Genomic DNA, 71864 nt, shown 5'->3' on the forward strand with positions numbered 1-71864 from the left:
CTCTCTAAAGAGATAATTTGTTTACTTCGAAATAATCATGGGTAAAATTTCATAAGTTTTAGATAATGATTCGGGATTAAAGGGAGTGTTTGCGAAAAATGAAAGGGGGTATAGGCTTAATGCGATAAAAAAGCGCTTTTGATCGCTTCTAATCTTACTTCTATCTGTTGCGTCGTCTGTAAGGAGAAAATTGTTAAAAACGACTAATACCGAAGAACGTAGTATCCATACAAATTCAGACCGTAAAAAAATCTATTTAATTTCAATTAAATAGATTTTTTTACGGTCTAAGTCGTATGTTGCTTCTTTCTGAATTTGTATGAATACTACGTTTTTCGGTATTAGTCGTTTTTAACAATTTTCTCCTTATAGACGCAACAGATACAAGTAAGATTATAGAAGCGATCAAAAGCGCTTTTTTATCGCATTAAGCCTATACCCCCTTTCATTTTTCGCGAACACTCCCTTTAATTACTATTTATTTTTTTCCATTTAAACAAAAGGCATCCTTCCGAATTGTTTATACAGCAAATGTCTTTAAAAAAACAGTGTAATTCTAAAATGTTTAAGGTTGATGCTGAATAAACTCACCTACAGGGTCCCAAACTAATTATAATATCATGTTATTAAAATGAACTAACATAACATTTTCTTGGGTCTAATTTCATCACTCAAAGAGTATAATTTAGAATATTACATTTATTTTCTTTTACAAGCTTTTTTACTTTTTTAATACATATAGAGAATTTTTCCTTTAAATAGTCTGTTCAATCTAAATAAAATCAATAAATTAATAAAATGATATTTATTACATATATGTGTGAATTTAAGATGTGGTTTACTTTGCATTAAAGGATTAAATACGTTAAATCAATTTTCAACATTTTAGCACATAACATACAGGGTGTCCCAAAAAACATGGGAATTCAGTGACAAATTCGATATCGTCTTTTTAAATAATTCTTTGGTTTACTATAGTGATACCTACTGAGAAAGCTGTAATCTGTTAGAGTTTCGTCTGCTATGTTCACATGTTGTTTGTTTATGTTTTGACTGCTGAGTGCATACGTTTGTAATTAGTAAAACAAGAAAATTGCAGTACAAACAGAGTAAACTTGTCCGTCTTCACTGTCCATCTTGCGGAGACATTATAGACACATCTTTACAGTCTTTTACCCTTTTCATAAAATAAACTCTAGCAGACATAATAATATTATGGCTTTTGAAATTAGGTATTACAATGCTAATTCATAACAAAGACGATATCTATAAAAATTTGTCACTGAATTCCCATGTTTTTTGGGACACCCTGTACAAGAAATAAGATTTTGCTATTATAAAGCTAAACTACCATGTCCATCATCATATTAGATCGTCAATAGCTCTAAATTGAGAATTTAGGGACTTAAAAGAAAATTCAAAAAGAATCAATCATTAAAAAAAATCTATAAGGTAAATATAAATATTTCTTGCATATAATACTAGGTTTTTTAAGTAATTTTTGCATATTTTGGCGTCAAAAGCTTGGAGATAATCCAATATAATATGGGACACTCTGTATTTTCCCAATTTCGAATCATTAAAAGGATCTTTAGAATTCAAGATTCAAGCTTTTTCACATTAAACTTAAGTAAATTACGCTTAAGATTGAATCAGAGTCAAAATTAACAGGCTTAAGTTAATCTATTTTTAATAGTGAAACTGCTGTGAAACATTCTTCACTGTTAACACTTTAAAGTAATCATAACCAAGTTTCTTTGAGTGCCATGATAAGGAGACAATGTTATGAATAAATATAGACCTGATTTTCCACACTTTTTCAATTAGTTTCTCTTTCTGATGACCCAGTATCCAAGTGGTTTAACCATCCAGTAAATTACATCAACAAGTCCAAGGAATGAAAAACCGAGAAACAAACCTTGAAAATATTAGCAAATAGTACAAATATTGTATTGCACTGGTGCACCCATTGGTTGGTGTTACCCTGTCCAAAAATTTCTCAGTTGAGGACGTTTTGCTCTTTATGCATATTTATTAAAGATTTAATTTACACAAGTTAATTTCAAAAATATTTATAGAGTTATTGTTGGTTGCCTATGAATTACTGTAAACTCAAGCAGTCGATAAAAATTGTCTTTTTTTTCATATTTTCCTCCAGGCATATGTTATTCTTGGATCGTGCCAAAAAATAGGTCAATATGCAACATGTAACATTCTAATTTCAGAAGTTTTAAATTGTGAATGAAAAAGAAATGTAAATGTATATAAATGTTCAACTTTTCGTAAAAAGATTTTTTATCTATTAGGACATAAAATTGTATGTATTATGACAACTTAAAATCAGCTTTTAATATTCTCAACTATTAAATTTTTAAAAGTTACCAAGAGTTCCTCCAATGGCTGAAATCCTATCTCCAAGTGGAACTCTGTCAATCAGTTTCTCCCTATGAAAAATCAAATATTGTAAATCATTTTTGTCTACCATTTTGTCAATAGATTTTTAACTTTAATAATTTATTTTAATTAAATTTTACAATATTTTTAAATTTTAATATGATATCAGATGGAAACATTCTATATTTCTTGTTTTTCATTCTTTCTTCTTGATCCTCCATTCCTTGTCCATCCTTCAATCATACTTTGGCTAATTTTGAAAATAAAAATAAATGAATTTTTTGGATGTTTTCTGCAGCTAGCCAAATTGCAGAGGCAGAACTATTTTTTGGAGCCCTGTATCTATATTCTATATTTTGAGAATGGCAAGGTTACTCTCTCCCTTGTTTGTTTTTAAATTTTGCTTTAGTCATGTTACTAAGTCAGCTCTTGCATTCCTAGCTATAACACACTTCCAATAAAATTTTCTTTAATGGGGGGGAGAGGGGTGAGGGGGGCATTTTACATATTTTCCAGTTTTTTATCTCGAGTAGGACATAGAGGGGGGGATGGGACGTCTGCCATCCTGTGTATTTGTCTTTATTCGCACTCAGTGAAAAACAATAAATAGTAGCGTAAAGCTCAAATCCCCTTCTAATTTTTCCTGTTCAAAGTTTTCTTCTTCTTTCTTGATTATCTTGCTTTAAGCACCCATCTCTACTGTCAAGAGATTTCCCATCCATTTTTTTCTGTTCAATTTTTTTTTCTTCTTGCTTCTTGTTTCTTGTTTTTACACTTTAAGGCTCTCCAAATAGTTCTATTAACATCGAGTTGTGGAGCAGGTAGGAGAGAGATAAGGAGGTTTGTAGAAAGAAGGGTATAGGGGATTTCTCCCTGTGTTCCCTCATTTTATACTGTTTCCCAGTTAGGGGAATTAAGGAAATTACCCATAACTGCACCCCTTATGCAAAATGGTGAGTTGTGATTCCTGAAAGCTCTCTTGAGAGGTATCTTCCTTGGCAGTCCAGTCCTCACATCTGGTCGAGTAAAAAACCGGTATCGTTGTGCATGGCTTGTATTCCCACGAGGGGTTAAACTCCTCTTTCAGTGCACCAAGCTGAAGATGAAGTTTTGTTTTAATCTATGCTTCCAGCATCCCCTGTAGGATACAAGATGCATAACTAAACTCAGCGTTTTTCCAGCTGTAATTCTGGGACCCATTTTGTCAATATCTATTGTTTACTGAAAAACAGTCAATTCGTCAGATTTGTTTTTATTTATACTTAAACATGCAAAACTGCAAATATTGATTAATTTACTTGATAAAAAAGTTGTCCTGAAAATCCAACCAAACTGATGCAAGATTGAGGGCCCTATCCCTAATTAAACAGTTTATAAGACTTTCTCTACAGACTCTTTTAGAATCCAGGTTGTCTATATCTGCTGTCATGTTGGATCTGTAAAATATCTGGCTTCTATCTCCTAAACATGTTTGCTGATGAGTTAAACAAAAGAGAATAGTCACATACAAATTTTACAAAAAATCAATATGCAAAACTTTATTTGCTATCCTATTTACCTTTCGGTGCGTCTACAACATATTCAAATAGAAATTTCTTCTGGTTTTGCTGGATAACCATTGCTTCATCTTCCCATGAATTGAACCTGTTTTTAGGTTCAAGATCTAAAATGTTTCTATTCTCCAACGCTGTTAGTGTTTTTGTCGCAGAAATCGGAATATAGCTCACACCCTAAAAAATGGCATTTGAATGTCTGATTCAGTTTTTTAATCAATTCAAACTCTTGTTGTTAATATTTAAATAAATTTGGCAAAAAAAAAATTCAGACAGAACCCACAGAGCAGGAAACAGGGTAATAAATGTTACTTTTTCCAAATATATTGATAAGTACAATAGATGGCAACATAGTATTTGTACACTCTCAGTACAGCTGTATTCTTACATCACAAGTGTTAACTCAGATTGTGTCCGACAAAATTATTGATATTAGTGATAATTTTGGAATAAAGAGCTTATCTTACAGTGAAAAAGGTGCAATTTTATGTGTTATTTATTTTCCGTTTTTACACTTTTTATTTAATCTTGAAAAACATGTCAAATAATGTGAGAAAATTAATTGTTTTCCTTGTTATATTTGACACTTGTGACATCGTGTATAATTGATCCATTTCTCTGTTGCCACCTATTGTACTTGATAATCTATTTGTTTTTTTCCATTTCTTTCAAGAGAAAGTCATATTTTCTTAGAGTTTGCTTAAAGCTATCAGAGGTTGTAATGTCTGTTAGAATAAGAAACTAAATAATAAAGATTTAAAATCATTTGTATTTATGACAATTGCCAGTGGCAATATAATGAAATTGCTTGTTTTTCTCAAGTTTGTATACCTACCTCACAATCTGGAAAGCAATCACAGGATGGACTGTATGGATTACTGAAGTCAAGAAATCGGTTTGCCTGTATGGTGCTCTGTTCATAGCATTTATTCCCAAATAGGTTACACACAGGTTCAGTTTGTTTCTTGAGGTCCAGATACCAGGGTAAACAGTTACACTTCTTCCTTACCATCTCTAGTTTACATTCAAAGATGCAATTTTGTTTGGTATATTTTTGGAATAATTTCATTTCTCCAAGTTCATGCTTAAACCTACACTTGCGCTTTGTAATACTGTATTTTTCTAAGAACTGCTCAGTCTCTGTTATTTTTACAGTAAAAGGAACCCTATATTCTCTCAAATAATTAGTATTAAAATCTTCACCATTTATCAAAGAAATTTTGTTGTCTACAGGTCCTTGAAAAAGAGGAACATCATTACTGGAATGAAGAACGATATGAAAATTATTAAAGTTGTCATCCGTTAAAGTTTCAGGGAAGTTAAGGGTCATTCGATCAACTATAATAGAATTATCTCTGAAGGTTCTTAGTTCTTCTGTAACACTAAAATCTGCAAAAGAATCCAAAATCAAGGCTATCCCATTGTCAAAAAGTTTAGTCATTCCATTTGGAGGATAGATTGCATGGACATCATGGAAAGTTGTGCATAAACCTACATCTGTGAAACTTTGTTCAACAGATTCACAGAATTTGTATCCATAGTTGGTTTCATTAGATCCAGTATTTACATTTGGTTTCTTTATCAATTGTGTAAACTTCTCTTGTTCATTTCCTGTGAAACAAAATGGCACAGTCCAGGTGCTGTTCTTAGAATATTTAGCTGGATGGGAGACATAGCGCAACAACTTTTGTATTTTCTCATCTTTTGCATGTTTTTGCATTAGTCCCATATTCTTACAGAATTGCTTGCACATGCTGGATGGGTCAATGCATGGGTCCTCAAACTCAGGTAGATTGTTAAAAAGCTTCTCATATTCAACAGATACACATTGTTTCTCAGTTTTGGTCAGACTTAGCCAACTGTTTTGTCCAGCAAAAATATTTTGATGTTCAAAAACTCTGTTTCTAATAACTTGATATCCACCTATGAATATAAATATGAGTATGAATTCTTTAAATCAAATTCAGAGGAAAAGAAGACCTACCTAGAATTACCAGAATATCAACAGCATCTATTAAACTCCAGGACAACTCATATTCTCCAGTTATTTCTTGAAGAATTAATCTGAAGAAATCTTGTAATTCTTTTTCTGTGTTTTCAATCAACTGGTGAGTAAGATAACCCAGATTGTTATCATTGTATAAATATTGTTTTGCTAAGGGAACAAGAAAATCTCCAAGATTGTTGAAGTTCTGAAACTGCAACTTGGAAAGCATCAATAATTCTTTAAACTTTTCTGATAGTAAAGGCCATAGGCTGTCATTAGGTGATAATACATAAGACTAAAATATGCATCTTTAAATTCTATTTTCAATATTGTTAATTCTTTTAAAAATCATATTCACCTCAATGTTATTAGGTGGGGGTAAGCTAAAGGTAAAGTTTTGATTTCTAATAATTTCCCAGACTAGATTATCTGAAGTGGTTGGGATCTCTTGTTCATATTTACACCATGTACACTCAGATGAATCTGGAGAAGTAACAGAAGAAGGCAGATATATTTCCTAATAGATATTATGAATATAATTTCATTAAAAGTAATCCACTAAGGCCAAAGGAACTGAGTCTTTGCCACAAACTATGATTTTCTAATCCCCATTTCTTTGCAACCCAAAGTTGTAGACCTTAGGTAATTTAAACTTTAAATTAAATTCTGTTGGATCAAATGATCTAAGTTTGAAATATCAAAGAGTTACACCATTAGATTGCAAAGAAATTGGAAATAGAAAATTTGAGCTTGTGGCAAAGACTCAAATCCTTTCATAAATAACTAGAAATGGCAAAATTGTGTTTCCTACAACTTTGATCAGAAGGCAAGAAAAAAAGTTATGTACGCCTACATAGTTTAACTTTGTCTCATTTTTTGATAAATCTGTGACCAAAGTATCTATTCATCTGCATCCAAATTATAAACTTGATAATAAAAGAAAAGAAAATCGCCAATTCAAGACATGTGGTTACCCGGTTATAGATTTCAAATTCATTAAATACAGTCCTCAGTCCTTTGTCAGAAAAACTGTGAATTTGATCTTACTTCTCAAATAATTACTACTTTTCTATGAATAACTGTATTTCATATACCCATTATATAAAGGAAAGAAATACAAACCTTGAAAACTTTATCAAATGGGTTTTCAGATACTCCACTTTCAACTATTTCCACTGTTAGTAGATCTAGGTAACTAGATAGCCAGCTATAATCAGGCATAGATTCTGGATACTGGAGATTAAAACTTAGTTTACAAGCAAACCCTTCTCCAGCGCAACCTACATCTTCAATTTCTTCATATCGAACATTCAGTCTATTCTTCTGATATTTAGACAGGGTTCGGTTGATGAGTACATCCTCACTAATCATTCTACTGGTCATTTCTATGACATACATTGCAAAATTGCAGGCCTCACTAAATATTTAAAAGTACATTTATAAAGACATTTTAACTGCATTTGTCTATAAAATTCTTACCTATTCATGAGGTAATTATTCAAATTTTCACAGTCTTGATAGGTTTGAAAATATGGATTTTCTCTTTCAGGCATTACTCTTAGGAAAACCAATTTCAACCTTAAAAAATTTTCATATTTTGTAACAAGCAGAGTGTTAAAATTATGTATCTTACCTAAGATTTTTTGATCAAACTTTTAAAAAAAACTACGGTTTTTTCGTACATAACAATTTTTTTTAACAAACTTTTGAAAAAACTACCGTTTTTTAACTGAACAAACGATTTTACCTGACAAATAATTTTACTGAACAAACAATTTTACTGAACGATAATTTTGCGAGAAAACGAATGAAATAGATGGAAAATAAAGGATAATTTTGTGAATGATTTAATTCAATTTTTTCGAACGATTGAAAAAAGTTAACAAAATGGGTCATTCACAAACAATGATCGAACAAGATTTTAAAAGTCAAACGCTAACATCTCTATCTAGGAAAGAGGAACTTATCTATCATTTGATGCTAGGCAAATTCATATTAGAAGATCAAATAGAAACAGGATTATGCTATTTTTTTCAGGCCAGAAGCAACACAAAGTTGGAAAAATTGCTTGAATTGAAAAAAAACTCATATTGGATTTTTTTTCTTTTATGATTCTTGTTTCCATGATTGTTATGTATTTAAAGGCTACATCACCTTAGAAGCATGTTATAAGATTGTTTCAACATGTCTCTATATTCATCTTTAAATTCCATTTCATTCAGAAATTGTTGCACCCCAGACCAAATAGTTGAACCTGAAAGACATGATTCTTAATCTTAACAACTTTGGAATCACAAAAATATTTCAGGCCTTAATGCCACAGAATTATAATTGTCATTTCAATAATTGGGTTTACTAGGTAAGGATTTTTCCCAAGTGGCAACTTCCCAAGGGTATTTTCCCAAATGCTAACTTCCCAAATGTGCAGTTTCCCAACTTCACAAGTCTGTCCTAGCTGCAGTGCTAGGCCCCCAGCCTTATCTAGCCACGGCGCTCTGCCCCTTAGCCCATCTTAGCCGCATCGATCGACCCCCATAGAAGCCTGAGGCGCCTCAGAGGGTCTAACCTAACCTTTTGGAAGTTGCCACTTGGGAAATTGCCCATTTGGGAATTTGCCACTTGGGAGATTGTTACTTGGGAAGTCGCCCTTTGGAAAATTCCTTTAAGAAAGTACCTTACACCAAATATATAAGTATGGGTATAAAGAAACTTCTTTGCTGTCTAAGACAATGTTTTTCATTAATAAAATTTCTGTTTATTTTCAACTTGTTAATAGAACTTTTGGGAGCCCTACCACACCATACTTTGTTTTGAATTCAAGAAAGGCTTATTCTATTTTCCCTTTATTAATTATCTAAAACTTCAATTTCTCAGTTGTACTAAACCCACATTCCACAATATGCAATATTCTGGGATAACTTATGCGATTTTACCTTTTCCTTGACCTTTTTGGATTTCTGTTTTTTGTTTGAAAACTCTGTACCTGCTGGGCAAACAGTAACACTTGGATATGGGATTCTCTGTTTCGGAACATTTTCAATTACAGTTTCAAATGGTCTCTCTTCCCACCCATCACACAGGAGCATCAGCTGAGTTGCGGTGACTACAACTAATGCTATGAAGATTGCGTACCAAATGCACTTCTTTAATTTCTCCTCTTTTGCTGCCATTATATGCTGAAATGAAATAAATGATCAAGGTGTTTAAAACTTCATGGGCAGTTTGAATTGAGTTGAACATAAAGAAGAAGTTGTGTCATTAAGTTGCAGTAAAGGTATACATATATGTATAGTATCATTCTCATATATAACATTTTGTATAGTACACTTTGTATAGGTAATTTTCTCATAAGTAACTTTTTCCTGACTTTTAATTTTTACCTCACAAACTCACTGGTACTTTTTGTAGTTCTAGACATGTAGATTTGAGAACTATAAAGCCATTATAGCTCTTGTTTTCAGAATTAATTGGTATAATTCTCAACAATTTTTACTTTAGCCCTGCAACCTTTTGATCACTGTGCACTGCATGGATTCTGCCCATGAAATATAGTTAAATATGGAAAACTCATTTTAAACAGAATATGCTCGCTGCAGTTATAAAATGTATTTGTCCAAATTTACTAAAATGTTTAATTATTTTTTCCACTAAAATTAAAGACCAAGGCGTTCTGACACTTCAAAGTCAACCCAGTCTTGACAACTTATGGACAAACACAAGTTTCAGATCTCTGTGGTAAGAACGTTTAAAGAAGAAGAAAAGAGCTATATAGAATTTAGAATGTAAAAAACAGTCTTAAAAATTCCGTACAGTCGTCTTTGATTTCTCATCATTTCTGGGTAAGTTAATAATAATTCACCCACTCCCCTCATTGACCCCCCCCCCCTTCCGCTTTACTCCTATTCNCAGCCTGAACCAAGGGTCAAACGGTCAACTTGAACCTTCTTATCAGTTGTATTAACAAACACAGTGGCTGAACAGTTCAACTCGGATATTGATTCTTTTCCCCGGTTATATTAAGAAATATTTTAATAAACAGTAATAACCAAAGAGAATAGAATATATAAGAGGGGAATTTAAACATTCCCTTGCTATGCATTTTGTCAGTCCCTATCAGCCTGAAAGGTAGTTCAAAGTGTACAATTCATGTAAAAGTTCACAGATTATACAAATTATATTCTATTCTCTTTGGTAATAACCAGAAATATAACTCTGAAATAGGAAGACGAGCTTTTAAAGTTAAATAACCTTGACTGTCAAATTAGCATTTGAAGTCTAATCCTTTGTGAATATCCCTGCAATACGAAAAGAGGGCCGTGAATAAAAGCGGTATTTTTTTAAGTGATCAAAAGGCACAGTAAGGGTTTTTTATCGTTTTTGAAAACGATCGTTTTTTGTTTCGTTTTTCAATCGTTTTCAAAAACGATCGTTAAAAAAAAACGTTTTATTAACAATTGTGTTAACGATCATTAGAAAAAAACGACGAACTGTATAAAAACGGTCGTTTTTGGGAAAACGATCGTTTTTGAAGAAAAAAATACATGCAACTTTAATGCATGTCGTCTTACATGAAGTTAAACAGTTGTGGTGGAGCTAAAACTTCTTGATATTTTCTTAAAAACTACTCAATGATAAGAACAGATGCCCAGAGGTTGGTTTCCTCTCTTAGTAAACAAAGGGTCGTCGTGAACGAACGTGAACGAAACGACGAGTTTCATAAAAAACGATTGTTTTTAAAAAACGAACTTTTTAAAAAAAATGTTCGCTTCGAATTCGATTTTTCGTCGTCGTTTTCATAACGAAACGATTGTTTTTTAAAAAAATGAAAATGTTAACATCCCTAGACACAGTTCTTTCTTTTTTAAAATCTTTTTATAATACAAATATCGTTAATCTTAAACAACAGTTTATCAGAGTTTAGAGAATGAAATGTGTTATAAATGATTGTCCCGTATCCAATTACGAATGATGCAAATGTAAAGGCAAATGCAATGGGGGTAGCCCCCCTCCCCCATTCATGTTGATTCCGAATAGTATTTAGTTTATCAATTGCCACAGGGATTCAACCCTATATTTTTTTAACAAACTACGAGAGAGAGTGAGTGAAGTTATTAATTGAATAACATGGTTGTAAAATTATCTATTGCAAGTGAATTTTTTCAGTGCTGTATTATATTTCTAGATTTCTTAAGTATGAAAAATTGCATCATAGAATCTGCTCGAATCTGGATTATTTAAATGTGTAATCAAATATATTAGTTATTTTTAAATCCAAAAAGATAAGATGGCGGCTGGTTCATCACGTGGTAACCGCGGGAAAAAGGAGGGAAATCCACGATTTTGTTTTCTGTTGATCGCAGCTTTCTTTCTCGTACTCGCAGCTGTTCTGGTTCTACTGGTCAGCAATCAGCTGATCGGATATACTACACGTAAGTATTAAAGACACATATATCTTTAACCCTATCCCGATCGGGCTATTTTTGTCTAATAAAGATAGGGGGGGGGTGTTTTCCAACCCCCCCCCCCCTATGATTTTGCACATATCCCTAGTCCAAGTTTTCATAAAAAAAAATTAGACCTCTAACTTCAATGGTTACAAGGGTTTAAGGGAGTATTGCTGTTGCTTAATTAATAAAAAAGTTATTAACCATTTCTTTTTTTTAAGACACCGTCCTCAACCCTACACTATGCATTAAAAAAATTTGATGCAAAAGGTGTTTACGACTACTATGTTGAAAACATTGGACATTAGAAAATTTAAAACAGCACAATGACTAATTGGTACTTAAACAGCTAGATTATTAGATACATTATTATCTAGGAATTTGACTTATTAAAAATAAGTTTGAATTTGCTAAACCGCTTTATTTAGATATCTATCTATATTGCAACAAAGAATTTTATTCCCCCATGAAAACAATAATTGTGTTATTACAGAAGAGTTACCAGTTGGACTACTGTACAATCCAGAGACTACACTTGGTACACGGTACATATCCGCTGCGGGTACTGCAATAACGTGAGTACTGTTAAGAATAATTATATTATTTGGTGTCTTTGTAATGTTTAGCTAACTTTTTTAGTCTGGAAAGTTAAAAAAATAACAATTTCCTCTCATATAGTTTAGAAGTTCTCCAGAAAATGAAATTCAAGATTTAATGGTAGTATTGATGGCAATCTTAAAGGGACCGTAACACGTAGTTTAAAATGACACTTATTTAAAAAAAGTTGAATGTTCAATTCACAACGGTACCCGAATAAGCCAATTTTCACATTGATCTGATTAAAGTTGTGTTATCTGAGGATGACTTAAATTTACGAAAACAGCCTCTTTAAATAAAGATTAATTCAAATGTGCATAAATGTTTCTAATTATTATAGAGATATAGAAATAGCTGCCGGGCAAGCAGTGTTATCCCCGCCAGGTGCTATCAGGCTCAAGCTAAGGTATAATTGTGTGTGTATGGGGGGGGGTTTCTTAAAAGTTAAAAATGAAAGGGGACATGGGGGAAAGGTTCATAAAAATGGTTTTGTTAGGATAAATTAACTATTGAAGTTAAACATTTTTGTTGCAAATCCCGTGATCAAATTTGTTAGTTGTACAGTCCTCAACAGTAATCCAAAATTTGCAAGCTTTTTAACGCAATGAAATTATTAAGGTAAATCAAAGGCCAAGGCGTCGAACCAGTTTAAAATATTGATGCAAGTTTTCATATCACGTCTAGATCTATGGTTACGAATGGAGATCTCGTGGTGTTAGTACCATGTAGGAATAACTAAAACTGAGTAATCTATCACATTTAGAATTTGTCTCAGTGGATAACGAGATTAAGCGTCGAAGATTAGCGCTATTTCACACACAAGTTTTGAACCCGGAATATTGTACAGGGTGTCCCAATAAATATGGGAATTAAGTGACGACTTTTGAATCGTCTTAGATCCATACGGCATTTTTTCATTGAACACAATTATTGCAACATTCTAGTTCAAATATCTAATTTAAAAAATGCCAGGGTTTTAGGTTTTTAATATGTGGTCTACTTTTTTTATCTTCAAAATTGACAGAGATATTGTAAAATGTGTACAAATTCCAATTTATTTAAAGGGAGTGTTCGCGAAAAATGAAAGGGGGTATAGGCTTAATGCGATAAAAAAGCGCTTTTGATTGCTACTAATCTTACTTCTATCTGTTAATTCCGAGAAAATATAAAAATATCGTCTTCATTACCAAATATCCTCGAAACAGGAATAAATGTTTTTATAAGTAACTCTCAGATCATAACAATTAAAACATATTATGAAAAATCAACTATATACAAATGTGGCGAAAGATAATCAATGACCATAGGTTGTAATATCTGAATGATTTGTTTGAAATTAAATTGATTTTTTACGGTCTAAGTTGTATGTTGCAATTTTCTGAATTTGTATGGGCGCTAAGTTATTCGGTATGAGACGTCTTTAACAATTTTCTCCTTATAAACGCAACAGATAGAAGTAAGATTAGTAGCGATCAAAACCGCTTTTTAATCGCATTAAACCTATACCCCCTTTCATTTTTCGCGAACACTCCCTTTAATTAATCAAAAATGTCTGAGTATCTAATATCTTCGTCAATTTTTAAGACAAAAGAAAGGTAGCCTACTTTATGAAAAGCCCGTATAACGTTCAGCCTCGATTTTATACTTTCTTTGCCATGCATTAAATATCAGAAATCAAAGACGCGTTTCAAGTCGTCCCTCAATTTCCATGTTTATTGGGACACCCTGTAATAAAGAAATGTATTATAATAGTTTGTTTTAGATCTGTAAATGAAACAGATGAAGACAGTTTTATCAGATTGCACAAGACTGGAGTGAGGTAAAGAAGAGTTTCTTTATAATTTTGGATTCAAACTGTTTTTTAGTTTTCATGAACTTTTCTGATCAGCAATTGAGAAAATGAGATAAATTAATTGTTTAGGTTATTTCTGATTGATGTTATATCTCCAGAGCTTTACAGGAAATTATTTTGGAAATTTGTTATCAAATATTAAGTTATTAGAAAAAATATGAGCATTTAAAAACGAACGTTTTTTTCTAAAAATGTCAGATTACAGAAATAGGTTAAAAATAAATAAGGTACAGGGTGTCCCAAAAAACATGGAAATTCAGTGACGAATTGGATATCGTCTTTGTTTGAATTAGCATTGAAATACCTAAGTTAAAAACCCATAATATTATTATGCCTGCTAGAGTTTATTTTATGAAATTGAAAAGGGTAAAAGACTGTAAAGATGTGTCTTTTATGTTTCCGCACGATGAACAGTGAACACGGACAAGTTTACTCTGTTTGTTTTTTCTTGTTTTACCAAGTACAATTCCTTATGCAGTCAAAACATAAACAAACAAAATGTGAACATAGCAGACGAAACTCTTACAGATTACAGCTTTCTCAGTAGGTATGACTATACTAAATCAAAGAATTATTTAAAAAGACGATATAGAATTCGTCACAGAATTCCCATGTTTATTGGGCCACCCTGTAGTCATTGACCATTGTATGTAATAATAGGGCTATTGAAAACAAAACCAGAAGAAAGCTTAGCCTTTCTATTCGACTCGCCGGAGTTGACAGGACCAGTTCAAATATTAGGATCAAGGGACCGTATTTAATGAATTGGAGAGGTCGCTTAACCAACAACTGCCGGTTCAAATCCTGATTTAAAAATTTGAATCCTCAGAAATATTTCACTTTGAATCGGGCACTGATTTTTGATCTTGATAGCGTCTGATCCAAATTGCATGGGCGGTAACATCTATTTATCTACAGGGTGTCCCACTAAACATGACAGCGATAAATAGTTATGAATATCGTCTTCCATATACTGTATTAGATATTAAAGGCTATTTGCAGTTTATTTCGTTAGAAAAATCTTTTGTTTAAATATATTTTACTTTGAAATCAATTTTACTATAAAATGACTCCCAAATAATATTTTTATTATTGTCATTGGTATCAAACATCTTAACACATTATGGAAGAAGACATTCTAAACTATTCACCAACTGTCATGCATCTATATCATCGTCCAACGGAGTCTTGTATTTTCTGAGAGCAAATTTTCGAATAAGCCTTTTCCAAACTTAATGATTCATTCATTTTTTTAAAAAATTTGTGATTACTTCCGGAAATCACCCCTTAATGCTATTCACGATCCAATATGATGTGGGACACTATGTATTATACAGGGTGTCCCAATAAACATGGGAATTCAGTGACAAATTCAATATCGTCTTTTTAGATAATTCTTTGATTTAGTATAGTGATACCTACTGAGAAAGCTGTAATCTGTTTTGTCTGCTATGTTCACATTTTGTTTGTTTTTGTTTTTACTGCATAAGGGTGTATTAGTAAAACAAGAAAATTGCAGAATACAAACAGAGTAAACTTGTCCGTCTTCACTGTTCATCTTGTTATAAAAACATCTTTACAGTCTTTTACCCTTTACCCTTTATAAAATAACAATATGGCTTTTGAAATTAGGTATTACAATTCATAACAAATTCGATGTCGAATTCGTCTCTGAATTCCCATGTTTTTTGGAACACTCTGTATTACTGATAAAACAACAACAACGACGACATTTTTGAATATTCTTTTGAAAATGCAGTTTAACAGATAATTTTAATTAACTTGCGCGGGGAAAATACATTAAATTTAACCTAAACTTGAAAAATGAAAATAATTAATTTATTTTTAAAATAAAATAAAAACTGCAGAGTAACCGAGAACTGTACTGATTGTATCTTAATTTGCGATAATCTTAGACCAGGTAAATCATTTTAAATATATTATAACAATAATATTCATTAAAAATAACTGAGCTGACAGATGTCAAAAAGACATGTTAATGTACGATTTACAACGGTACCCCTTAAAATCTGGTAAGCTCAAGATTTGATTCGTTTATGGAGAAACCACAAATCAAAAATTTCATTTTTCAGATAGAAAAACAAAAATATCTTTGGTACCCTGTATATTTGTATTTCTCAAAAATCAGTAATATTCTATAAGTCTAGCGGGGGTTTCCAAAATACAAAGACAAATTTGTTACTTCTGTAAAGTAGATATTTATATTTCTGATGTAAACAATTTGCTTACATCTTTAAGTGTTTTTGTGTGTAGATAAATCCTTGAATACCTTCATCAGCCTAAGGTTTAAAGGGTACCAGTGCAAATATGACATTGCCACTGGAAATTGTTTCTTTAGTCCCTTTAATAGTCAAAAGATAATATAATAATAACTTGTATAATTATTTTATTTCTAACTACGGTGCCGGATGATTATGAATCAAAGACGTCTGTCGACTTTTTATTTAAATTAATCTTTAAACAGCATGGATGCACAAAAACATGTTAACAAAGAGAAGCTATAAGATTAAAAATGCTTTTTTAATTACTTGTAAGCTTGTCATCCTTAAAAAATCTTTAAAACAATAAAAGCTTTAGGAAAAGTCGTCTTCATTATTTTGATATAATCGTCTACCACCGTATATAAAAGGGCGAGGTGAAAAGTCAAAGGCTGCTGTTATAAAACAAAGTCCAAACCTTAATCTTCTAGCAGAAGCTTATCTTACTCTGATAAACCAATCCAAACCAGAATCTGAGGTTAGTTTATTCCATTTGTTATTTAATTATGAAAACTTAGAATTAGTCGTTTCCTTTTCAAAAACAGAATCACTTAAAGCTTTGTGAAAGGAATTGAGTCTTTGTAACAAACTCTTATTTCAATCCCTTTATCTTTGCAACCCAATGTTATAGACCTTAGATATTTCGAACTATGAATTTTCTGCTAGATTAAACAATCTAAGTTTGAAATATAAAAGGTTTCAACCATCAGGTGCAAAGATATCTAAGGATTAAACAAATTTGCAAAGACTTAAAAATTCAATCAACAATACCGTCCATGTTGTGAATTAAAAACTTCATGTTTTAGAGAAATTGTGTTTAATCATTTATACTATACTAGAATTAAAAAATTTAAAGATGTCTTTTTAAGCTTTTTGTAATTTTTTCACTGTATTCTTCAGGGAGTTAAGGTTCTCCCTGTAATGCGTGATGACCAGCCCGCCAGTGACCTCTACGATAGCTTTGTACAAGCTGTCAAATCATTTAACAGAATCAGGCTAGTTTTTAGTCGTCCATAAAGCGCGGTTTCCCTTTAACATTTTTTTACAAATCGCACTCCTGAAACGTTAAGGGCAGAGAAGCCAAGCGGCCAAATAATCGTCGTTTAAAGTAAATTGTGTACAAAAAAAATAAAAGTTAATATGAAATATTAGCTAAATACCGATGCATCAAATTGAATTCGCCAATTATAGGTTGCAATATCTGAATATTTCATTTTAAATTCATTTGAATTATTTCCAATCTGAGTGAAATAATGCAACGATGGGCGGATTTTTGGTAATGTCAATTTGGTAATGACAATTTGGTAATGACAATTTGGTAAGGTGACAATTTGGTAACGACAATTTGGTAATGACAATTTGGTAAGCTCACAAAAGTGACAATTTGGTAACGACAAATTGGTAACAACAAAAAAGTGACAATTTGGTAATAAAAATTTGGTAACGTCATAAGTTGACAATTTGGTAAACGAAATAAAAGTGACATTATGTAAAATTGTCTAATTTTTAGTTTTATATTCAATTGAAGATAATTGATTCTAGGAATCTTTTATTTCTGCACAAAAGAAATGCGCCAAAAATAATTGTAAAATTCGCAATATTTTCTAAAAAACACGTTTCAACCTGCACTTGTGTCATATACTGTAAGAAGAGGAGACTACTTAAGGATCATGAATTTCTTATTCATCACCCCTTCTAGGATTCAAATACTACAACAAGAACGGACTTTATGTATGTCAATGTTAGGAAGTTATTAATGTTACTTTTTATATGTAGTTACCAAACTGTCCCTTTTATAATCAACATTTAACATTTAAGAGGATGCAGTGCTTGGCCCCTAGCCCATCCTAGCCGCAGCGCTCGGCCCAGAAATTGGCTTAACCTAACCTAACTCAAAATAATGTGAGAAGCAGCAAATTATTTAACATTTAATAGCCCGCAGCGCTCGGCCCACCCTAGCCGCAGCTCTCGGCCCATAAATTGTCTTAACCTAACCTAACCTAACCCAAAATATTGAGAGAGACCGCACATTATTTAACATTTAATAGGCCGCAGCACTCGGCCCCCATGCCCATCCTAGCCGCAGCGCTCGGCCCGGAAATTGTCTTAACCTAACCTAACCCTAAATAATGAGAGAAACAGCACATTATTAAACTTTTAATAGGCCGCAGCGCTCGGCCCCCTAGCCCATCCTAGCCGCAGCGCTCGGCCCAGAAATTGTCTTAACCTAACCTAACCCTAAATAATGTGAGAAACAGCAAATTATTTAACATTAAATTAAATTAAATTTAACTTTTATCAACAAATTGTCACTTTTTCGTAGTTACCAAAATCTTATTACCAAATTGTCACTTTTTTGTAGTTACCATATTTTCATTACCAAATTGTCGTTACCAAATTGTCATTACCAAATTGTCATTACCAAATTGTCATTACCAAATTGTCATTACCAAATTGTCATTACCAAATTGTCATTACCAAATTGTCATTACCAAATTTTCATTATCAAATTGTCATTACCAAATTGACATTACCAAAAATCCGCCCGTCAATGCAACTTTCTATGGGTCCTACGTTCTTTGGTATAAATAGTTTTTTTAACCCTTTTTTAAGTAAGATTAATAGCACCACTAAATTCGATTCGACGTTAGCCTATAATCCCTTTCATTTATATTAATATGATCTTTTTATCACATTTTATACAGAAATAAAGTTTTTCTATTTAACTCAGAAGGCAGGGTTTCATTTAAACACTAAACAAACTCCAAAGAAGTATTTTTTACAGCAAAAAGGTTTTAAATTCTTTAATTAACAATGATTATTTTTTACAGTTTGCTAAACCCTGTTGTCTACACCCCTTCCCAGTATCCTAAGAGTGATGCTTTTGAGATTATCAGTAGTATGGGCAGCCTTATATCCCTTCATCCTACAGCACAGGTGATAATCCTTTATCGGTAGTTTGGGCAGCCTCATATCCCTTCATCCTACACAGGTGATAATCCTTTATCAGTAGTTTGGGTAGCCTTATATCCCTTTATCCTACAGCACAGGTGATAATCCTTTATCTGTAGTTTGGGTAGCCTTATATCCCTTTATCCTACAGCACAGGTGATAATCCTTTATCAGTAGTTTGGGCAGCCTTATATCCCTTCATCCTACAGTACAGGTGATAATCCTTTATCAGTAGTTTGGGCAGCCTCATATCCCTCCATCCTACAGTACAGGTGATAATCCCCTATCAGTAGTTTGGGCAGCCTCATATCCCTTCATCCTACAGCACAGGTGATAATCCTTTATCAGTAGTATGGGCAGCCTCATATCCCTTCATCCTACAGTACAGGTGATAATCCCCTATCAGTAGTTTGGGCAGCCTCATATCCCTTCATCCTACAGCACAGGTGATAATCCTTTATCAGTAGTATGGGCAGCCTCATATCCCTTCATCCTACAGTACAGGTACTAATCCTTTATCAGTGGTTTGGGCAGCCTCATATCCCTTCATCCTACAGTACAGGTGATAATCCTTTATCTGTTCATGTAGTCTAATATCTCTTTATCCTACGGCACATGTAACAAGAATATTATTTATTATTAAAAGGACTGTAAACGTAATTTCAAGTGACCCCCTATTTTTGGAGTGGAATGTATTATGAGTTTTGTTACTCAGTAATGTCGTCTCAGTTTGATGTTTACTCATGTACAGGTTCTGTTACTCATTAATGTCGTCTTAGTTTATGTTTACTCATGCGCAGGTTCTGTTACTTAGTAATGTCGCCTTTATTAAATGTTTACTCATGTGTAGGTTCTGGTACTCCGTAATGTCATATTAGTTGATGTTACTCATGTGTAGGTTCTGTTACTTAGTAATGTCATATTAGTTGATGTTTAATTATGTGCAGGTTCTGTTACTCAGTAATGTCGTCTCAGTTTGATGTTTACTCATGTACAGGTTCTGTTACTCATTAATGTCGTCTTAGTTTATGTTTACTCATGTGCAGGTTCTGTTACTTAGTAATGTCGCCTTAATTTAATGTTTACTCATGTGTAGGTTCTGGTACTCAGTAATGTCATATTAGTTGATGTTTACTCATGTGCAGGTTCTGGTACTCAGAAATGTCATATTAGTTGATGTTTAATCATGTGCAGGTTCTGGTACTCAGTAATGTCGTCTTAGTTTGAAGTTTACTCATGCGCAGGTTCTGTTACTCATTAATGTCGTCTTAGTTTGATGTTTACTCATGTGTAGGTTCTGTTACTTAGTAATGTCATATTAGTTGATGTTTAATCATTTGCAGGTTCTGTTACTTAGTAATGTCGCCTTAGTTTGATGTTTACTAATGTGCAGGTTCTGGTACTCAGTAATGTCATATTAGTTAATGTTTACTCATGTGTAGGTTCTGGTACTCAGTAATGTCGTCTTAGTGTGATGTTTACTTATGTGTAGGTTCTGGTACTCAGTAATGTCGTCTTCATCAAATATTTCTGTTACAGGTGTTGATGCTGAGTAATGATGAAATACCAGAATTACTCTCTCTTTCACATGTTAACCAGGGGAGTAACTCTTAACTAACCAAAAATTATCAAAATATACAGAGTTACCCACAAAGGATGAGACTGTAAAGACGACCTAAAACTCGTGGAATTTGACGATTCAGGGGTTAAACTATGTCTTCTGCCTTAAATATAATCTAATACAGTGAAACCCTTAATAACGAATACATCAAAAGAATTCATCAAATGTCGTATTCTTCACTTTCTGATAATGGAATGTTGCAGATATTTAGTTTTTTTAATTAAATTATTATATGAAACTCTTTAAAACTGTTCCCGCATAAATTCATGACTATTTATTTATTTTCGCAACTACTGAAATTTACGTAATATAGTATAAAATCACTGAAAAATTGTCAAGACGACATTTGATAAATTCTTCCCATGTATTCGTTATTAAGGGTTTCACTGTATATTAAAAGAAAGAAAGAAATTTACAATTTCAGTGAATTATGAATATAAGGAAACAGACAGTATAAATTCTGTTCAATAGTCTTTTGAAGTCTCATTCTTTGTGGGTATACCCTGTAACTCAGATTTTTAATTCATATTTTGAAAAAATTTAATCATTTATTCTTATTTTCCAACTTTCAAGGACCGCTGATAAATTGCTATAATTTTTGAGCCATTCTGTATCCTTTTAAAGTAGTCGGCGATTATATCAATACAACAAAGATGACTTTTATTGATAATACTTAAATCCGTAAACATTAATTTTCAAATTACAAGTTTGCAAGTAAACAATAAGAAAAGCTTTTGGTTGACAACTTCTCTTTGTTTAAATGTCTAAGTGTTTCTGTTTGTTTGAAAGCTTGGAGGAAATATTAATTGAAATAGAAAGTTGTCTTTATTGTATTGATACATACTGCGAAGACTGTATTTAGATTTTAGATTAAACTAAACATTTATTAAAACCAATATACAGAAAAAAATTGCTAAATAACGTTTTCAAAGGAAATAAGTTAGAATTGTTTCGAATAAAGGAGTTGAAAAAGCGAAGATGGTTTGCTGTAGATGCAGTTCATCTAGCAGAAGATATAAGAGCTAGTGCCAGGGGTGAGGTTTAGTATAAATTAACCCATTTACAATTATATTACAACATATTACAAATTACAATGCATAATTAGATATTGTACAGTCGTCGTCTTATATATTAATTCAATAAAGACGACTTTCTATTTCAATTTTGATATCTAACAAACTTAATAACATGGATACACATAATTATAGAAAAAGAGCAAATCATAAAAAAGTTCTCTTCGTTTACTTGTAAATTTTTGCAATGGAAACCCAAACATCAACCTCATTTATTCCTTAAAACTCATTAAGGATTATAGATATATTATACTTACAACCCTCTTAACTGAGAATGGGTTTAAGACTGTTTTAAAAATTGAGCTTATGGTAAACCGTAGCAACATGCAAAGTAGGGTTTTCAAATTTTCAATTAATTTCTTTATTTAAATTTCGCAATATTTCGAAAGTTTCTTTTTCGCGAATTTCGATATATATCAGAACATTTTTATGCTTTTTACTCAAAAAAAAAAAATTATTTTCCAAACTAAGTTTAGCTAATATCATAATTGTAATACATTCTGATAAAGTCGTTTTGTCTGTTTTTTAAATTTTCATCTTCAGTTTAAATCCTATATGTGTTTAAATACCTGTAAATAACATTTAAATATACTTCTTTAGTTTGTAGATATACTAACAATAGATTTCAAAATATAGATTTCACCAAGATTTTGCGAAACTGCGGTCAAATTACATCGAAAATTGCGATATTTTTTCGTCGAAAGTGTTCAAAAATTACAACAACCTACTGCAGAGTGCAGCTTAGGCGACACTCAATAAATGTGTTGAGTGATAAAGTGTTGACAATGTCATGCTGAAGTGAACATGGTATAAAGGAGGCAAGTCAAGTGTTTGCTCATACTTTTAAACATTTCAATAATTAAATGAATTTTAAATACTTTAATGCAGGAAGTATTTCGTACATTGAAAACTTTGTTTTTGGAAAATTAATTGTTTGAGTCGTTTGAGACATCTTTGTTAAAAATATATTGTGGTATTAATTTTTTTGAAAAGTTTAAATTTTTTCTTTTGTTGAGATTTAGAATAAATGCTAAACACTTAAAAATCTTTTTTAAGAAAAACATGCTTCTTAATTCTAGAACACATGTTTAAACCTGAATTATAGAAAACATGTTTAGACCTGAATTATAGAACATGTGTTTAAACCTGTCGAATTATAGAACACATGTTTAAACCTGAAATCTGGAACAAGTGTTTAAACCTGAATTATAGAACACGTGTTTAAACCTGAATTATAGAACACATGTTTAGACCTGAATTATAGAACACGTGTTTAGACCTGAATTATAGAACACGTGTTTAGACCTGAATTATAGAACATGTGTTTAGGTCTGAATTATAGAACACGCAAAACGCGTGTTTAGATCTGAATTCTATAATATGTGTTTAGACCTCAATTATAGAACATGTGTCTAGGTTTAAATTATAGAACACATGTTTAGGTCTGAATTCTAGAACACGTTTATAGGCCTGAATTATAGAACATGTGTTTAGGTCTAAATTCTAGAACACGTATTTATGTCTGAATTCTAGAACACATGTTTAGACCTGAATTCTAGAACATGTGTTTAAGTCTAAATTCTAGTAGGTCTAAATTCTAGAACACGTATTTATGTCTAAATTTTAGAACATGTGTTTGGGTCTAAATTATAAAACACGTGTCTAGGTCTAAATTCTAGAACATGTGTTTAGACCTGAATTCTAGTAGGTCTGAATTCTAGAACATGTATTTAGCTAGAGCACGTGTTTAGGACGAAGTTCAGGGGGTCTGGGAAGTTTTACGACACTGTCTTACCTGGGAAAAGGAAGGAATAACGGACTTCGGAACCAGTTTCTTAGGTAATATAAATACTTACTATCATTTAAATAGTGGTAATTTTGTGTGTCTGCCTGTTTGTTTGTTAGTTGATCATAACTCAGGAACCACTTGACCGTTTTGCATTAATCTTGATTGGGAACTCTGAATAACCACAAAAATGTTCTTAGCTTAATATAAACATTTTGGCGACTTTAATAAAGAAATTTTTGTTTTCAGGCAAAGCTGGGTTCCCTAAAGCTATGTAACTAAATAAAACCTAAAGCAGAGGGGGGAAATGTGTAAATCTACAAAACTCGTTAACTAAAACTTTCTATGACTAACTAAAAAAGACTAAAAAGAATTTGAAACTAGATATCCTTTCTAGATATTTTTAAAAGATTATTTTCAGAAGACATTTACTAACTGGAGATGTAGATGGAAATGTTTATAAAGAATGGATGGTTTATGACAACATGATAAAGGTATTTTTTATCATTGATACTGAATAAAAAGCTGATTACTCGACTCAAAATCTAATTATATTAGGTCCTTTATTCTTGCATCCTGCTTGTTTAAACCTTCGATTTTGAATTTTTTAAACTTTATTCATTATTGTTAGAAACATATTAATTGGTTATTGCTTTCAAGTTACAAAGATTAGACAACTTGAGTTTTAAGTAAGGATCAGTCAATTTGACAAAAAATTATATTACGATTTTTATCAAATCATTCTATTTGATTTTTGAAACAGTTTTGGTCTGATGTTGATAATAATTTATCTGATTAACTTCAAGGAAAACTTTAACAATTCAAAATTGAATTTTTTTTTAGATCCATCGAGCCTATGGCGATACACTTCTAGAACAACAAGTATATTTGATAGATGTTCTTAATAAAGAATTTGAAATCAAAGAGCAACTAGAAGAACAAATAGATGAAGAAGTAGAAGAACGAGAAGAAGAAGAAGAAGTAGAAGAGGAGAAAAGAGAAGAAACAGGTTTAAAAGAAGAGAACGGAGATGGAAAAAATAAAATTGAGAAGGACAGAGAAGGGAGGAATGAAAGTGAGAAGGATGTAGGAGGGAGGGATGAAGGGGTTTTTATCTCAATGTTTCTGATGCCGGATATTAAGAATGTTGTTCTGATTCCACAGGTGATAATTCTTACAATGAGATCATTTTTTCCAAAATTTTTTCTTGATTTTCAAAAAAAAATACTATAAAACGAGAAATTTTGACATAAACACACAAAAGTATTTCTAATTGGTTCAGCCGTTTTGACGTTTATTGAATACAAACAGTAAAGCAATATATATAGAAATATTTGTTTGATATTATCATGTCTTATTTGATTCAGGTTGGTTGGTTAATCGAAGGAGTGCTTAATGCTACAAAAGTTGAAGACAATAATACAATTATTAAATACTCTCCTGTCCAGACAAGTGTACTCTCAAGGAACAAACATTAAACACTTTATAAAATCAAATAATTCAATTGGGGCGTTACCAACTTTCCTCTAAACGCCCTTATACCCGACCCGCCTTAAACTCTAAATGAACAAAAGGACTAGAGGTCATTTTTATGCTAGATTAGTGGTACAACTGTCGACTGTGTGAGACCTCGTAACTACTCTAGTCTTGATTATGACGTTATGAGCAAATTCAAAATTCAAATTTCAAAATACTAGTTCTTTTCAATTTGTAAAGATCTTTAAAAAAACAATTTTTGATTAAAATTTCATTAAGATTTGGAGTCTAACGTGATATTCACTTTCTGCATAAATAAAAAATATTGGAACAAATTGTGTTGGTCCTTTTAAAATGAACCGAGGATAGTTCGAAATATGGAACACTTTGTGTGAAATAGTTCGACCTATGGAACACTTTGTGTGAAATAGTTCGACCTATGGAACACTTTGTGTGAAATAGTTCAACCTATGGAACACTTTGTGTGAAATAGTTCGACCTATGGAACACTTTGTGTGAAATAGTTCAACCTATGGAACACTTTGTGTGAAATAGTTCGACCTATGGAACACTTTGTGTGAAATAGTTCAACCTATGGAACACTTTGTGTGAAATAGTTCAACCTATGGAACACTTTGTGTGAACTAGTTCGACATGGAACACTTTGTGTTAATTACTTCGACGTATGGAACACTTCGTGTGAAATGACTAACACAAATTCTCCTTATTATAGACTGAAAGAATATTTTTTTATGTTCGTTTATGATGGCTAAAAGAAAACATCTGTTTCCATGAATACAACGTTATTTAACGGGCCGACAAGTCAACGTAGACTTCATACAGAATAGTTCGATTTAAAAGTTGAAAACAGCCCCTTTCTAAAAGGTAATGTAAACGTAATTTTAACTGATCCTTCATGGTAAGATGACAATGCCCGATGTACATGGTACTTTTTAAACTTAAATCTGATTTTAAAATGTGGAAGCTACCGTCGTTTATCAGACTCAAAAAGTGTTATCTATTGTTTATTTTAACAAGACATGTGCCAGACTTTTTTGCTGAGAAGCCTCTATTGAAAAATGACACAATCATTCAGATATTAAAACCAATAGTCATCGATAATTTTTCGACGCATTCGTATCTATTTATTATTTCATAAAATTTTTGATTTTTTTTTTAATAGTATTTCGCTGGCGCTGGATTTTCGACATTCCTGGAAAATATGAAATGGCGTCTTCATTATCAAAAATCCTCGAAACATAAAAAAAATGTTTTCAAACGTAACTCTCAGAAAATAAAAAATAGAAAATATGAAATATCAACTATATACGAATGCGTCGAAAAATAATCGATGATTATTGGTTGTAATATCTAAATGATTGTTTAGGAATTAAATTCAGTTTTTACGATCCAAGTTGAATGTTGAAACTTTATGAATTTATATGGACGCTAAGTTCTTCAGCATGAGTCATTTTTAACAATTTTCTCCTTATAGACGCAACAGATAGAAGTAAGATTAGTAGCGCTTAAAAGCACTTTTACCCCCCTTCATTTTTTGAAAACACTCCCTTTAAGTAAGTTTATTGTTGGTTGTCTGCAGACGAGAGTTGGAAGGATTATATGAAGGAAAGAAATCAAATTGTTCAGATCCAATATTCTCCATTAATATTCAACCCAGGTAATTATATATTTATATTTTATTCAGCTATATATTTATATTTTATTTAGCTATATATTTATATTTTATTTAGCTAAATAAACAAAATACTATAAAACAAATGGCCTTTGAAGAAAAGGGACTGAATGCGTAAATGCAAAGATGACAACCCATTAATGAATGGCAAATTATTTCATTAACAACCTTAATGTCGTTTCTTAACTGTCATGCATATAGAACACCCTGTATGTTCGGTGGCGTTTATATCAATGCAATGTAGACTACTTTTTGATTTCAAACTACAAGTTTACATGTAAACAAAGAGAAGCTTTATGCTGCTTAATTAAAAGCTTGTTAAAAATCCAAATTAAAGTCGTCTTCCTTGTATTAATATACGCCGACCACGACCGTTTATCTATTCTTTATATATATATCTATATCTAGGGTTTTTGTACCAGATCTGGTGTTAAATCTAACCCTGTCTGATATACCCGACACACTAATACTACCAGTCCAGGGTGGTGTAGGAGTTCATCTACATTGTAATAACGACAACATAGGTAAATCATATGCATTCAGTGGGACCAAAAATAAAGTCCCACATTCATATCCTAGACAATATCCATCGTAAACTGGATATTTTTTAGGATATGTATGTACACATAGTAAACTGGATATTGTCTAGGATATGTATGTACACATAGTAAACTGGATATTGTCTAGGATATGTATGTACACATAGTAAACTGGATATTGTCTAGAATATGTATGTACACATAGTAAACTGGATATTGTCTAGGATATGTATGTACAAATAGTAAACTGGATATTGTCTAGGATATGTATGCACACATAGTAAACTGGATATTGTCTAGGATATGTATGCACACATAGTAAACTGGATACAGGGGATCTAGTCTGTAGACTTGATACAAGGAGTAGGTGAGTTATTAGACGTAATTTCAAGTAACCTTATTTTTTAAAAAAGGGAGCATGCTCTATTCACATTGGTACCCCATAAACCTTCATCTAATCAATAATGTGGAGTGTTTAATTCAGACAATATCTTCAATTGTTTCTAAAACAAAAGTCCGCAAGTTACTTTATAAGAAACTACTAACCAAAGCAATCAATTTTGATGGAGGAAATGATAGATGTATCACATATTCTTGAAAAGACAAAGATTGTAAAGGTTCTGCTAGGAATCAGATCAGACATGCCACTCTATTATTGTCACTTAAAATTTCGTCTGCAGTCCTTTAAATATTTATAATTATTGTTCAATAATTAGACAGTTTTAAATGTACAAAGCAGAAAAATGTCTCTGATCACTGCAGCGAACAATTTGTGAGATATACCTCACAACTGTGCAACTATTCTAAATAAATCATTTAAAAATGCTTTTTTTTGACAGTTTTTAAATTCTACCGAAAAAAGATTCACACTTGTTTTCTATATTATCATATTTTTGCTCTTTGTTTAAGATAAACTTGAGTTAACGTAGAATTATTTACTTTGCTTGTTAGCATTTTTAATATGCAAATAGAAACGTATAATCGATTTTCAACTATTGCTTTATTTTATAATTAATTCAAGTTTGAAAATGTTATATTCTTTTCTCTCGATGATGCAAACAGTTCCGTTTAGAAATTTAAGTAAATAAACTATATTTTCCTCAAATATCTAAAATAACATTCCCAATGCCGAATTTTAAGAGTTTAAGCCGCTGCTTTTAAGCGGCGGCTCAAATATGGCTAATTCCACTTAAAATTGTATTTAATTTTTCAAGATTTAAGCCGGCGCTCAATTGAAACCGTTTTTTGCAGATTTAAGCCGCGGCTCAACTTCATTAAATTTGGACACCAAAAAATCATTGTTCCTAATAATTTAGTTTTTATAGCCAACAATTTAGATTCTTCAGATAGATATAATTTTTACTAATGTTAAACTCCCGCTTGCCCAATTATTTGAACATAACTGAATGTACAGTTTTTCAATATTGTTTTCACATTTGTACTTTTTTCAGAATTCGAGAAATAGAAACACCTGCAGCCCATCACTTTAATCAAACACATTCAGAAAGAATTATTAAGAAGACATTTTGACAAAATTTTAAAGTTTTGTTAAACTAATATCATTAATATAAAGAATAAAGATTATATTTTTGTTTTTGCTACATATATATATATAAGAAATCTCAAAAACAAAAGAGCTTTAAATTGATTTTTTATTTTTTATTTTTATTTTTATTTTTATTTTTGTGACGTCAGCGACGTATCCAGAGTAAGCATCGGAGACAGTGTAGGTCACAGTCTAGATTCTGCCATCAGGAAGAGAAATGGAGTAGGATCCGGAGGTTGCGGTCTCTGTTCTCTCCGGCGTTGAACTTGGATCCAGAGAGTCGATCATTACATGCAAAAATGACATGCATCTTTATTGAATGTCGTCTTACAGTTAAAAAGTTGTGGGGGAGCTAAAACTTCATAATATCTTCTTTAAAACTACAAAATGATAAGTACAGATGCCCTTTCAGGTTGGTTTCCTCTCTTCATTAACGATTGTTAATGAAGGGTCATCCTTAACGATTGTTAACGAAATTATTAATTTTATAACGAACGTTTTTAAAAATGATCGTTTTTAAAAACGATCATTTTTTTCAGTTTTTCGTCGTCGTTTTCATAACAAAACGATCGTTTTAAAAAAAATGAAAACATTAACATTCCCTACCTTCAGCTAGTTATTATAAAAACTGTATTTTGTAGGTTTGAAATATATTCATATTTTCAACTATGTGTTTCTCTGGTACCAAGGATTTAATCGAACAACATCAAACCATCCGTAATTTTACTCGAAAAAATTGTGAGTATTTCATCAAAATATGAAATGAGATAGAAAAACAAAGCGACAAAAAAACATTTATTTTTTAAGAAAAATTTACATTTAGAAACATCTAGATATTTTTAAAAATAATTTAGGACATTGCATTTATTGCTTGAAGTCGACTTAGCCAAGACACTATAAGAATATCTAGGTATAAAACTTTCTGTCATCATTTGAAGAATGTATAATGAACTTTGTTATTAAAAATGTGTAGTCCAACCAAAAATCTACAACTTGTAAATGCTTACTGACTAAAACATCTTAACCACCATTATGGCTGAGTTTTTTTTGTCTCATTCTCATCCTTTCTACTTCCATTTTATCCTTCTCATCTGTTCTTCAACTGTTTTGATTACCCAGTAAACTATATCAACAATACCTAAGAAGGAGAATCCCAGAAACAAACCTGAAAAATGATAATTTTGAAGATTTTATTCAAATCTTTAAAATTTATATGAAATATATGCTATTTATATGCTAGTGGTAAATAAAAACCAATTTTCCAATGGTATTATTGCAGTTTTTTTGTTGCTAATAATTTTGTAATTTTTAAGTATTGATTTTATCCATAAAAAAATGTGCATTAATTTTTCAATGCTAATTTAGATAAGATTACCAAGTGTTCCTCCAATGGATGAAATTTTGTCTCCGATTGGAACTCTTTCAATCAAACGTTCCCTGGAAATGGATAAATTAGTTGCCAACTACTATATTATATATCAAATCTACTCAAAAGAATAAATGCAGGTTAATTTGTTGAAAATTATCAAACACTAACTGGAATTATTTTATGGACAGAGCTAATCTTTATCGTTAATAAAAGTTCAAACTATTCTTTCTCTGTAATAGAAACTCAACCACTACAAAAATTCAGAGAAATGAGGTTTTCAACTGTCAACTTAGGAGAAATTTGAGTTATAGAACTTCAGTCCATCTCATAAATAACTATAATCTGTGATTGCCAACTTTAAGATAATGATAAAAAAGTAAAAAGAAAAAAAAACATTTTGGTCCTCAAAGGTAAAAAAATAGCTAATAATTGAGATTTACTTGACAAAAAAGTTGTCCTCAAAATCCAACCAAACTGATGCAAGATTTACAGCCCTCTGCCAGATGAGACAGTTTATGAGACTTTCTTTGCAAAGTCTTTTGTCTACCATGTTATCAATATCTGATGTTAGGTTAGATCTGTAAAATATCTTGCCTCCTTTTTCTAAACACATAAGATAAATTTTAGGGGAACTATTGTTTACTTTATCTCTCATAGTCACTATCATGCTATAATGTTAAATTAGCTGTATATTATATAACATGGTTCCATAGTTTCATTGGTGACGGAATTTTTTCTGAAAAAAACTCAAATATTTCTAGAAATCTTTATTCTATTATAATAAAATTTAAATTCAAATTCAGTTTTTTTTTTCTGTTTTGGTAGAGAGCTCATTAAATCTAGAGATAGCCATTGCGTCAAGAGAAGTACACACATTTCATAAAACATTTCATAACACAATGCGTTATAAAGCTTTCTCTATGAATTTTTAAATTATGTATTTTCCCCTCGCTCCAAAAACTAGTAGTGTTGTAATCTTATCTAATATTTTTGATAACTGATTGATATTAATATCTGACACTTTTAGATTTATAGCTTAAAAACCAAAAAGTTATGGGCTATTTGAGATTTTTTTTGAAACACCAACTAGCCTTTTTACCATTCCGTACTGGATGAAACCAAAAACATGGTATACCTGTATCTGGTAACAGAACATTACACATTGCTTTTTTTGACAGAAAGTATTTATAATTCTGTCCTTCTGAGCAGCAAGATGTGGTTTTAATTTAGAAAATTGGAGTATTGTTTGTAATTTAATGGAACTAAGCAACCCCTTCACAGTAGAAAATACTATATAATGTAAATATTGGTTTTTTGTTTCATAAAGTACCTTTCAGCATGTCTGCAACATAATCAAATAGGAATTTTTTTTTGCTAAACTCAATCACCATTGCATCATCATCCCAATCCATGACCACGTCATTCCATCCAAGATCAAAAATATTTCTGTTCTCCAGAGCTGTAGGTGTCCTTGTCTCTGAGGAGGGATTATAGCTTACACCCTGACAAAGAAAACTTTACATTTATTCTGTACAAGATAAGCACTTTTCATGTTAGGTGTGGCTCGTCTGACTAACTCCTGTACACTTTGAACCTTTCTTTCATTTAGTGCATTTTTGAAAATTTTAAAAACAAAAATGAAAACCAGTTTGAAAAATTCTGCTTGTAAGTTTTATGTGAGTTTTTGAGCTCTCATTACTAAGCATTAAAATATGTTAAGTTTTGAATCCAGAAAACTCTTAAACAACATGAAGTTTTTGAAACCTTGCAAAAAATCTTGAAATACAACTTAGGGTTAAAAAAAACATTCCCAGTTTGAAAATTTCTCTTTTTTGATGCTTTGATTTTAAACCCAACTATGAAGTATGCATGACCATGTCGTTATTTACTATGTTATGCAGTTTACTGCTCTTTGGGAAATATTCAAACTACATGAAAACTATTGGTAGATATTTGATTAGAAGTTTATGAATTTTTTATCAAATTTCGCTTTTTAAACTGATTCTAGATACCTCACAGTCTGGAAAGCAATCGCACGGTGGATTATTTGGATTGCTGAAGTCAAGATGTTGGTTTGCCTGTATGGTGCTCTGTTCATAGCATTTATTCCCAAATAGGTTACAAACAGGTTCAGTTTGGTTCTTTAGGTCCAGATACCAGGGTAAACAGTTACACATCTTCCTTACCATTTCTAGTTTACATTCAAAGATACAATTTTGTTTGGAGTATTTTTGGAATAATTTCATTTCTCCAAGTTCATGCTTAAACCTACACTTACGCTGTGTGATACTGTATTTTTCAAGGATCTTCTCTGTTTCTGTGATTTTTACAGTGAATGGAATCCTATACTCTTTTAAATAGTTGGATCTTTTTTCTCTTCCATTCCTCAATGAAATCCTTTTGTCTTCAGGTCCTTGAAAGAGCGGAATATCATCCTTGGAATGAAGAAATACATAGAAATCATTATAGCTGTTATCAGTTAAAGTTTCTGGGGAGATTAATCTAGACTCCTGAAATATGAAAGTTCAGTTTGTTGGCAGTTCATAATTTTATTTGTTTAAATTACCTTGAAGTAATCCCTGAAAGACCTCATTTCCCTGGTAATGGTAAAATATGCAAAAGAATCCAAAATCATAGTGATTCCTTTTTGAAATGGCTTTGACATTCCTTTCGGAGGATAGGTCACATTGGCGTCATGGAAAGTTGTGCATAAACCTACATCTGTGAAACGTTGTTCAACAGATTCACAGAATTTGTATCCATAGTTGGTTTCATTAGATCCAGTATTTACATTTGGTTTCTTTATCAACTGTGTAAACTTCTCTTGTTCATTTCCTGTGAAACAAAATGGCACAGTCCAGGTGCTGTTCTTAGAATATTTAGCTGGATGGGAGACATAGCGCAACAACTTTTGTATTTTCTCATCTTTTGCATGTTTTTGCATAAGTGCCATATTCTTACAGAACTGTTTGCACATGCTGGATGGGTCAATGCATGGGTCCTCAAACTCTGGTAGATTGTTTAACAGTTTCTCATACTCATCAAATACACATTGTTTCTCAGTTTTGGTTAGACTTAGCCAACTATCCTGTCGCCCAATAAAATCATTTCTGAGAGGTGAAACTCTTGTTGTTGCTTCATTTCCGCCTATAAATATTATTTCTATAAAACTATCAATCTTATAATGAAAGTATGGAGCATAGATAAGGCTTACCTAGAATTACCAAAATATCAATAGCATCTATTAAACTCCAGGATAACTCCTTTTCTTCAGTAATTTCTTGTAGGATAAATCTCAAGAAATCTTGCAATTCTTTTTCTGTGTTTTCAATCAATCCTTGTGTCAGATAATAATAAATGCTTTCATCATATAATGCTTGTTTTGCCATGGGAACAATAAAATCTCCAAGATTCTTGAAATTCTGAAACTGTAACTTGGAAAGCATTGAGTATTCATGGTACATCTGAGACAGTGTTGGCCATGCACTGGCAATAGTTGAGATAACATAGTACTAAAAATATTGCTTTAGAAATATATTCAATAACATTGATTTAATTATATAATGAACTAGCTTAGAAACCTAGAGGTATCCAGGTTCTAAAAGTTACTCCAAAGTTTACCCTTACTTGAAAAATTTTACGGGGAAAATAAATTTCGCTATTAAAGTCGACCCACTTAACTTATAATCTCAAAACCAAGCTAAGGACATTCCTGTGGGTCTCCCAAGTTCCCCAATAAAAATTTAAGGCAAATCAGTTCAGGGGTTCCTGAGTTATGATCAGACAAACAAACAAACAAACACCCAAACAGATATTACAACTTAATATATGTATATAGATAAGATACCATAATATTTGCTGGTGGAGGAAAACTAAAGGTAGAGTTTAGTTTTCTGACATCTTCCCAAGATGGATTATCCGTAGTACTTGGTATCTCACGTTTAAATAAACAATAATCACACTCAGTTGTCTCAGTTGTCTCAGTTACTGGTTCTGGGGTTGTGATAGGAGGAGGCAGATACATTTCCTAACAGTTAAATGATTTTCATTATGTTTTTACCCTGTAAAACTTAGAATTAAAGTAAAGGTTAAAATGCATGTATAAATGCAAGACCCATATTAAGACAAAAAAACCTTTTTCATGTTTAACTTTATTACAAGAATTAATCAGACTAGGAGGGTTTTCTTAAAATTGATTTTAAAATTCATTTCTTAAAAAACATACTTATAATAAGTGATCAAAAAAGGAATATAAATCAATAATAATATGATATAGTAACAGTGTAAAAATGTAGAATATAGAAACCTGAAGAACTATGTCAAATGGATTCTCAGTTATACCACTTTCAACCATTTCCACCGTAAGAAGATCTAGGTAACTGGGTAGCCTGCTATAAGCAGGCTGCTTAACAACAGAGTTCAGGTCTAAGTTGCAAGCAAACCCTGTACTAAAGCAGCCTGGACCAAACTCCAAACCCTCTATTTCTTCAAAGCGGACATTTAGTCTGTTCTTCTGATATTTAGCTAGTGTTCTGTTGGTAAAAATATCCTCACTGATCATTCTACTGGTCATTTCTAGCACATACATTGCAAAGTTGCAGACCTCTCTGCAAAAGTCACAATTCAAAATTGAATTAAAATTTGAATAAAAATTAACACACTGTAGACATTATTGATTGATAGAAGTTGGACCAAATGTTAGAAGATAATTTTTTTCCTTTATATTTATTAATGTAAAGTATTTTTAGTGTTTAGTCACTTTCTGTTATGCAAATGCAATGTAAGAACTTAAAGGAACTAAAATCTGAGTTTGTGTCACAAACTTGGGCACTAAAGTAGAGATTCCAGTTTTGGATAAATAGATTTACACTACTCATATTTTCGGTTCCATAATGAACATTCTCCTTGAAGGTTAAAAGTAAGAAAATATCAAAACTGAAATCTATGCTGAGTGGCTTATAATGCATTAATTATTATGTAAATTCAGTAAACTCCCATAATAAGATTTCCATTTCTATTTTCAAACTGGAAATACCACAAAAATCAAAAAGTTTTAACAATTTCCAAATTGACAAGTTTGGAAAAACTAAAAATTAAAAAATACTGATATGATTAAATCTTTTCTAACTATTAAATAGTTAACTAAGTTTCTGTTAAAAAAACAAAAAAAATCTTTTTTTCTTGAACTGAAAATATATTCATAAACTGGATTTAGATCTAGATCTGGGTTTAGTTCAATATTGGATTCATATCTAGTTTTGAACATAGATCCTTTTTTTAACAAAACAATCCAAGATCTAGACAAAAAGAAAAAGACAAAATTTGAATTTTGTGCTTAATCTTTAATTATTTTTAGATTCTGTACATCTTTAAGTTTAGAAAAAGCAGAATGTGACTCATCATGATGAATATTTTTTTTGATGTAAGACCAAAGACCATGCAATCTGAAAAATAATTCAAATATTTAAATAAAAATGAATATTATATTGAACCTGTTGTTTAGGTAATCCGTCCAGTCATAACAATCTTGGTAGGTATGGATATATGGATCAAGTTTACCAGGAAGTCTTAAGTTTGCAACTTTTAACCTTTCCAACAATACAACAATTATTACATAATTGTCAATCATTCTATTACGTTGTATTCATTAAAAGCCTCTTACAAATTGTTTTATAGAAACTTGAAAACATGTATTCTTTAGAAATTTAATGAAATTTTTACCAATATTATTTTGTTACAGTTATTCAGGCTGTCATGTCACCTTAAAAGGGTATTGTAGGATTGTTTCAGCATGTCTTTGTATTCATCCTTGAATTCCATTTCATTTAGAAATTGTCGTACTCCGGACCAAATAGTTGAACCTAGAACAAAAACCAAATATTCTCTATTGACAGTTTTTTCCTTAATTACTTTTGAAGGTCATACGCTTAAAAAGTGCTTGAGAAGTGCTTTAGAAGTAAAAAAATCTGTGTTCAAACTGCATTTCGCAGCCTTAGCCTTTTATATCAAGGATTGTTCATTTTCCCTTGTTTACATCAACTTCTAAAATTTCACTCCTTAAGCTGAAAGCTTATTTTTTAGTAACCCTCCATGCAGTGCCAGATTTACAGTACCCTTGAAACCTTAATCTGCTCAAAAATGTGAAAAATACTAGTTTTTCTAATTTTAATTTTGATAATTTCTTTACATATGGTCTGACAAAGAACTAAAAAGGCATTCAGGCAGTATGTCTTAAGGCAGTTAGGCATTTAGTATTAAAAAAGAGCTTTTAGCCATTAGTGAAGTGCAGTTATGTCAAAAATGTTGGGGGGGGGGGAGGGGGAGGGGCAGAAGAAATAGGAATCATCCTACCTGCTGGGCACACAGTAACACTTGGATATGGGATATTCTGTTTAGGAACATGGTCCACTATAGTATCAAAGGGTCTCTCCTCCCAGCTATCAAAACTCTGCTTCAACTGAGTTATGGTGATTACTAATAATGCGATGAAGACGGCGTACCAAACACATCTTTTAAACTTTTCCTGTTTTGATGCCATTATGCTTTATTCACTGAAATGCACATAATGATTATTTTTAAAATATATTAAAATCTAAAATTCCTTAAACTCATATGACCAACATCTTAATGATTGAAAGCTCATACATAATTTTAAGGTTTTACTTTTTTGACTTTTAAAAAGACATTGAATTTTCAAAACAGTTTGTCAAACTAGCAAGAAACTAATGTTGTATTGAAAGTTCAATGAATATTTGTGTTTCGGGACCAAATCTTGCTGCTTTAAATATCCAAAAGTATCGTCCATGATCTGCTACAGTGTTATGATTGGAACCAGGGCAAAATCTTGAATCTCTGCACAGAAAGAAAACACTCTAAGACTTGTTCCAACTACGGGTTCAATCTGTAACAGATTGCCCAATTAATTTATCATAATCATAAAATACAATATGCAGAGAATGAAAAAATATGTAGAAAATCAATTCAAGAAAATAAAACCTTTGATAACTAGGAAATAAGTTATAAACTCTTATATGGATAAATTCGTCCTTTGAATCAAAAATAAAGAAAACAAGGAACAAAACTCAGTTCTATAAAAATAACGTAGTAATGTCTAATCAATACCTTAATTTGCCGTTCAAAGATCACGACGAACAATACTTTTTGTATCAAAATATCAAGTTTAACTGATGATAAATGGCGGATACAATACAAATGTAAGGTAAAGTTTACAAATCAAAACTAGATTTGTTGTTCCAGTACAGATTTATTCCCCTCTCGACTTCAGGGGTTTCACATCTTTTGTATGAAGAGCTCAGGGGCAAGGGAGTTCAGAACTTGACGATTTCAGGATCATGAGAATAATTGTTCAAAGTTTACCAGAGCAAATCACTTAATATTAGGAGACTTCTCCTTAAACCATTAACAGGTTTAAAATTACTATTAGAGTTAAACCCTTTACAGGCTTAACTTCACCCAGAAAGCTTAACAGTTTGCACCTCCAGAGAAATCTCGAAACTGAAATCCAGCTCCTCTAGGAAGGGAGCAGCCTCAGGACCCTTTATCATCTCATCATAGGTCAGATCACGTCCTGCAGTCCTACTCCAGGATCTCTTGTACTCCCTGCTCACCACAAAGCTAGTACTAGAGAGAGGTTCATCAGGACAAGGAGCAGCCACAGGAAGAACATCAGGCTTCTCCTGGGTAAACATCTTGATCTTCTTCCTATGATCCTTGCCAGGACAGCTTGAACAGACATCTTCTCAATCATGTACTCATCCTTCTCATTCTTGACCCAGTCCTCAGTCTTCAGTATTCTAAAACACGATACAGTTGTACATTCTGTACTATAAAACTTGTGTCTACACTGGTTACATCAGAGATACCACTCAAACGTCTTTTGTGTTTAAAATAGAATGGAGACTTTTGTGTTTTTACTTTCAAAACCCTCCTCATCTCTATGTTATCAAATCTTTAGTTCCCAATATTAAACACAAAAAAAACAATTGGACATGATTGGTAATCTGCTAGATCCCAACCATTTATCAGGTCACAAGTTTAGTAGGTGGTCATTGTTTATAAAAGTTTGATACCAGCAACAATGAGTGTTGTGGTTTCTGTCCCATAGTTTAATAAAACCAGGATCCATCTCTTGACTCCATAACCTTCAATAGTATTAGATATCCAAGAGAACAATGCATCCCACTGTATACAAGTTATATGATCTGAGGTATGCACTCCATGGAATACAACACATGGGAACTCTTCAGACCAGGAAATCTGACCATACCAGGAAATCTCCTCAGACCATGAAATTCTCTCAAACCAGGAAACCTGCTCAGACCAGGAACTTTCTTCAAACCAGGGAATCTCCTTATACCAGGAAATTTCCTCAAACCAGGAAATCTGCTCGGAAATCTCTTCAGACCAGAAACTCTCCCCAGACCAGGAAGTTTCTTCAGACCAGGGAATCTTCTCAGACTAGGAAATTTCTTCAAACCAGGAATTCTTCTCGAAAATCTCTTCAGATCAGGTAATTTCCTCTGAACAGGAAATCTTATCAAACCAAGAGATCTCATCAGACCAATAGATCTATCGGACCAGGAGATCTTGTAAACCCAAGGGATCTCATCATACCAGGAGATCTCATCAAACTGGGAGATTTTATCAGACCCAGAGATCTCATGAACCCAGGATCGTCAATATCCTACCATTCTCAGAGCTCTTCTCCATCCATGATACACAGGATCGACTAGTAGCTCTCCAGCTACACCTCTGCCAACGCGAAGCGCCAAAACCGAGAAAAGAATTGTCATTTCCTGAGTCATCAGACTCATCTACAACAGGGTTTGCAAGCAATCCGGGATCACCCATTAAACAGGGATGACCCATCAACTCAGGAACTCAACTTATCTCATGAACACAACTTCTCTCAGGATCACAACCCAACTCTGGATCTCCATTATTCTTAGGATCTCCATTCTTCTTAGAATCTCAATTGTTCTTAGAATCTCCATTATTCTTAGGGTTGTAGAAGTCTCAATAACTCAGAATGATAACATATTTTCACAAGTTTATTTATTCATATGTTACTCGTTTAACATACTAAGAATGACTAGTGTAAAATCCGAGATTGAACAAGTTTGCGAAATATCAGTGAAACTGTTTGCGCATTTATGCAAACTCAATTCTAATTTTAACATGTAGGACAAAATCATGTTTTCTTATAACTAAAAGTCAGGCTTCTACAGGGTCTCCATTCTTCTTAGTATCTCCATCCTTCTTAGGATCTCCATTATTCTAAGGATCTCCCATCATTCTAAGATCCGTCATCATTTTAGGACCAGACACCAAATCAATTTTTCCCATTATCAAAATATCATTTATCATCTCAGCATCAGTCATCTTTCCAACATCAATCACTATCTCGGCTTCAACTATCATCTTAGCATCAGCTAGTGTATCAGCCATCATCTTAGCATCAGCCACTACATTGGCATCAGACATCACTTCAGCATCAACCATTATCTCGCTATCAGTCATCATCTTGGCATCAGCCTTTATCTAGGCATCAGCCATCATCTTGGCATCAGCCAGTATCATAGCATCAGCTACTATCTCAGCATCACCTTGGCATCAACCATCATCTTAGTATCAGTTATCATCTTGGCATTTGATAGTATCTTAGCATCAGCCCCTATCTCTGCATCAGCCATCACCTCAGCATCAACCATTATCTCAGTATCAGTCATCATTGTAGCATCAGCTAGTAACTTAGCATCAGCCACTATCTTGGTATCAACCATTATCTCATCATTAGTTATCATTGAATTATCAGCTAGTATATTAGCATCAGCCACTATCTCGGCATCAGCCATCATCTTGGTATCAGCTATTATCTTAGTATCAGTTATTATCTTAGCATCAGTTATTATCTTAGCATCAGCTAATATCTTAGCATTAGCCACTATCTTGGCATCAGCCATCGTCATGGTATCAGCCATCATCTTGGTATCAGCCATTATCTTAGTATCATTTATTATCTTAGCATCAGTTATTATCTTAGCATCAGCTAATATCTTAGAATCAGCCACTATCTTGGCATCAGCCATCATCTTGGTATCAGCCATCATCTTGGTATCAGCCATTATCTTAGTATCAGTTATCATTGTAGCATCAGCTAGTATCTTATCATCAGCCACTATCTCGGCATCAGCCATCACTTCGGCATCAACCATTATCTCAGTATCAGTCATCAGTATAGCATCATCTAGTATCTTAGCATCAGCCACTATCTTGGCATCAGCCATCACCTTGGCATCAACCATTTTCTCAGTATCAGTTATCAGCGTAGCATCAGCTAGTATCTTAGCATCAGCCACTATCTCAGCATCAGCCATCGCCTTGGCATGAACCATTATCTTAGAACCAAATATCTCTCGCAGGAATGGTTCCACTGCTATACCAGGAGCAGTAGCTCTTACTTTCTTCTGCAAGGATAACATTGTTTCAGGAGGCACTTTACCTCCATTCTTCTCTATTACACCCTCAGACCACTCCTGCAGTTTGCACTTTGCAATCTGTATTCTATCCTTGTTATTAGACAGGATCCTATTGATCTTCAGGGAAGGAGCTAACTCAGAACAAACTACTTTTGTTGAGTTTATACCTGATGCCACTACAGTGCTGCCACTATTTTCTTCAGGCAATATGTCAACTCCAGATAAGTTAAGATTAGCTCCTCCTCCTGAGCGATTTTCAATTGGATTCATAGAACTTTGGATCCCTTGCTCGTTGTTGAATACATCATCTTGATTCATACTTCTGCTCTCTGATAAGTTGATCACTGCAGGATTATGATGAGGCAGATCTGTCTGGTAGGTTTGTGGAATATCTTCACCCTGATCATCATGGATTACAGCAAGAGCTCTCCTCTGGATGCTCTTCAATCTATCCTTGAGACTTACCAAATCCCCAATCCCCAATTTTCCTGAAAAGATTGATAAACTCTTTGGATTGTAAAGGCTTGGAATCAATTACCCCCAGCGTATCCTGGTTTTCAAGTACCCCAGCGGGGATAGGGTTAAAGTATGTATCATCACATCCCCCTTCACTTTCAGAGGCTGAACATCTTCTCCCCCCACCCATCAGGTTATCAGGCCCCAAAGGCATTATCAGTCTATCAGGTTATCAAGTTATCGTAAAAAATTCAACCCATTTAACGGACTAGGATTGAATGTTTCCCTACTGAATCTGGCAGCTTAAAATATCCTAAAGTATCAACCATGATCTGCTGCAGGGTTAGAAATGGAACCAGGACAAAATCTCAAATCTCTCCAGAAAGAAAACACTCCAAGACTTGTTCCAACTACGGTTCAATCTGTAACAGATTCCCCAATTAATTTATCATAATCATAAAATGCAATATGCAGAGAATAAAAAAATACGCACAAAATCAATTCAAGAAATAAAACCTTTGGTAACTCGGAAATAAGTTATAAATTCTTACATGGATAAATTCGTCCTTTGAATCAATTTAAAAGAGAACAAGGAACGAAACTCAGTTTTTGTTCCCCTCTCGACTTCAGGGGTTACACATCTTTTGCATCAAGAGTTCAGAACATGATGATTTCAGGATCATGAGAATAATTGTTCAAAGTTTACCAGAGCAAATCACTTAATATTAGGAGACTTATCAAGAGTTCTCCTTAAACCATTAACAGGTTTAAAATTACTATTAGAGCTAAACCGTTTACAGGCTTAACTTCACCCAGAAAGCTCAACAGTTTCCACCTCCAGAGAAGTAACTCCAGGGAGTTCAGAACGTGACCATTTTGTCGACAAACACTATGACAATTATGTGTTCATATTGTGAGTGGCATGGTTTGAGTGAGAAAGAAACGTCTGTGATCAACTAATGAGCACTTTGGTACGTCTTTTGAAATTTTTTCCAATAAATTAATTTGTCACAAATGATTAAAAAGAATATTTACTGTTCACTTGACAATTATCACGTAACTACAACAAACCGAAGCTTAAGGGAGCACAACTCAAATTTAAAAAATACTGACAAAGTAAAGATGACAAGTTGTACCATACACAATTATTTGGGTTGGTAAAATTTCCAAATTACAGTGTCGGGGCCCAATTTAAAAAGTAAGGACTAGAAATAGTTTAGAATTATAAATGTTGTCGTAACGATAAATTAATTAAAATTACTGGATTGAAACAATTCTTATTAAACATAATGATAAGCACAAAAGTTTTTTCTTACTTCTTAGCTACTAATTAGTTTAGAAGATAAAAAAGATTACAAAATAAGAGATTGTGTCAAAGACTCAATTTTGTTGCTGTTAATATATCTCATTTGTTATGGTTCATGAAAGCTTGTAACTTAACGTTAGAAATATAAAACTTATTTTATTACCTAAAGATTGGTATGAATCATATGGCTGGTGGGGACATTTTCTCACTGTTTCGTGAAGGGTTAGTTTCAACTTTTTTAGAATTAAATATCAGGTAGCAGTTTGTTTCAGAGGGTAAGAACTGAGCTTTGTTTCGGTAACGGTTTTTCCGGTCATTTTTAAGATACCGATAGTGTACTATCTCAATTTTTTTAACGGGGTTAATGGCAAATTTACAACAATTATTACAAAATGGTCCATGTAATTGTATGGCTTGTTACAGTATTAAAGGCGTAAAAGCCAAAAAAATAAATTTGTAATCAAAACACAGACAAGTTCAATGCAATTTTAAGCTAAAAAAAAAAAATTCACTGTAAAAAAAATTAGTTTTGTTTTCGTTTTAACCGTTAATTTTTTTTCAAATTGGCTAATCTGTTTTGTAAACGATTTTGAATTGAAAGTTTCTGCTGTTCATTAGCAGAGTCTTTTGTTCAAATTTGAAAAACCTCTCTTTCTTTAACAAAACTTTGTCCAGCCCTAATGAAGCGCTCTCTAAACTATTTATTATCAATTGGGACAATTATGATGCTTTGTGTAACCTAACATAACCCAAGCTGCGGAAATCTCTAAAATATCAATTAGCTGTAGGAAAGCATCAAAAATATTCCTTTATGAAATACTAAAGCATCAAAACGTACTGTCACTTTAACTTACAACAGAATCCAGATTAAGTTACTTTAAGACACATTCTAAGTCAACCCATGTCTAAGTCATAGCAAGACATATTTCAAATCACAGTTCTAAGTCACAGTTACATCATCGTCAAACTTTTGAGACAAAATTATGTCAAAGACACAATTCTAAGTCACAATTATGTCAAAACTCACTCTAAGTCACAAGTCTATGAAAAATTCTTACTTTGGAGACATGCTTATGTCTAAGACACTTTCTAAGTCACAATTATATCTAAGTCACCATTCTACCTTGAACTCATACTTTTGAGACAAAATTATGTCTGAGACAATTTCTAAGTCACAATTATGTCTGAAATACTCTCATGTCACAAACATGCATGAGACACACTCTAAAACACTTTCTAAGTAACAATTATGTTTAAAACAATTTCTTAGTAACAATTATGTCTGAAACACTCTTTAAGTCACAAACATGCATTAGACACATTCTAAAACACTTTCTAAGTAACAATTATGTCTAAGTCATTTTCTAAGTCACCATGCTATGTCAAACTAACACTTTTGACGATTTCTAAGTCACAGTTCAAAGTCACAATTATGTCTAAAACACTTTTGAAGCCACAAAAATGCATTAGACACATTCTAAAACATTTTCTTTTCTAAATAACAAATGTGTCTTACACACATTTTGAGGCTCAATTCTTATGTAAAACTAGGTTAAATCATGTTTTTTTAGGCAAAATTGTGTTAAAGACCCATTTTTAGTCACAATCAAATTAATTAATGTAATCCTAGCCAGAAGGATGGTTTTTTGACGAATTGTATATATATTAGTGAGGGGAAAATAAATACCCCGTTATTTTGTGTTTGCCTATTTATTAGTTTAATATGTTATTTATAGCACCAAGCCAAGCCAACTTTCCTACACGGCATCAGATGCTAGAGATTGGTGTGGGTTCATCAATCTGAGGCAGAGGGAGGAAAGTACTGGGCTAGGCTTCAGCAGTCGAGTACGATCTCTGACCAAGTAGGGTGCAGTGGAGTAGTTCATTAGCAAGACGTTTTCTCTCTACACTGTGTTGCTATAAACTGTTTGATCCTTTTTTATCATTTTGATAAAGTAATTGTTTTGTGTTAATTGTGGTATATTTCTTATTTTTAAAATCTAGATATTTATTTACGTATCATGGTTATTGTAGTTAACAAAGATATCAACATATATAAATTACAATTGGATTACGAAAGTAATGTGTACATACTTTAAAGTTAGATAGTCATACTGATACATTTTCATTTTTTCGATAAATTAGAAACTTGGATTTGTCTTGCAAGACGAACAATTTGGTTAGCATTGAGAATAAGTTGCTTTTAATTAATCCTTAATTTGTTTTTAAAATTCATCTTCATACTATTGGAGCATTTAAAAAGAAGAATTTGATGAGAGTGCATTAAACAGATTTTATGTAAAAATGGTATAATGTCGAAAAGAGTAATATGGACAGCCAACTACTATTATACTGACGGTGAGCATTGAAGGTTCGTCATCAGTATTACACTAATTGAATTACATCGTCTTGTTGCTAAATAGCAGACGTAATTTTGAAAAACAAAATATTTTGGATACATACTGGCGAGGAACATTGATGGTTCCTTCCTGCACGTTTTTCCCTTTATGTAGTTAATATTCTACACGGCCTACGTGGCCATAGCTCGTTATGGAACATTAATTTCAATTTGTGCGAGGACGCATTAAATTTAAGGAATAGACTCATGTAAAACTTAAGTTCTACGGTACTGACTAGAAAATTGGAAAGGGATTCATATTTAACCCTTTCATTTTTGTAATAAATCTCAAGGTGTAGTCAGGTATGATGCACGGTAATATCGTGCATGGTTTTAGTCTCATCTTCTTCGTGATTTCCAGGCGATGAGGTTTGACGGTTCAGGAGACGTTTCTGCTTCCACAGACTGAATCAGTAAAAAACAGAGCATTAGTTTATTGTGAGAAAAGATTCAAGGATTGGGAAAGGCTTCAGATTATAAACCGGAGTCCTCATAATTTTACGGATTGATAGGGATTTAATTAGTAAGACGTTCAAAATATAGATACTCGGCTGTACTGATAGGTTTTATTCCTGTATACTTTAATTAACCTCACGGACACAAAACATCTCTTTTCTGTACGAGTTGGTATTATATGCTTGAAATAGCAAAGTTTTATGTCCGAAATATTAAATTAAAGGTTAGCGGGTGAAGAGACACTATTAAACCTTAGCTTTCATTCTCAACGTTTAAATTTTGTTAACAGTATGTTATAAGAAGTTCGTTTAAGTGAAGAGGTATGACATGAAGGTTTTTTTTTAAAATTAGACAACTGGTTTTGCATGCTCAGGGTTTATAATTTTATTCAGAAAAATGATCTAATACCGTGTACATTAGGTTTCGACCTTAACATTCCAAATAGTTCCATGTTCACGCTCGTGCTCTCTGTGTATAGAAGGTTAAAAACTCATTGGTAAAGAAAGAAATCTGCCACTCATCACGGGACTTATGGAAATATATTTTTTACCGTTATTGTGTGCTCGGTGCTGAGGCTGTTAAGTCTCTCAGGTTCCCGCTCATACGTCATCCCGGTTTCAGCTTAACTAGGTAAAGAGAGGTCTATGATGGGGGAGGAAATAATATAATTCAAGAATCTCATATATTTAATTTTGTTTGTAGGGTTCTAATTCAGGTTTGAGTTAAGACGCTAAACTATTAGGTGAGGACTTTGATTTTCGCAAAACTAATTTCATGGATTTTTTACAACTGAAGACTTAAATTTTAGATTAGAAGATTAAACTTAGACTGATAACATAACCTTCTTTAGATTGAAATTTTAATTGAAAATTTTTAAATGGCGTGTACATTAGTTCAACCTTTACAGTCCAAAAACGGTCCGTGTGCACACTCCTGCTCTCTGTATGAAAAGATGGTTTAGGGCTTATTAGTAATGAAGTCGATCCAGTATTCACAGGGACCTTTGGAATTATAATATTTTACCGTTATTCTTCGCCGAGGATTACAGCTTTGAGGTTTCCCAGATCCTCTGGGGTCTCCTAGATCCTCAGGCGTTCAGGTCAAGGTGGTTTCTCGTTTAACGTAGCTATCTGTGTCGTAACTTGCAGATCTGAGATCCACAGTGATGTAGAGCCTTTGTAGGCGATCACGCGATCCTTGTCCCGAAATTTCTCCAGCGTTCAGGTCCTGATGGTTTCTCGTCTAACTGCATTACAAGAATTGCGGTTTAAAAATACCAGTATAGGTTTTCTTTAAAAAGAAGGATCTGAAGGATCAAAACTGTAAAATTTACATTGTAAAATTATTTTATACTTTAAAAGAAAAGCGATGACTGTTTGTAATGCCAAGAGTATTTTTCAACTTAATGAATAAATGCAACAAAATTAAATGCATTATATATTATTGTCCTTCCAGGTTAAATAAAAAACAAAAAGATAGAAATTTCCTAGCTGTTGTAGTATTTCTAAGTTGAGATTTAAAATGATGTCGGACATGTGTCGGACTTTATGTTTTTGAACTAGATCATCATGAGCAAGTAGTTACTTTAATTAACTTCCATCAAGGGTAAGTGGTGTGTATAAATATATAAATCTATACTATACTTTTCCGAGATGGAAAGGCGTAATTGACATTTTTATTTGCAAGAAACTATTTTGCGTGTGGATAATCCTTACCGTTTTCCACAAGCTTGGAGAATACAATTCACTATTGAGATAGTTTGAACTGCTTAAGGCAGTAGGAATAGGATGAGGAAAGGGTAGTAATATGAAAGTTAAAGTACTGACGAAAATTGGCATAAGTTTGCAAAAATAATTATTGCAAATCAAGATTTAAAGGTTGAAATTTAGAGAAGATTATAAGGATAGTTAATTATTAATTTGAATTGAATGGAAATTGTCAAATTTTGGCAATTATTTATTAAAAATAAACATTTAAAGGTTGAAATTTAGAAAAGGTTATAAGGATAAGAATTGTTTATTAAAAATAAGCATTTAAAGGTTGAAATTTAGAAAAGGTTATAAGGATAATGGGATGGGAGTAGGATTAGGTATAGGATTGTATAGAAAAGGATAGGATTAGGATTAGGATTAGGATTAGGATGAGGATTAGGATAAGGATTTGGATTAGGATTAGGATGAGGATTAGGATTAGGATTTAGGGATTGGTAGGTGAAGAAGGTGAGGACGAGTACCTAGATGAGGACCAACCGTGGATGTACTGAACAGGCTGGGGTACCCATGTGGGGGGGGGAGGGGGGAGTCCTGTGCATGGTTCTTTCTATGATAAGCACGCTCAGAAAATCAGCGTTTGGCCTTTTTCTGATACGACATGGGCGGCTGCGAGCGTTTAAACGCACCTGAGGGCTTCAGTTCCTCAAAACCGCAGTACTCTCTATGAGTTTCCACCCATCGGGAAAACCTGATACCGCTAGGAACAGAGGGACCCAGGGTTGGTTTGGGCATGTCCATTACCGTCCAGAAATGATGACATTTCTGAATTAAAGACCGGACCACAGCGACCCCCTTATCAGTAAGATGCACACGGTCGTCCTTTAACATCTTTCCTCTCGAGACCCAGTCGTCGCGGTGACAAATGTCTTCGGGAGTTAACACAAAAGCATCCTTGAGGGATTCCAATCGTGAGATGTAAGTCCCCAATCTTACGACCTCTGCGTTAAAGAGGTTCCCGTCAAACCCGGCGCAGAAATGGCCAGACTGTGTGCAACATACTGTAGGGTACCTTGGAAAGGGTGGTATAAAAACTGTCCTGGCCCCGGTCTGGTTTACAAAACCCATAATTTTTTCAATAAACACCCCGAAGTTATCGAGGTACTCTGGATCATAACCTGCAACGTTCAGGGCATGGAAGATCTTTGATCTTCCAGCGCCGAACATTGAGAAACCCGCTGGCACACCTGATGGTGAGTGCTTTTTGAATTTGGGGGTCAACATCCCTTGCAAGAGACAGTTACCCTGACCTCCGAGTACTATGACGTCGGCTTTCTTCAACTCGAGGCTATCAATAAACGCGGCAATTTCAATACTATCTGCAAAGATGTTAAACGGATACTTAACGTAGACAACGGTGTCTTTTATGGTCTTTTTCAGTTCCTCGCTGATCAGCTTAAGGTTACTGTTTCCGACGACCACTACGCGCGTGTTACTGCTGGTCAAAACATTAAGATTTTCGTCATCCTCCGGTGAGGTGAGTCGGCCATCGGGGCCGGTAGGAATCGCGCTCTCAATCTCTGCAGGCAGCGGAAGACTGTCAAAAAAACTCCCCTTTTCTCCCTTTGAATTCAGAACCCTGACCATAGAGACTAGCTCTTGCATAAAGAAAACCCCAACCTCAGGATCAACTACATTCTCGCTCCCGAGAAGGGCTTTCGGCAGACCCGTGTACACAGTTTTATCCTCATATACCTCAAATTCAGGTTTTACAGGGTCAACAGCGACATATCGGACCATTTCGGACTTGTTGAAATCAGAACCGAATTTAACCATCGTGTTCTCGAAGGCCTTGTAGAAGAAACCCGGATTCATTGTGGGCTCGACTGCCGACAAGATTTCAAATGAGTGCGCAAGAACCGAAAAATGATTCCGAGATGCCTCTGTCTCCATGTATGAAGGGTGCAAAACCTTCAAAAACCTGAACTGAGGTAGTACAAGGACTGTGAATGTGCGCGTCGGCCGAATCATAGTCCCTTCCCGTTTGCAAAAAGTGTTGAATCCATCCCTTGAAAATGTTGAATTCTTTCAAATATTGGTCAGGTCCAACTGCCTGTAGGTGACCAGGAAGGGAAACAATTATCAAATTGGGACGGGAGCAGGGTTTGCCAGTGACAGACGATTTTCTGTATTTTAACAGAAAATACGTGATTTCTCTGAAACCCGCATTGTGTTGCCTAAAAACGGGCACACATTTACCTCCGCCGCCTATAATGCAGGGGGTGTAGGAGTCACCCACAACGAGCGTCCCCATCAAATTTGACGAAAATGCTTCGTGCTCGTTGGGACAAGTCCTACAATCCCTAGCAATATCAAAGGTGCACGTGTAGCTCGAATTGCATGAAAAACCTTCAAGGTTGATGGCATACCCTGATCTCCGGTCCCCAAAAAAATTTGGCGCGGAGAGATTGACCTTCGGAACAAGTTTAATAACCGCCTTTCCGCCTCCCTGAGTTTGCACTAAACCGGACCGCGGTGCAACTAAGGGGGTGAGAGGTTTCGCGACCCGCGGAGGTACTTGCCAGGCTCTCTTAATTACATTGATAACGCTCTTATTGAGATAGTCTGCGATCCGACGATACGGTCCCACAGCATAGCGTGGGATCGCGTCCTCGGCGACGACTAGATCCTTGATAACTTCAATCTCATTAACGCTACCCCTTTCATCCCTTGACAAGTTTGAATCAACCCCTTGAACACTCTCAATATCAGACCGGGGTTCAGGACAGGTAAAAGTTGACCCGGGTACTGGCTTAGCTTTGCCATCTTCAATCCCCCCGTCCCTGCCCATGGCATCAGGCTCCCTCTCTACAAGAACTTCCCCTGCACAGGACCCAACCCCCTCACCACTTACCTCACTGGGGCTATCCAACCTGTCTAGCATCCTTTGGTAGTCGGACATGTAGGCATCCATTCCATCCTCCTCCACCTCCATAGGAACAAAGGAGTTAGTATTGGTAGACATTTCTCTGAAAAATAACATTATGGTTATTTTATATTTTGCAAAGCTGATGCACGCATTTGCGTTGGTATCCTTAACGGATCCATAACCGTCACACAATATTTTGGTTTTTGTGCGTTTATTTTCCAATTTATCGAATTTTATTTTTTGAACAAGGCTTACAAATATGTTGAAAATATCCTCAAGGGATTTACTTTTGATTCGTTCCAATGAGGACGCAAGGTTCTTGTTCAAACTGTCTAAAAGTATAAAAGGCTCAGTTTTACCGGTGAGGGTAATATTTTTATAATTAACGTAAAGATGTACTGCGTATAGTGCAGGGTTCCATAATATCTTTAGGTTTGGTGAATGAGATTCGTCAAAGTTATCCTTATAGGATTGACTTATGAGGAATCTTGATTTAACAATGATTAATGACTCAAATTTGATAATAGGTACACAAGGTTTGCACTGTAAATTGAATATATCTTCCCTCTTGAGTCTCGCACAAAATGGCGAATTAGCCATGAGGAGTATAGTCATGGTTTGGTTTGGCGAAGTGAGGGCGATTGCAATTATTATCGTAACCAGCACGAAATTCTTAAAGTTATTTTGTTCAACAGAAAGGATTAAATTTGATTCAAATTCCATATTCGACGAATAGGGGTTTATTAGTTCCAGCAGTGTGGTAAGAAATAAATTGTTTTAATTTGGTAGTATTATACACTCGTCTGTCGTTCCTTGTGGAAAATATAAAGTACATGGCTATGAAGCAAATAATGTTGGTTGTTTCGATGTTAAAGGAAATTGGATTGCTACAGCCTAAGAAAATTGTAGTTTTTAATTCTTCATGTGATAAAGCCCCATTTGATATTATAAGGTTTAGATCAGTTAAAATATCGCATATTTTTGGACAATCCCAGAAGACATGGGAGATGTTTTCTCTCGGAGCAGGTCTAAGCTTCCCAAGCTCGCACCGTTGACATATAGGGTCGTGGTCTTGCACAAAGTGAGCAATCATTGCATTATGATATAGAGTCTGAGATGTAAAATTGAAGATAAAACAACGTAGGTTATTTTTCAGCTTTGAGATTTTGAAAATTTTATTGAAGTTGCAATCTCTCTCAGGATTTGCGGCATTATAATTTGATAGGGCAATGCGCTTGCGCAAACCAGGTGTCGGCCCGGATTCTGGTTCGATATTATCGATTATGCGTCTAAATTTGACGCTACCCCTAACTATTTTTCTAAAGAAGGTAACAATAGGTGTGCAAGCTTTGTCCTTATTCATTGCAAACTGCCTCTTCACGCTTCTATGCACCGATTTAAGATAAATTAATTCTAGAAAGTTAGGTCGAAACCCTAGGTATAACGTTAAACTATTTTCTGAGAAACTGTCGCTATCACGTATGTCTACTAGGTTGACGAGTCTTAGTTTTTTAATCGAAGTTGTTTCTCCGTGTGTTAGATTTTCTCTGAAATGATTTATACTTAGTTTTTCACCGGACTCTAACCTCACTATGTCATTGTCGAATATTCTCATATCTATAAAGTTACCATTCGTCGACCAAAATACATTACAAAATGTCCTAACACATACTGCTAGTTCTCCGCATGGGGTGTCCGCTGCTATTGAGCTTTTAAAATGAAAGGGGAAATCTTCAGATATTCTGTAACTCTTAATTTCCTTAGCCCAGAAATCGTCATTATTGATAGATCTTTTAAAAAACCCAACCTTGATTGCGTTTATGTAAGATTCAATCTCAATCATTCCTAAGCCCCCTTGATGTATTGTGTTGTATACCGTATTTATTGGTGTTTTCAAACTCCCTCGAACAAAAGATCCAATCTCATTTCTGAGGGTTTGCAACTGATTTTTACTGAAAGTGACTATAGGTGCTGAGAACCCAATTTGTGACAGGAGATAGGTTTTTGCGATAGTTATCCGACCAACAATTGACAGTTTGAATTTTGACCAAAATATCGACATTCCTCTGATTTTCACCATTAGCTTATTAAAGTTAGTTGCCACCAAGTGAAAGTCTTCAGTGATTTCTAGCCCAAGTATTGTTAATTTTCTCACAATCGAGAAACCAGTCCCAGCAATATTTTCGGCAAAATTAGGCAAGACATTGATTGGTAGAACTTGCGTTTTTTCTACGTTAATAATAAGGCCCGATAATCTGCCGAACTCATCAAGTATATTCTTAACATTTACAATATTTTCAGGTTCGCCGTTTACAAGGATGGATACGTCATCAGCATAGCTGCTATCAGACACCTGAGAACCATTTTCGAAGACAGGATGAACGACGCCAGGATCCAAAGTCAACTTCCAGAGCAGAGGTTCTAGTGCCAGTATGAAAATCAGACCTGACGGTGAGTCACCTTGTGCTACACCGCACAATATCTCAAAGAAATTAATAACACTTGACTCAGTTATGATGCCAGCAATTTTCTTCTTCATTGTGGTTCTTACTATTTTTATCATATAATCAGAGTAATTAAAGAATTTTAAGAGTTCTAGGATATATTCGTGCGATACAGAATCGAAGGCTTTCTTAAAATCAATTGCCAGTAGCGCTAGCTGTTTGTTCTCAAGTTTTCCTTTCCTAATAAATTGTAGTATATTCATTAACGCTTCGTGTATGACTTTAGATTTTGAATATGCTTTTTGCGAGACGGATGTATTTGAGTCAATTACACGTTTGAGCCTATTGGCAAATGCCTTTGAAAATACCTTATAAACGTTGCTTAGTAGACTTATGGGACGCCAATTTTTAATTTGTGTGCAATCCCCCTTCTTAGGAATAAGTTTAATACTTGCAGTTCTTAGGTTAGGATAAAGTTCTTCCTTTTCAACCATAACTTCAAACCCCTTGGTTACAGGATGTCCAATTAAAGGCCATAGAAATTTAAGTGTAGCGTAGTTGTACCCATCCAACCCGGGGCTTGATCCTATCTTTGTCTCTCCTAATGCTTTCGTAAGTTCATAATGTGTAATTGGAACGTTGTCTCTCTCAGAGTCTAAATTAGACAGTTATTTTGATTGCACGTATTCATTGTTCATAATTTCTGGAGTTAAGAATTGTTCTAGACTCAAGTTTTTTTCCGGAATTTTGCTATAAATATTCTTAAAATAACTGCACAAATCAGCATTACGTTCGTCATTATTTTCGTACTCTACTGAGTTCCCCTGATTATCACGTTTTTTAAGTTGATTTAATGAATCGTTACCCTTTTGTGCTTTAGCAAGTGTACAAAAAGATTTAGTTGGTTTCTCGAAGTTCATCGAATGCCAGAGTTTCGTTCTATTATATATTTCAATGTTGTGAAGCAGTACTAGTAATATGAATATTTATTAGGGTTTCCAGTTGTAATTACATTACATGTAATTATACGCGTAATTACGCCTAACACTTTCTTTCACTTACAGAGGAGCATTAAGCAAAATTACGTGCTAATTACATATATAAAAGAAAGTCTAGTTAAAGTGTAATTACCTGAAATTCCGTAATACGAAACCATTCCGTAATTAATAAAGTACAAATTAATTCTCAGAAATAAATATAGCAGGGAAATATGTGTAAGGATACGTACGATACAACCATGTCCAATCTGATTGGATAATTTAAATACTTTCAAATTAAATTAAAGTTTGTTTATAGTGATGGAACAAACCTCTGTAGAGAAAAAAAAGTAGATCTTATTTCCACATTTTATTCAAAATATATTTCGGTCTAGGTTGACCTTTGTCAGTTCTAACGTTATAATAACAATCAAAATCAATGCTAAAAACCACAAGAAAATAAACAAACAAAAAAGATTATATAAAAAAAAATTTTTAATGGGCTGTCAAATGGACAAAAGGGAAACGAACTCAGATCATGATATGGAAAAAAAGATAATTTACAAATATTCACTTTTTAAAAATGTTTTAAGACAATTATTATTCCTTGAGATGTTTTCTGTCAAATGAAGATTAAAAATAAACTAGTTTATATGTATTTGTTGACTTTAAAAGTCACTATAATAAAATAAAGAGATCCAAATGGATATTTCTAACATTTATTTTAAAAAAAATGAAAGTTTTGAAATATTTGCATATAAGACGGAGTTAAAATTGGTTGATTTAGAAATTAACAAAGGAATTAATGATGAATATTTGATGGCACTTCATGGGAGTGTTGTAGAGCTTCATGTTGGTGGAGCAGATCAACAGGAACTGGGACAACAGGGCTTATCAAAATCAGTAGGAAGAGATCGCGGCTTGTCATGCTGGCTATGAGCGATTATGTTGTCTCTAGAATGCATGATGAACTGGGAACCCTTGGGTATAAGCACGCCTGCTGTTAGCTGAGTATCTGTATCATCATCATGAAGGAGTCAAGAGGCTCCCTGTGTCGGAGCTGTTACTAGCTCAACTCTCCTAACCTGACTGAGGGCTGGGATGTGTAGAGGGTGAGGGGGGAACGAAGGAGCGAGGGTTACATGTGTGTGCTTCATGGCGGAAATGGATACACACGTCTTGAGAAAAGTCTACGGCAATTGAGTCGGTAAAATCGTCTTCCTTATATTTCGAATTTGTGTTAACAGTATTATGTTTAAAGTGGTGGTGGGGACTTGTCTAAGGAGGGGTATTTAAACCTTTTAAAGAATTGGAAATTTCTGTTCATTCCTGTGATATCAGTCATAAAACCTTTGATGTATTTAGATTCTCGTACTAAAAGTAAGCTTCTCACAAGGTCCCAAACCTTCTCTAGTACACTAACTTTTAGTTTATGTCCAGGAAGGTTAAAATGTTCTCCTGTAGGCTGGTTTGTATGGAGGTTTCTCTAATTAGGCGTAATCATTGCAACATTTCGCAAAATTACGCAGTAGTTTTGCGAAATCTAAGTTTCGCTAATTACCCGTATTTATAACAAAATTTCGCGAAATAATGTTGTAGAAATTATGCTAAATTACGCCGTAATTTGGCGAAATTGAAGTTTTGCAAATTAATGAAAATTATTTCGCGGAACTGCACGTAATTTCTCGTAAGTGTATAATCTATTATGTTGGAAACCCTAATATTTATTAAAGTAATTTTTAATTCAAATCCTATATGGTGACATGTTAAAACAAGCGGTACGCCCATGGAAACAATTTAAACTTTACGATGTTTAATTTATTCCACATATCGGTTAAACCCTAGTTGTTGTGCAAAGACAACTAAGAACACAACCGGTGTGGCAAATTTGAAGCATTGAGAAGATATCTAAACAAATTTTAATTGTGATTAACGATTAACCATTTTATCTTTAGATTTACAACTGAAAGGTAAAAATACAAAGAAATTATTTAAACAAATTTTGTACTTCTCACCTGGTTACGTTATTCATATTGTTGTGTACATAGACGAGCACGTGAAAATAGAACAATTGGAAAATGCACTGGAAAACATTGAAGACATGGATATTAACTTCAAGAAAAAGATCATGACAGCATTCTGTTATGAATGTTCGTTCACCCAGATGCCTTGGCAACAAATAGAAGCAGACGTAATTAGGGTTAAATTTTTTTAAATGTAAGGGTTTGAGCCCAATATTATATCCAGAAACTGCAACATTAGTTCACAATCCAACAGCGCAAACACAGGTTTTAATAGCAAACATAAAAGAAAATTTATATCCCTTCTGATCAAGACATTTTTCCCACACTCAAAAACCTAGTTAAGCATATCACGCGATTCAAATTGAACCAAAATCAAGACCAATAACAGCATTTGCAACAATGTTTGGATTATACCAATTTGCCCGCATGCCTTTTGGATTAAAAAATGCTGGAGCAGCATATTGTAGATTTATCCAAAGAATAATAGATATGTTAGGTGTAGAAGGTGTACTTGCTTATTTGGATGATTTATTAATTCACACAACAGACCTGGAAACACACCTAAGATTGTTCGAAATAGTTTTTCAGGCACACAGAGAAGCTGGCATTAAATTTAAGTTGAGTCTAGTATCTGGGACATTTAATAAGTGAATAAGGAATAAAATTGTCACCATCTTATGTTCAGAAAATAGTGGACTGGCCAATACCATCTACTGAAAAAAAAATTATTATTAGGTTTTGCAGGTTACTACAGCGAATTCCTCCCAGGTTTTGCTCACATAACAGCAAACCTAAACGAAGTAAAAAATAAAAGAGTGATTGACTGCAGTCAATAGAAATGGGAAATAATTTTAATTTGCTTAAACAAATGTTTGCTAGGGCACTGTAAAGAGCCACACCAGATTTTTCTCTGACTATGAAACCATTCATTATCACTACAGATTTTTCAAAAACAGCAGTCGGAGCAGTTTTATCTCAGGAGCAGAACAGAGTAGATATTTTTAGGAGAAAAAGGTAGAAAGTGAAGACCAAATGAAAGTAATTATCATTCGTCTAAGGGAAAATTACCCCTCTTGTATATGCTTAATTTCTAAATTTGATTATATTCTTAGATTGAACCAGTTTCATGTTTTAATGGACTCCACCACAGTACTGCATTGGTCAACAATGAAAAACACAGGTGGCACCATCAGGAGATGGCTGGATTTCATTCAACAATTTGATTTTATTGTAACACATAGGTCTGGTAATAAAAATATTAACGCACCCTTGAGCCCGACACATGGATGATCCCCCCCCCTTTCAGATGCAAACTCAATAACATAAGGTAAAGAAGATATTTACCCATTACCATGGAAACAGGTAAATAACAACAAACATAATAAACCCCACACCCAAAGCAGGTAAATCTACATGGTCACTGGTAAAAAAATGCTCAAAATATACACCCCCTTCTTGTGAAGGTAAGATATGTACAAATATTCAACTCCCCTGGCACCTGGCAACAGCAAATGGAATTGAAAGGGCATAGACCGCCAGTCATTAAAAGGTAAACCTGGAGAAAGATAAAAAAGATGACAGTACTCAGTTCTTTAAAAAGCTAAAAATTTTCTAAATCTGATTACTGAGAAGTGGGACAAAACAAAGATTTAGCTTGTTCTCATTCAGGCATAGTGCCTGAGGATTCAGACAGTAAGTGTAAAACCTGGTTAAAGACCTAAACTGAGGAGTATGAGTATTAAGAAATATTTTTAAGAGCCTCAGACCAATATTTTTTAAGCTATGTAAGAAAACTAAAGGATGGGGTTAAATTGACTCCCTCCCCCCCCCAGCAGGAAAAGGGTTACATGACTAACTATGTTGGGTTAATTCTAAGAGCCTAAATGTTGTTGGTCCAGTTGCTTTGAATAGGTACATTTGACTGAGCATACATGAGGGTGGATACCACTTTAAGGATATTGGTTTTTACTTTGACAAATATTAAAGAGACTGTAGACCAAAATTAAAAAAAAGAGATTTTTTTGTCCCCAGGACATGATCGGGTTGTTACGATCAAATCTCGGAATTTTTTCTATTGCGAAAGTTTGGTGTTGTCTGGGTTTTTTTATATTGATCTACCAGGGGTTGTAATCTGGCAGCACATTCATCCATCCACGCTTCATTCATTCTGAGAAGAGGGTTGACAAGATTCCAGCTGCCTAAGATTCTTCTTAGGACTGAGAATATAGAGTGCAGGAATCCTTCTGATATACTGGAATGAGGCCTGGGTGCCGTACTGATAGGAAACATCACACTCATTGCTCCCTAACATCTGTAAGCCCGGATTGGATACCCCCAGGTACCTATAGCTGGCAACCATAGACTCTCCCTGCTTGTCCACCATTCCTCTCTTCATCGTCATTCACTTGGATCACTTGAAGCTTCTTTCTTGTTGAGCAGAAAGCACGCACCCTTTCGCTGCGAGAGTTGCTTCAGATGTTTTTGAAACCACAGGTTTGTGTGGAGTACGGGAATCGAACCCGTGAACACCAGTCTGGACACCAATCCAGTTACTAGCTGTGGACCAAAATTTAAATACTTTAATGGCCGATTGTTTATTTTTTATTTTGTTTTCATTTCTCTGATTGATCCAAAATGTTTCCATTGTTCTTTTTTTTCTAAATCTTGTTCGTTCACAAAATGTTGTTCGTTCACAAAAACAATGCCCATCTTTATCTGTGAGGCTAACACTGATATCCTCTTCATTGGATGAATAAAAAAATACACTTTTTGCTTTTGTTTCGAAATACTTTATTGATTTTATTAATGTTTATGAAGTCTCAATGTTTTATTTCAGCATGATATGAGAATCTATCAAGTTATGTGAGATCTTTTAAAATCATTATTATACAGTTGTCATCACGTCTATTAATAAGATAAAGAAAGTTGTTTTTTTTACCAAGCTTTGAAATAATCCTCTTCATTATGTGGCTGTAAACGCTGACTGCACTACACTTAAATTTATTTGACAATTTAAACCCACTTATTTTTATCATGGATCATATTCAAATATGTCATATATTTAAATCTCAAGAGTAAAAACTTTTTTATTTATATTTTTTATTTTTTCGTAATTGTATATTCTTTGGTGTATCAAATTTGAAAACTATTTGTATTTCTTTTTAATGTTAAGAATTCCTTTTTATTTACCCAGACAAAAGAAATAATGACAAATTGGTTTTCAGGGCGTATTTGTTTAAAAAGCATGTTATGTTAAGTTTAACAATTTTATTGGAGTTTATGTAACCAATTTTTTTCACAGTTTATTCAAGAAATGAAATTACTTTTTATTAAAGAAGTAATACATTTTTAACGGCAGGGGGCACTAACTTGATTATGAAACCTTCTCATACTTCTTCAAAAATTAATTAAGGATTAAGTTTAAGTTTTCTTGTTATTTAAGTAAATTGCTTTTTCCAATCTAATAGACTTTTGAGAAGCCTTTGTTGACGAGTTACAACGCAGTAAAATGTAAAAACCTACATACTGTAGTATTTTCTTAACACTCACTATAATAAACGTTAGATTGAGACAGATCAATTATGAAGGATCAACACATAATGTTCGGTTGATCCTAAATTGCTCTAGCCATATAGTCAACAAAACTACAGGTAAAATTGAATAAAACAAAATTGACACATCAGAGTTCGACAGTGTATATGATGATGTCTCAGCAAACAAAAACTCGAGTTAAAATCGAGTAAAATGCTACTTTTGCCTTCCAGAAGTGGAGTTTTAATCGAGTTTAAAAGTGGAGTTTTCTCCTGCAAGAGTTGTGCCATATCTGGATGACTTTTCACCAAGGGGGTTGTAAAAATCGATGTCGACTGAATGATATCTGGAAGATTTCTGGATGATTTTTGGATGATATCTGGATGATTTTTGGATGATTTCTGGATGATTTCTGGATGATATTTGGATGATATTTGGGTAATATCTGGATGATGAGAAGTTGAATTTTAATCCAATTTCAAAGTGGAGTTTTTTTCTGCAATAACCGTGTTATATCTGGGTTAAAACTCAACTTTTCATCAAGTTAGGGGGTTGTGAAAAATATTGCCCGGGTGATATTTGGACGATGTGTGGATGATATTTGGATGATTTATGTAATATATAGGTGATATGTGGTTCATATGTGGGTGAAATCTGGATGATATATGGGTGATATCTAGATGATATCTAGATGATATCACCAATATATCATCCGGATGATATCACCCACATATCATCCAGATATCACCAATCCAATCCAGTATTCTTCTTCACAAATTCACCCCATCATCATTACTCCATCTGTAATAATCTAAATTAACATTCATACATGCATACAGCACACATCTTTAACAATTACACATTCAATAAATGTTATACTGTAGAAGCCTGGTTTTTTCCTACATGTTTAAATTATTATTGAGTTTGCATAAAATGTGCAAACGGTTTCACGGATATTTCGCAAACATTTCGAATCTCGGATTTTACACTTGTCATTTTTAGCATGTATAAATAAACTTGTGAAAATATTTTATCATTCTGAGTTATTGAGACTTCTATACTGGTGACCCTGACGAGAGAATTTATCCTATAAATTCAAGAAACAACTGTGGTGAAAAATAAACACACAGCCGTCTCATCTCAGTGATATTTTTCAAGTTTAAACAATGAATACCGGAGATATTCCTCCTTCAGACTCAGGTGTCTCTAACCTAGGAGCAATCTCACTCAAGATACCAATATTTTGGCCAGAAGATGCAGACATTTGGTTCAGTCAAACCAAAGCTCAATTAGAATGCAAGGGACGTCTAGCAGAACTAACTATTTCCATTTAGTTAGTTCTTTGATTTAAAGTACAGCCTGGCAGTTAGCAGATTTGATCCATCATCCACCCCTTAAGTATAAGATTCAAAAGATTAATGATCTGGTAGACTTTAACCTTGCTATATTTATGTATAAATATACACATAAACTTCTCCCTGCATCTTTTGAAAATATTTTTAAAAAGCTTGGAAACTTTGAAAGATCTCTTAACTATCAACTTGACATTCTCAAAATGTGCTCATTACAGTATTTACCATCAAGCTCTTCTTAAGATGTGGAAAAACCTGCCTCTTGACTTAAAAAGAAGCAACTCTCTAAGTATATTTAAAAATAGACTACTAAATTCTCTTTTTGAAAATTATAGGACAATGTGTTATAAACCGAATTGCTATTCATGTAAAACTAATTAGATATATTTTAATATGCTTAGATATTTGTTGTGTACATGTCAGAAAATTACTTTAAACTCTAGTTATTCGAATTAATGTATAAACTATTTTGTATAAGATAAATTCGCACCCTGATCTCTAATCGTTCTCCTTAAATCTATTTAATTGAAATGTTTTGTTATTATTACTAAAATTAGGTGGAAAAAATAATCAAAACAGCCAAGAGCTATTTTCCACCCAATTGCTTTATACTTGTACTGTTAATATAATCATCAATTTGTAATTGTAGTCAATAAACTTTATCTTATCTTATCTTATCCATATGAGGTATTAAAAGCAAGAATGCTGAAGTTATTTACTTTATCAGACTACCAGCGTTTTGAAGCATTTTGCAGTGTATATATAAAATCATTTAACATTTTTTTCAGACCAAATTACTTACTAAAAGTTACTTAGACCAAAAGTTACTTAGACCAAAAGTTACTTAGACCAAAAGTTACTTAGACCAAAAGTTACTTAGACCAAATGTTACTTAGACCAAATGTTACTTAGACCAAATGTTACTTAGACCAAATGTTACTTAGACCAAATGTTACTAGAAAAAAAAACTAGACGAAAATGAACTAGACAAAAGTGAACTTAGACGAAAGTGTACTAGACGAAATGTTACTGAGCCGATTAATCTACCTTTGATAAGAAACATGTTGGCTATAATGCCAAAGAATTTTATACCTGGTTTACTTTTCAAAGGATTCTTCTTAAACAGGATGCCTTCAAAACTTTGTTTCTTCTGTTAAAATCAATGAATCTAGAATCCAGAGATCTAGCAGCAGAAGCAGATGAACTTTGCCAAGCCATGATTGTCATGCTTTAAATGCAACGTGGTACAGCAAAAATGTATCAGAACAAAGACAAAAATCTAACAATCCAGCCAACATTAGAGCAAAGGTTAATGCATATGGTTTATGTGTCATTCACAAGAAATATGGTAAAAAAGCTAGATACTGCAAGAACACAGAAACATGCACATGGTCGGAAAACGATTCACCGACAAAGGGTCAAACGACAAAGGGTCAAACGACACAGGGTCAAACGACACAGGGTCAAACGACAAGGGGTCAAAAGCGCAACAAAGGGTCAAACGACACAGGGTCAAATGACAAAGAGTCAAAAAATGCGACAAAAGGGCAAATTTTTTTTATTTTGACGGTTAGTATAATTTATTATTATTTAAGGTTAGGTTAGGTACATTCTGGGCCGAGCGCAGTGGCTAGGACAGGCTAGGGGGCGAGCGCTTTGGCCACATGGTCAATTATATCCATTTATTTATTATTATTTAGGGTTAGGTTAGGTTAGGTTAAGACACTTTCTGGGCCGAGCGCTGCGGCTAGGACAGGCTAGGGGGCCGAGCGCTATGGCCACATGGTCAATTATATCCATTTATTTATTATTATTTAGGAAAGCCAGAATCAGACTAAAGTTTTAAATCTTCAAAAAAGTTTGGCGGATTTTTGTGATTACAATTGCGAGTTTCCTATGATTCAAATCAAAAAATATTTTCATCATTTTGACCTTTTGTCGTTTGACCCTTTGTCGCACTTTTGACCCTTTGTCGTTTGACCCAGTGTCGTTTGACCCTGTGTCGTTTGACCCTTTGTCGTTTGACCCTGGGTCGTTTGACCCTTTGTCGGTGAATCCGGAAAACTGCTAGGCCGGCAGGAAATAAATACTCTTCCTGCCGGAAACTAGAGATTTTCTAATCAACACTGGAGCATCAGTTTCGGTTTTTCCTTGCCATAGAAGTCCTAAACAGTTTACTAAACTCAAACTTCATACTGCTGATGGAACCATGGAGAACGACTGCTTCCACTAAAATTTGAATGGAGTTTCCAGTTAGCTCCAATAACTACACCAATTATTGGAGGAGATTTTCTTATCCATCTAAACTTGCTTGAAGACTTGTAGATCTCTTAAAAGTAAAATTCTAAAGTTAAAGGGAGTGTTCGCGAAAAATGAAAGGGGAATCTACAAGTCTTCAAGCAAGTTTAGATGGATAAGAAAATAATATTTGTACACTCTGATATAATTTGACAACCTTTATATTTCGGATTAAATCAAATACATCCTTTTAAGAACTATAATACTGGGGTGAGACATTAAAAAAAAACTACTTTTACTGGTACGTCTTTGTGACCTTGTAGCTCCTTTATTGTTAGTTTTACTGGTGCAACTTTGTGATTGTGTAGCTCCTGTAGTGTTGATTTTACTGGTACGACTTTGTGATTGTGTAGCTCCTGTAGTGCTGATTTCACTGGTACGACTTTGTGATGTAAATTTTTTAATAGAGCGCAGTTTCCCCTTAACATCTTTATACAAATCACACTCCTGAAACGTTAACCCTATCCCTGCTGGGGTACTTGAAAACCAGGATATGACCCCCCCCCCCAGCAGGAATAGGGTTAAGGGCAAAGAAACCAAGTGGCCAAATCGTGTAAAAAAAAATAAAAGTTATTAAGAAATATCAACTTTTAACCGATGCATCGAATTGAATTCGCCATTTATAGGTTGCAATATCTGAATATTTCATTTTAAATTCATTTGAATTATTTCCAATCTCAGTGAAATAATGCAACTTTGAGAATTTTTATGGGTCCTACGTTCTTTGGTATGAATAGTTTTGAACCCTTTTCTCCTTTTAGACACAACAGATTGGAGTAAGATTAGTAGCAATCGCGAAATAATATCAAAATATCAAATGCCTAATTATGGAGTACAAACGCATTATTTTTCAATTAGGTCTACGAGTTAGAAATGTAAACAAATCAGAGAAAAATCAGAACAACAGATCGTACTGCATTGTTCACCTCAAAACTGGTTAAATGTAAACAACAAAGAGAAAACAAAGAGGAGAGGATAAGAGACAAGGGAAGAGAAGAAAAGAGATAAGGGAAGAAAAGAGCAGAGCAGAGAAGAAAAGAAAAAATAAGAAAAAAGAGAAGAAAAGAAAAGATAAAAAAAAGAAAAGAAAAGAAAAGAAAGAGAAGAAAAAAGAAGTTCAGAAAATAAAAGAGAAGAGTAGAAAATAGAAGAACAGATAGGAGAAGAGAAGAAAATAGAAGAGAAGACTAGAAAATAGAAGAAAGGAGAAAGAAGAAATGATTTTGCATTTTACAAACGTTTTATCACAAAAATATGTTTAAGAATACCTTAAACTTTAAAATTAACTTTATTGTAAAATTAAATGATAATTTTGAAAAAAATAGTTGTCCTAACTGTTTAGCGTACATTTTTTTGATCATTTAAAGATTTTTGATCATTTGGCATTTGATAATCTGATATTTTTGCGCGATCCCCACCGAATTTGATTCTACGTTAGCCTATATCCCCTTTCATTTATACTGATAATAATGATATTTTATCACATTTTATACAGAATTAAAGTTTTCTATTTAACTGAGAAGGCAGGGTTTCATGAAAATACTACACAAGCTCCATAGAAGTGTTCTTTCCCATAACGGTTTTAAATTCTTTTTATTAAAAATAATTAATTTTTACAGTTTGCTAAACCCTGTTGTCTACACCCCTTCCCAGTATCTTAAGAGTGATGCTTATGAAATTATCAGTAGTATGGGCAGCCTCATATCCCTTCATCCTACAGTGCAGGTGATAATCCTTTATCAGTAGTTTGAAAAGCCTCATATCCCTTCATCCTACACAGGTGATAATCCTTTATCAGTAGTTTGGGCAGCCTCATATCCCTTCATCCTATATTACAGGTGATAATCCTTTATCAGTAGTTTGGGCAGCCTCATATCGCTTCATCCTACAGTACAGGTGATAATCCTTTATCAGTAGTTTGGGCAGCCTCATATCCCTTCATCCTACAGCACAGGTGATAATCCTTTATCAGTAGTTTGGGCAGCCTCATATCCCTTCATCCTAGCACAGGTGATAATCCTTTATCAGTAGTTTGGGCAGTTTCATATCCCTTCATCCTACATAGGTGATAATCCTTTATCAGTAGTTTGGGCAGCCTCATATCCCTTCATCCTACAGCACAGGTGATAATCCTTTATATCCCTTCATCCTACAGCACAGGTGATAATCCTTTATCAGTAGTTTGGGCAGCCACATATCCCTTCATCCTACAGCACGGATGATAATCCTTTATCTATAGTTTGGACAGCCTCATATCCCTTCATACTAAAGCACAAGTGATAATCCTTTATCAGTAGTTTGGGCAGCCTCATATCCCTTCATCTTACAGCACAGGTGATAATCCTTTATCAATAGTTTGGGCAGCCTCATATCCCTTCATCCTCCAGCACAGGTGATAATCCTTTATCTGTAGTTTGGGCAGCCTTATATCCCTTCATCCTACAGCGCAGGTGATAATCCTTTATCTGTAGTTTGGGCAGCCTTATATCCCTTCATCCTCCAGCACAGGTGATAATCCTTTATCTGTAGTTTGGGCAGCCTTATATCGGTGATAATCCTTTATCAGTAGTTTGGGCAGCCTCATATCCCTTCATCCTACAGTACAGGGGATAATCCTTTATCAGTAGTATGGGCAGCCTCATATCCCTTCATCCTACAGCACAGGTGATAATCCTTTATCAGTAGTTTGGGCAGCCTCATATCTCTTCATCCTACGAGACGGCACAGGTAAAAATCCTTTATCAATAGTTTGGGCAGCCTTATATCCCTTCATTCATCCTACAGCACAGGTGATAATCCTTTATCTGTAGTTTGGGCAGCCTCATATCCTCCCTTCATCCTACAGCACAGGTGATAATCCTTTATCAGTAGTTTGGGCAGCCTCATATCCCTTAATCCTACAGCACAGGTCATAATTCTTTATCAATAGTTTGGGCAGCCTCATATCCCTTCATCCTACAGCACAGGTGATAATCCTTTATCAGTAGTTTGGGCAGCCTCATATCCCTTCATCCTACAGCACAGGTGATAATCCTTTATCAGTAGTTTGGGCAGCCTCATATCCCTTCATCCTACAGTACAGGTGATAATCCTTTATCAGTAGTTTGGACAGCCTCATATCCCTTCATCCTACACAGGTGATAATCCTTTATCAATAATGATAATCCTTTATCAGTAGTTTGGGCAGCCTTATATCCCTTCATCCTACAGCACAGGTGATAATCCTTTATCAGTAGTTTGGGCAGCCTCACATCCCTTCAACCTACAGCACAGGTGATAATCCTTTATCAGTTGTATGGGCAGCCTTATATCCCTTCATCCTACAGCACAGGTAATAATCCTTAATCAGTAGTTTGGGCAGCCTTATATCCCTTCATCCTACAGCACAGGTGATAATCCTTTATCTGTAGTTTGGGCAGCCTCATATCCCTTCATGCTACACAGGTGATAATCCTTTATCAATAATTTGGGCAGCCTCATATCCCTTCATCCTACAGTATAGAGGTGATGATCATTTATCAGTTGTTTGGGCAGCCTCATATCCTTTCTTCCTACACAGGTGATAATCCTTTATCAGCAGTTTGGGCAGGTTCATTTCCCTTCATCCTACAGTACAGGGTTCTATCACCCAGTAATGTCGTCTTAGTTTGATGTTTACTCATGTGCAGGCTCTGTTACTCAGTAATGTCGTCTTATTTGATGTTTACTCATGTACAGGTTCTGTCACTCAGTAATGTCATATTAGTTGATGTTTACTCATGTGCAGGTTCTGTTACTCAGTAATGTTGCCTTAGTTTGATGTTTACTCATGTGCAGGTTATTTTCATGTTTACTCATGTGCAGGTTCTGTTACTTAGTAATGTCGTCTTAGTTTGATGTTTACTCATGTGTAGGTTCTGTTACTTAGTAATGTCGCCTTAGTTTGATGTTTACTAATGTGCAGGTTCTGGAACTCAGTAATGTCATATTAGTTGATGTTTACTCATGTACAGGTTCTGTTACTCAGTAATGTCGCCTTAGTTTGATGTTTACTAATGTGCAGGTTCTGGAACTCAGTAATTTCATATTAGTTGATGTTTACTCATGTGCAGGTTCTGTTACTTAGTAATGTCGCCTTAGTCTGATGTTTACTCATGTGTAGGTTCTGGTACTCAGTAATGTCGTCTTAGTTTGATGTTTACTCCTGTGTAGGTTCTGTTACTTAGTAATGTCATATTAGTTGATGTTTACTCATGTGCAGGTTCTGTTACTTAGTAATGTCGTCTTAGTTTGATGTTTACTCATGTGTAGGTTCTGTTACTTAGTAATGTCGCCTTAGTTTGATGTTTACTAATGTGCAGGTTCTGGAACTCAGTAATGTCATATTAGTTGATGTTTACTCATGTACAGGTTCTGTTACTCAGTAATGTCGCCTTAGTTTGATGTTTACTAATGTGCAGGTTCTGGAACTCAGTAATTTCATATTAGTTGATGTTTACTCATGTACAGGTTCTGTTACTTAGTAATGTAATATTAGTTGATGTTCACTCATGTGCAGGTTCTGTTACTCAGTAATGTCATATTAGTTTATGTTTACTCATGTTCAGGTTCTGGTACTCAGTAATGTCATATTAGTTTATGTTTACTCATGTGTAGGTTCTGTTACTTATTAATGTCGCCTTAGTGTGATGTTTACTCATGTGTAGGTTCTGTTACTCAGTAATGTCATATTAGTTTATGTTTACTCATGTGCAGGTTCTGTTACTCAGTAATGTCATATTAGTTTATGTTTACTTATGTGCAGGTTCTGTTACTTATTAATGTCGCCTTAGTTTGATGTTAACTCATGTGTAGGTTCTGTTACTCAGTAATGTCGTCTCAGTTTGATGTTTACTCATGTGTAGGTTCTGGTACTCAGTAATGTCGTCTTCATCAAATATTTCTGTTACAGGTGTTGATGCTGAGTAATGATGAAATATCAGAATTACTCTCTCTTTCACATGTTAACCAGGGGAGTAACTCTTAACTAACCAAAAATTGTCAAAATAAACAGAGTTACCTTCAAAGGATGAGACTGTAAAGACGACCTAAAACTCGTTAAATTTGACGATTCAGGGGTTAAACTATGTCTTCTGCCTTAAATATAATCTAATATATTCAATGATCAGGCAAGAAAAGAAAGAAATTTACAATTGCAGTGAATTATGAATATAAGGAAACAGACAGTATAAATTCTGTTCAAAAGTCTTTTGAAGTCATCCTTTGTGGGTATACCCTGTAACTCAGATTTTGAATTCATATGTTGAACAAATTTAATCATTTATTCTTATTTTCTAACTTTCAACGACTTAAATTGCTTTGATTTTTGAGGCATTCTGTATCCTTTAAAGTAGTCGGCGATTATATCAATACAATAAAGACGACCTTTTTAAAAACAATACTTTAATCCGTAAACAGTAATTTTCAAATTACAAGTAAACAATAAGAAAAGCTTTTTGTTGACAACTTCTCTTTGTTTTAAGGTTTCTCCTGTTTAAAAGCTTGGTAGAAATAAAAATTGAAATAGAAAGTTGTCTTTATTGTATTGATACATACTGCGAAGACTATATTTAGATTTTAGATTAAACTAAACATTTATTAAAACCAATTTACAAAAAATTGCTAAATAACGTTTTCAAAGGAAATAAGTTAGAATTGTTACGAATAAAGGAGTTGAAAAAACGGAGATGGTTTGCTGTAGAAGCAGTTCATCTAGCAGTAGATATAAGAGCTAGTGCCAGGGGTAAGATTTACTATAAATTAACCCATTTACAATGATATTACAACATAATACAAATTACAATACATAATTAGATATTTTACAGTCGTCGTTTTATATATTAATTCAATAAAGACGACTTTCTATTTCAATTTTGATATCTAACAAACTTAACAGCATGGATACACATAATTATAGAAAAAGAGCAAATCATAAAAAAGTTCTCTTCGTTTACTTGTAAATTTTTGCAATGGAAACCCAAACATCAACCTCATTTATTCCTTAAAACTCATTAATGATTATAAATTTATTATACTTACAACCCTCTTAACTGAGAATGGGTTTAAGACTGTTTTAAAAATTGAGCTTATGGTAAACCGTAGCAACATGCAAAGTAGGGTTTTCAAATTTTCAATTAATTTCTTTATTTAAATTTCGCAATATTTCGAAAGTTTCTTTTTCGCGAATTTTGATATATATCAGAACATTTTTATGCTTTTTACTCAAAAAAAAAATTATTTTCCAAACTAAGTTTAGCTAATATCATAATTGTATACATTCTGATAAAGTCGTTTTGTCTGTCTTTTAAATGTTCATCTTCAGTTTAAATCCTATATGTGTTTAAATACCTGTAAATAACATTTAAATATACTTCTTTAGTTTGTAGATATACTAACAATAGATTTCAAAATATAGATTTCACCAAGAGTTTGCGAAACTGCGGTCAAATTACATCGAAAATTGCGATATTTTTTCGTCGAAAGTGTTCAAAAATTACAACACCCTACTGCAGAGTGCAGCTTAGGCGACACTCAATAAATGTGTTGAGTGATAAAGTGTTGACAATGTCATGCTGAAGTGAACATGGTATAAAGGAGGCAAGTCAAGTGTTTGCTCATACTTTTAAACATTTCAATTATTAAATGAATTTTAAATACTTTAATGCAGGAAGTATAATTTCGTACATGGAAAACTTTGTTTTTGGAAAATTAATTATTTGAGTTGTTTGAGACATCTTTGTTAAAAATATATTGTGGTATAAATAAAAAAAAAATGTAATTGTTTCTTTTGTTGAGATTTAGAAAATGCAAAACACTTAAAATATTTTTAAAGATAATACAAGCTTCTTTAATAAATCTTTACCACCAAAGTGAATAAATATTTTATCACTTCGCTTTACCACTCCAAATAAACTTGTACAGTATGCCCCAGAATCGAAGTTTTAATAATGTTTTCCTTAATCATCCATTCATCGTGGAGCATTTAAAATTAACGGACCTGAATCTGAACACCTATTTAGACCTTAATTCTAGAACACGTGTTTAGACCTATATTGTAGAAAACATGTTTAGACCTGATTTATAGAACATGTGTTTAGACCTGAATTATAGAACATGTGTTTAAACCTGAATTATAGAACATGTGTTTAAACCTGAATTATAGAACGAGTGTTTAGACCTGAATTATAGAACACATGTTTAGACCTGAATTATAGAACATGTGTTTAGGTCTGAATTCTATAATATGTGTTTAGACCTCAATTATAGAACATGTGTCTAGGTTTAAATTATAGAACACATGTTTAGGTCTGAATTCTAGAACACGTTTATAGGCCTGAATTATAGAACATGTGTTTAGGTCTAAATTCTAGAACACGTATTTATGTCTGAATTCTAGAACACATGTTTAGACCTGAATTCTAGAACACATGTTTAGATCTGAATTCTAGAACATGTGTTTAGGTCTAAATTCTAGAACACGTGTCTAGGTCTAAATTCTAGAACATGTGTTTAGACCTGAATTCTAGTAGGTCTGAATTCTAGAACATGTATTTATTTATGTCTGAATTCTGGAACACGTGTTTAGGTCTGAATTCTAGAACACATGTTGGGACCTAAATTCTAGAACATGTGTTTAGGTCTAAATTCAAGAACACGTATTTATGTCTGAATTCTGGAACATGTGTTAAGGTCTGAATTCTAGAACATGTATTTATGTCTGAATTTTTGAACACATGTTTAGGTCTGAATTGTAGAACATGTATTTATTTATGTCTGAAATCTAGAACACATGTTTATGGTCTGAATTCTAGAACATGTATTTATTTATGTCTGAAATCTAGAACACGTATTTATGTCTGAATTCTATAACATGTGTTTAGACCTGAATTCTAGAACATGTATTTATTTATGTCTGAAATCTAGAACACGTGTTTAGGTCTGAATTCTAGAACATGTATTTATTTATGTCTAAAATCTAGAACACGTGTTTAGGTCTGAATTCTAGATTATGTATTTATTTATGTCTGAAATCTAGAACACGTGTTTAGGACGAAGTTCAGGGGGTCTTGGAAGTTTTACGACACTGTCTTACCTGGGTAAAGGAAGGAATAATGGACTTCGGAACCAGTTTCTTAGGTAATATAAATGCTTACTATCATTTAAATAGTGGTAATTTTGTTTGTCTGCCTGTTTGTTTGTTAGTTGATCATATCTCAGGAACCACATCTCTCCGTATCATATCTCCGTTTTGCACTAATTTTGATTGGGAACTCTGGATAACCACAAAAATGTTCTTAGCTTAATATAAACATTTTGGCGACTTTAGTAAAGAAATTTTTGTTTTCAGGCAAAGCTGGGTTCCCTAAAGCTATGTAACTAAATAAAACCTAAAGCAGAGGGGGAAATGTGTAAAAAATCTATACAGGACTCGCTAACTAAAACTTTCTAAGAGTAACTAAAAAAGACTAAAAAGAATTTGAAACTAGATATAATTTCTAGATATTTTTAAAAGATTATTTTCAGAAGACATTTACTAACTGGAGATGTAGATGGAAATGTTTATAAAGAATGGATGGTTTATGACAACATGATAAAGGTATTTGTTATCATTGATACTGAAGAAAAAGCTGATTACTCGACTCAAAATCTAATTATATTAGGTCCTTTTTTCTTTGCATCCTGCTTGCAACCTTCGATTTTAAATTTTTCAAACTTTATTCATTATTGTTAGAAACATATTAATTGGTTATTGCTTTCAAGTTACAAAGATTAGACAACTTCAGTTTTAAGTAAGGATCAGTCAATTTGACAGAAAATTATTTTACGATTTTTATCAAATCATTCTATTTGATTTTTGAAACAGTTTTGGTCTGATATTGATAAAAATTTATCTGATGAAATTCAAGGAAAACTTTAACAATTCAAAATTGATTTTTTTTTAGATCCATCGAGCCTATGGCGATACACTTCTAGAACACCAAGTATATTTGATAGATGCTCTCAATAAAGAATTTGAAATCAAAGAACAACTAGAAGAACAAATAGATGAAGAAGTAGAAGAACGAGAAGAAGAAGAAGAAGTAGAAGAGGAGAAAAGAGAAGAAACAGGTTTAAAAGAAGAGAACGGAGATGGAAAAAATAAAATTGAGAAGGACAGAGAAGGGAGGAATGAAAGTGAGAAGGATGTAGGAGGAAGGGATGAAGGGGTTTTTATCTCAATGTTTCTGATGCCGGATATTAAGAATGTTGTTCTGATTCCACAGGTAATAATTCTTACAATGAGATCATTTTTTCCCAAATTTTTTC

The 71864-nt window shown here is 33.5% G+C and overlaps 5 protein-coding genes across 8 annotated transcripts in view; 2 read left to right on the top strand and 3 right to left on the bottom strand.

Moving 5' to 3' along the window:
* Positions 1 to 1512: 1512 nt before the first annotated feature.
* LOC111714157 (uncharacterized) lies at positions 1513 to 9106 on the bottom strand. Its single transcript, XM_023489208.1, has 11 exons — positions 8918 to 9106; positions 8089 to 8188; positions 7414 to 7512; positions 7057 to 7351; positions 6293 to 6451; positions 5932 to 6229; positions 4783 to 5870; positions 3953 to 4124; positions 3693 to 3855; positions 2383 to 2444; positions 1513 to 1918 (listed from the first exon to the last, which is right to left on the bottom strand). Exons 1-11 carry the CDS (start codon positions 9102 to 9104, stop codon positions 1824 to 1826), a joined length of 2718 nt encoding a protein of 905 aa, XP_023344976.1. The 5' UTR covers positions 9105 to 9106; the 3' UTR covers positions 1513 to 1823.
* A 2074-nt stretch (positions 9107 to 11180) lies between these two features.
* Positions 11181 to 28840, top strand: LOC111714313 (uncharacterized). 3 transcript variants are annotated; one of them, XM_023489398.1, is made up of 19 exons: positions 11182 to 11363; positions 11872 to 11953; positions 12316 to 12381; positions 13738 to 13794; positions 13897 to 13935; positions 15696 to 15748; positions 16478 to 16584; positions 17007 to 17101; positions 18938 to 19043; positions 20598 to 20657; positions 21641 to 21713; positions 23504 to 23591; positions 23960 to 24032; positions 24382 to 24702; positions 24906 to 25003; positions 26615 to 26692; positions 27116 to 27231; positions 27547 to 27613; positions 28698 to 28840. In XM_023489398.1, the coding sequence occupies exons 1-19, from the start codon at positions 11219 to 11221 to the stop codon at positions 28774 to 28776; spliced, it is 1803 nt and encodes a 600-aa protein (XP_023345166.1). In that variant the 5' UTR covers positions 11182 to 11218; the 3' UTR covers positions 28777 to 28840. The 3 variants fall into 3 exon arrangements, with proteins under 3 accessions (XP_023345172.1, XP_023345179.1, XP_023345166.1); XM_023489404.1 differs by lacking the exons at positions 27547 to 27613; positions 28698 to 28840 and adding an exon at positions 27433 to 27478 and having other exon boundaries at positions 11181 to 11363; XM_023489411.1 differs by lacking the exons at positions 27547 to 27613; positions 28698 to 28840 and adding an exon at positions 27319 to 27426 and having other exon boundaries at positions 11181 to 11363.
* An 806-nt stretch (positions 28841 to 29646) lies between these two features.
* On the bottom strand, positions 29647 to 39221 carry LOC111714339 (uncharacterized). Of its 2 annotated transcripts, XM_023489425.1 has the most exons (14): positions 38252 to 39221; positions 37658 to 37975; positions 36513 to 36618; positions 35923 to 36022; positions 35654 to 35749; positions 34468 to 34768; positions 34009 to 34188; positions 33376 to 33673; positions 32728 to 33308; positions 32174 to 32671; positions 31492 to 31663; positions 30602 to 30764; positions 30168 to 30229; positions 29647 to 29957 (listed from the first exon to the last, which is right to left on the bottom strand). In XM_023489425.1, the coding sequence occupies exons 2-14, from the start codon at positions 37868 to 37870 to the stop codon at positions 29860 to 29862; spliced, it is 2868 nt and encodes a 955-aa protein (XP_023345193.1). In that variant the 5' UTR covers positions 37871 to 37975; positions 38252 to 39221; the 3' UTR covers positions 29647 to 29859. The 2 variants fall into 2 exon arrangements, with proteins under 2 accessions (XP_023345193.1, XP_023345200.1); XM_023489432.1 differs by lacking the exons at positions 35923 to 36022; positions 36513 to 36618; positions 37658 to 37975; positions 38252 to 39221 and having other exon boundaries at positions 34468 to 34736; positions 35654 to 35741.
* An 8349-nt stretch (positions 39222 to 47570) lies between these two features.
* Positions 47571 to 49982, bottom strand: LOC111714333 (uncharacterized). Its single transcript, XM_023489415.1, has 2 exons — positions 49702 to 49982; positions 47571 to 48197 (listed from the first exon to the last, which is right to left on the bottom strand). The coding sequence occupies exons 1-2, from the start codon at positions 49978 to 49980 to the stop codon at positions 47619 to 47621; spliced, it is 858 nt and encodes a 285-aa protein (XP_023345183.1). The 5' UTR covers positions 49981 to 49982; the 3' UTR covers positions 47571 to 47618.
* Positions 49983 to 65146: 15164 nt separating this feature from the next.
* Positions 65147 to 71864, top strand: part of LOC111714097 (rho GTPase-activating protein gacV) — an 8939-nt gene continuing 2221 nt past the window's right edge. The window contains exons 1-6 of the mRNA XM_023489139.1: positions 65147 to 65204; positions 67471 to 67530; positions 68229 to 68301; positions 70607 to 70694; positions 71082 to 71154; positions 71501 to 71821. Coding sequence (XP_023344907.1) covers positions 65169 to 65204; positions 67471 to 67530; positions 68229 to 68301; positions 70607 to 70694; positions 71082 to 71154; positions 71501 to 71821 — 651 coding nt within the window. The 5' untranslated portion in view covers positions 65147 to 65168. The remainder of the gene's footprint in view (positions 65205 to 67470; positions 67531 to 68228; positions 68302 to 70606; positions 70695 to 71081; positions 71155 to 71500; positions 71822 to 71864) is intronic.

The sequence above is a fragment of the Eurytemora carolleeae genome, unplaced genomic scaffold (genome assembly GCF_000591075.1).
Source record: "Eurytemora carolleeae unplaced genomic scaffold, Eaff_2.0 scaffold149, whole genome shotgun sequence".
In the NCBI taxonomy this organism is placed as follows: domain Eukaryota; kingdom Metazoa; phylum Arthropoda; class Copepoda; order Calanoida; family Temoridae; genus Eurytemora; species Eurytemora carolleeae.

Bases quoted from the DNA above. Each gene is read 5' to 3' on its own strand.
- LOC111714157 (XM_023489208.1), bottom strand. From the start codon at position 9,104: ATGGCAGCAAAAGAGGAGAAATTAAAGAAGTGCATTTGGTACGCAATC. The intron at 6,230-6,292 runs GTGAATATGATT...TGCATATTTTAG, and splicing joins CCCCACCTAATAACATTGAG to TCTTATGTATTATCACCTAA. The intron at 1,919-2,382 runs GTAACTTTTAAA...AATATTTTCAAG, and splicing joins AGCCATTGGAGGAACTCTTG to GTTTGTTTCTCGGTTTTTCA.
- LOC111714313 (XM_023489398.1), top strand. From the start codon at position 11,219: ATGGCGGCTGGTTCATCACGTGGTAACCGCGGGAAAAAGGAGGGAAAT. The intron at 16,585-17,006 runs GTTAGTTTATTC...TGTATTCTTCAG, and splicing joins AATCCAAACCAGAATCTGAG to GGAGTTAAGGTTCTCCCTGT. The intron at 23,592-23,959 runs GTAATATAAATA...GATTATTTTCAG, and splicing joins CTTCGGAACCAGTTTCTTAG to AAGACATTTACTAACTGGAG.
- LOC111714339 (XM_023489425.1), bottom strand. From the start codon at position 37,870: ATGTTTACCCAGGAGAAGCCTGATGTTCTTCCTGTGGCTGCTCCTTGT. The intron at 34,189-34,467 runs GTTTCTATATTC...TTTAACTGTTAG, and splicing joins CATTTGACATAGTTCTTCAG to GAAATGTATCTGCCTCCTCC. The intron at 33,674-34,008 runs GTATCTTATCTA...CAATATTTTTAG, and splicing joins CTCCACCAGCAAATATTATG to TACTATGTTATCTCAACTAT.
- LOC111714333 (XM_023489415.1), bottom strand. From the start codon at position 49,980: ATGGAGGTGGAGGAGGATGGAATGGATGCCTACATGTCCGACTACCAA. The intron at 48,198-49,701 runs AGCGTTAATGAG...TTCGGCGCTGGA, and splicing joins TGTCAAGGGATGAAAGGGGT to AGATCAAAGATCTTCCATGC.